Below are 71,158 nucleotides of genomic sequence, written 5' to 3'. Positions count from 1 at the left end.
TCCCCTCAGCTGGGGACAGAACCCCTCTAGTCCTGGTCTTAGTACTCATTGCTCACTTCTAATAAATATGAACTGGAGGTCCCTAGAAGAGGATCAAAGTAACATCAGCCCTTCTATTTTGTTTGAGAACTTGCCCACCTGAAACTAGAGCAGGTTTATCCTTGCAGAATTTCATGTGGTGGTGTCAGACAGTGGAAAGATTGATGTTTTGAGAGCTTTTGGGACACTTTTGTGTGGAGGAGGAAAGGTCAGGCCTTCCCCAGGCCAGGCAGTGAACTGCCTCACACCCCCCAAAGGGCCTGTATCCCCACCTGACTGAGCAGCCAGCCATTGGCACACTGGAGGAAACACTCCGCGCTCCAGCCATGGAGCCCCTGGCCCAGCTTCTGAAAGGCCAAATGACCAGAAGTGGCACCCAGGGGGTTGGACCCAAAGGGTATGTAAGGCTCAGCACGAGGTCACATGTCCTGATGCTACCTTCATCTTGAAGCATCTATTTGAACACTGCTGGAACTCAAGAGTTGGTATCTATGTATGTGCTTTTCTGTATATCTTCTCTCTTTCTCTTCTTCTTCTTCTAATTGCCTCTTCTTGGAATATTTTGAGTACCTTAACATCAAATGGGTTTAAAGTTTGCTGAGTGGAATGGGTCAAGTTAATGCTCTGAGAAGTGTTTTATGTTGATTGAGTCTTGTCCCAAACCTTTTCCCAAAGCTCACTGATTTTCTCAAGTTTCCCAGTAAAGTTGTTTGTACTCTTGAGAATATATTTTTTGTTTTTCTCCCATGCATTTAACCCAGAGTACAAGAAACATGTTAAAACCTTTAAAAAGCCCTTTCAGCAAATTTACTGGGGCATTGGTAGCTCTTCCTCTCAATTCTCTCAAAACACCTTCCTTTGCTTTGGAATTCCAGCATTCAGTCCTCATTTGATTACCATGTTGCTAAGGAAAGATTTCAACATTAAATGTCAGCCTTGGTGGGAAGATGAGTATATCCCTTCAAATCAGCTCCAGCCAAGATCCACAACTCAAATGGGCAGTTACATTTCCCCAGAAACAACTACTCAAAAATCAAGGGGCTATCCACTTTTTTTCATCTAGATGAGGATATACAACAGATGTAAATGTTAATTTCTTAAGATGAATTCAGTTATCAGACATGAATTTAATCAACGTAGCCACCACTAACAAAAAAACCTGTATTCAGAAAGGAAAATGTAACTGGTTTAGAAGCACATACTGTAAAGGCAAACAACATCATACATTAACATTTCTATGTATTTAACACTCAGTATTAAGGTGTTGGTTTGTTGAGTTTAACCTGTAATCCCATGAATTATTATGTACTTTAGAGGGCCGGAAATAGGATATTCAGGTATATACGAACTTGTGGAGACAGATGGGTGTGCCAGCCCTCTCCCTTGGAGAGGTATCCCTTGAATGGGCTATGATAAGATCTTCTGAAACTCCCATGGATTGAGAAATCCTCCTTGGTCATGGTGAGTTCCCACCATGCTTTGGAACCCCATGTAGATTTGTTGGGACCGATTGGTTTTTCCCCTTTGTACCACCCCGGCTTTTTCCCACAAAACCCCCAGCTTCTGCCCCGTTCCAGAGGGAGATGCCATCGCTGGCATCCTTTGCAGAGCGCTGGAATAAAGGCACCTCTGCAGAACAGCCACACGGTGCTCCTGTCTCCTTGTCCCTCTCTTGGCCAGGGTACACCTCACAAGGCAGAGCTGAAATCACTGCTAAGAGCTGAGCTGCCTACCCCTTGCTGAGGTTACCCTGTGGCTGAAGGACTGCCTATGGCTCCTACGAAGTTGACTCTTGCAGGACCTCTCTCTGGGAAGGTTCTGGCAGTGTCCAGGTCAAGCCATCAGATCCCCGACCAGCCACCTCCACATGAACTAAGAAGTGTAGTGGTTTTCTTGTTGCTGACTTTACTGATATTAGGGCAGAATAATCAGGGTTTACAGTGACAGTGCAGATCCTACTGCATAAGGGGCAGTGACATGGAAAATGAATTGTTTGCAGCCAGACCAGTTAGAGACTGTTTTTTAAAAAGTTTGTTTCAAGTGCCAAAGAACAAAGTTCTAACTTACATCAGAATATGAAACAATGCAAAGATTTTGGGCAAAACCCCCATCTCCCATACCTTAGCCTCAATATAGAACCTTGTGCATGGGGATATTTTAATGTGACACAGGAAAAAGTGCTACAAAATGCCAATAATTAAATGAGCATTGCATCTGAGGCAGATGTTGATCCAGCAAGGTCACGCTATACTAATGGTCTGTAAAGGATGCCTGTGATTCACCAGCAGATCACCATTCACCCAGTTCCCAAAAAACTCTTCAGATCTTGTCAAAGTAAAGACTACAAATCTCTTGTTTAGGAGCATCTCTTGAAAGACATCTCAAATTTGTTTTTTACAGGATTCATCTGTAAGCCAGCACTATATAATACCAGGGTTGTTAGGAGATGGCATTTGCATAGAATCACATCAACTATTTAAGTATGGGACTTAGAACCGCAAACAATGCAGCTCTGTGTCAGAGGCTGCCCTTAAGCATTTTCAAACCACCATTCACAAGAACAATTCAATCCTGATGGCAGTGACTCAGATCTGCCTAAAACATAAAGACAAGATCATTGCAGAGAGATTTTACTCAAATGTTGAGATTAAAAAAAAAAAAAAAAAACCAATAAAAAAGCAACTCCAAACTGGAAACAGTACAAATTGGAAGCAAGGAATAAATAGAGATCCTTGATGCACCAACTTCCAGATACTGAAAATCTTATTATGAATAGATTGCCTATACGCCTAAAATATTTCTTAATGCTATATTAATTGAATATTTATATGCAGAAGTGACTGACTACATCACTAAACAAATTTTTTCACTACTACAAGAAAAACTCCAACTGCCATAATTTAATGGAATCCTTCCTATTTTAAAGTACCACAGTGGGCAGACTCCTATTCAAAACTCGATGCTAGCTATTCGTAAACCATTGGAAAGAAAAACCCAAAAAAACCCCAAAATTAAACCCCAAAGCATAGAATTATTAGCCCTAACAGCATTTTGGAAAGCCACTACTATTCATGAAAAAAGATGCTCAACCTCTTAGTTGAATATTTTCTTCTAGCATGTTACTCAAGTTGATTCATATCCAGCAACTACTCTGATTCTCTCCAACAGTGAGCCCAGAGTCACCTCAGTGACTGAATCAGTGAGAAGGGTATTTGCTTTATTCAGCACCAAGTATGCGCGGGATTGCTCCTCCTAACACATACATTCAGCACTTTACACAGCACAATTTATGGTTAGATATCATGCATATTCATTACAGTCCTTGGGATAGGTGTGGTTATACAAATTATTTCTCCGAAGTCTTTAATATCATTAGCATAGCTGATGAGCAAGCATGATGAACTCTGGTGGTCACAGAGAGGAAGGCTGCAAGTCTTTCTCAGGGGTCACTGCGATGAAAGCCAGGAGTCTTCCTCACTTGGCACTTTTCACCTTTCTTTCTGAAGCACAGGCAGTCCTTCATCAGCGGTTTCTGCATCAGTTTCAACAGGCTCTGTTACTCTCATCTTTACAGGGTGCATTCTGTTTCTCTTATCTTGACAAAGGCTGAGGCACATCCTCCCTCTTAGGCTTGTCCTTAATACTTGCTGACTCTTAATAGTTAACAAACTCACGCTTACATGAGGCAACTATTGATCAACTCCTTTCAACTCCAGCAGCAAATAAACCCATAAATCCATCAGAGACAAATCAAAATACAATAGAACCTCCACTGAAAATGTAGCTTTGTTTTCTAGGAACTGCATAGAAAAATGTCTCCAAGTTTTCTCCATTTAAAAGCCTGGGTAAATTCAGGCTCATAATCATGACACCCAAGAATTTACTGCCAGGGAGAACACATGAAGCTCCTGTTATAGATGGATAATGAGATGATTTGCTCTTGCAATTAAAAGATAACTATTGTGTGAATATTAAGAAAAGCTTCAGTGATGTATAGTTACATTATTGCAGTTTAGATGTCCTCTGTTTTCCCCCTGTATTGTTGCCATCAGACAGCCTGGGTTGTCTAGGACAAGTCCCTTGTATGGGGCAGCTGAGAATGGAAAAGCTTGTTGCTGAGGGGGTGCGGCATGGCAACACCTGACCTCTGATCCAGGTACAAGAAAGCATTTCCATCAATAAATGGCAAAGAAGAACTGACTGACATACTCTGAGAGGGGCCAGGGCTGACTGATGGAACCCCCAGGGGTATAAAAGACTGAGCATCCATCTAGAAGAAGAACCAGCCACGTGGTCTGCAAGAGGGGCAGTTGCCAGCACTGTAGCTTTTTCCTTATGTAGTCCTTTGTCGTATTTTTGTTAAGCTTTAATAAACCTTTCAAAATTATCAAAGTGAGCAGTGGTTTTTCACATCCCCAACAAGACTAAAAGACTAAGGTACAAAGCTTCTCTCTTCAGCTCCACACAGCAGCTCTAGGGAGTCTCTCTCTGCTGCAAGATCTCCTTTGTCAGTCTACAGTGACAAGAGTTGGCTGCAGGAGACATTTGCATGAGAACTCTCCCCAGATGGGGAGAAGAAAAAGAAGAGATGATTCCTGAAGAAAGAAAAAGGCAACCCTGTTTGGGAAGACACCAGCATGAGTTTGCTACAATTCTAGGCAAAAAATCCCTTGAAGAAAGCAACATCCATCCACGGGGCAGCACTTTAGCTTTGATATCCATGCTGACAAAATTGTTGTCCATTCCTGCCTCTGTAGCTGACTCCAAATCATGAGAAATGTCTGCAAAAGAGAGGCAGACATGCTGAGATAAAACCAGCTAGTCTGCTGAAAAGGAGTCCAAATGAATGTTTTCTAACTCCCCCTCTTTATCCTTTCCCCCCACCAAACCAGAGCAATGTCCTTCCTCTCTGTCCCCGATGGTTACCCAGACAGGGGATGCAGCGTGGGGACAGGGCCTGTCACTGCTGCCAGTGCCCTGCCCTGCCCTTCCCTGCCTGCCTTGCCCTTCCCTATCCTGCTGCAATGTGCTGTGCTGTGCCGAGCCAAGCTGAGCCCGGCCAGCGGTCATGCATTTCGGGAATGACCCTCCCCTGTGCCGGCTGCCAGCATAATGAACATAACACTTTCTAACTTTGACTAGTTAGAGAGGCTTTGACCTCTTTCAGTTTTTCAGTTTTAACAATTCAGGGAGCTTTTCTTTTCCCTGACATAAGTACAGTTGCTGCCAAGGGAAACACACCCAAAGACCAGTAGTGACCCACCCTTCCCTTTGCTTCCCTTTTCCTTCCCTCACCGCTACACAGCACTCTCATACCAGGGCCTCAATGCCAGTGCTACCTTACCTGAGGATTTAGAGCTGCCTCCAGGCCTTTCAGGCTAAGTGCAAGTGCTCAGGACTCAGGTTTTCCTAGCTTCTTGGGAGAAGGTGTTTGCTTCATCTGGACTTCTTGGGGTTTCATCAGAGGAACCAGGAACAGGCAAATTTCATCTCCACTGTGAGCTCTTCATTCTGCTGGTTCCCATGGAGCTTGAATGCCAACCTGAGCTCATCGTTCCTCTGGTACCCATAGACCATCACAACCCTTCCATGGCCTCTCCAGAGAGGAGCAGCTGCACATCTTCAGAGCAGCAGTTGCCAGTCTGCAGCCCATCAGGGAGGGAAAGAGCTTCTACCTTTGCTTTCCAAGCAGGTCCTGGTTAATGACTCTTTAAAGAGTTTTCCTGCAGTGCTCTATCATAGGTAGATCTCAAGTGAGAATCAGGTAGAAAGTGTCAAGTCACCTAGGAAGGGGGACCTTGAAAACTGAAAGATTCTCTGCCTGCTTTTCCTGTCCTCGCTGCAGATTTGGAGGGTGTTCTGGACATTTTGCAGACAGCCTCTCTGTAGAGGTACAAGTGCAAGATGAAAGATATTGCCTAACAAGTGGTCAGTGTTAGGTGCACTCTCCTCTTTCTTTGAATGAAGCCAGACTAGGACTCTGATATGATATTGCAGATGTTCAAGACTGTCTGCCCTGCAAATCAAGTCGTGCCATTGAAATGAGCTCTGTGCGCCCCACAACAGCTGCAGCTGCAGAATATGGCCTCATCCTCAAGGCTGTTTATAGAATAAACTCACAGTACAAGTTTAGCATGCATTTCTGCAGGTCTTGGCACTTTCTGGGTGAATCCATTTTCTGTGGTCTTTTGTGATGAGAAACCAAATGCAGCCAAATCCCAAAGCTGCTGGGAAGATGCACAAAGCTGTGATTATAAGGGGTTTGCGTGTGTGTGTGTGTGTGTTTGTCTATATCAGATTTTCAGTCCATGCTTTAATCTATGTACATGTCAATTAGGATAAATATTTTTAAGATGAAGAACTCACTCCTCCAATCCCCTGGGAAGTCTGAATACATTTCTGGAACTGAGGTTGCTGTGTGCTTCCTGTGATGTTTGATGCAAGGCAGCACTAGAGCTCTGCATCCCAAAGACACATTTTGGAGCCTGACCAATGTGTTTGGATTCTTGCAGCCACCCCAGACACTTCAGTCCCAGTGCTCCAGCTGGCAGTGCAGGTTCTGCAGCATGGACAGCCCCCCGCTGGCTGTGGAATACTCCTGGGGAAGGGAAATTGCCACCCCTGGATCTGGACACGGTGCTTGAGACACTGGAGGAGATGTTTTCTCCCTCTGCTTGGGCAACTGCACTGGACAGGGAAGGAAGGGGCTGGACTGAGAGCTTGTGAATGTTGTTACATGGCTGAGAAGGAAAAGCTTCTTGAGTTCAGCTGTGAATTGAGAAGGAAGGCTTTGCCTGGTAAAGCAAGAGTTCCTAAAGAGAAGGAAATGAAAATGTCATCCCTGAGTAAGGATGAAAAGCTGTGAGCCTGTGTTGGCCAAGTTTGGGTGCTCCTTTTCCTGGGAAGAATCCCTGATGCAGGACCATTTGTGGTGAGGAAGTGGAAGCTTTGTAGGTTCTAAGAGGCTTTGTTTGATGGGAAAGAAGAGAAGAGTGTTTGGAGAAGTGGCACTGAAGGCCAAGTGTCCCGTGCAGGGAGGGGAATGCCAGAGGTGCCTCTGTAGCAGCAGCAGATGTGGGCTGTGCCTCTTTTGGGTGTGAAGGCCAAGGCAAAGCAAGGGCTGGGCTGCAGCTGCTGCTGCTGTGTGAGCCCTGCCGTGGTGTGGGCGCTCCCAGAGCTGTGGCTGGGGCTGGGCTGCAGCTGCAGCTTTCTTGTCCTCTCAGAAAGCTGCTGCCTGCAGTCCAGTTTCTATCTGGGAAATCCTCAGCTGGGCAAACTGGCCAGTCTATGCTGTCCAGGTTGCAGATCTCAGTCCCCTTGCTCTTGGGCATCTCTGTGGGAAGAGATGTGTGTGTTCCCATGCTGTCCCTGCCAAGCTGCAGCCTGGATGAGGCTGCTGTGCTCAGGGCAGTGGAGGGAAGAGCACATCCCTGTGCCAGGAGCTGGCAGGACTCCTCCTTAGCAGTCATTCCATGTGTTCAGTGTCACTGCCATGTTCAACACTGTCCCTGTCAGCTTTGACAGCTTTTGGACTGTGTTTCTGAAGTCAAATTTTTCTGACTGTTGAAGGGCTTTGGGGCCCAGATTTCTTGTTAGGAACAAGGGATTAAGTGTGTGAGCCATGGAGGTGTTGGACCAGGTGTTTTGTGTAAGTGGTGAGAAGGGTTTCTTCATTTCTGTTTCTCTTTCAAGGGGAATATTAATGTTGCCCCTGAGTCTTCAAGAGGGGAGCCTGTGGACAGAGCTGCAGCAGAGGGAGCTTTGCCTGGCACCCAGAGCTGCGGGAACAATTCCCAGGAGCCCAAGGAGCTTGGTAAGGACAGAGCCCCCACTGGTTTAGAGAGGGGTGAGATGGCTGCTCTGAGCCTGCCTCTGGCAGGAAGGGAGATGAGAAGGCTTGAGTTCCTGTCTGCAGGCTTGGTGCTTCCTGGTGCCTTGAGTTCAACTCCTGCATGGGCACAACCTGCCTGAGCCCTGCTCTCCACGCTTCTCCAGAGGCTCTGACACTGAGTCCTCTGCTGGGGCAAGAGAGCAGGGAATAAACCTGACCTTGTGGGAGTTGTGTCACCAAGCCAGGTGTCCCAGTTTTGTGCTGATGTCCATGGATAAGTTTGCTGCAGGACGTCAGTGCTCTGGAGGCAACCCTGAGTGAGTCTTGAAGCAAGAGAGGAAAAGCCCAGCAAAAGGTAAGTGTAGAAGTCTGAGATTTTTGTCTCCAAGCATTAAATCCATGTAGTGCCAGTCTGCTGATAGCTGTAGTGAGATACATTAAAAATACTAGCAGCAGAAGCTCTGAAGCCAAGGAAATCATTAGTCACAAATCCAATAGCTCAAGGAAAAACTGAAATTACCCCTTTAAATTAGCGAGAACTAAAGGGCAGAGAGAGCACTTTGGGTCTACATTCTTGAGCAAAGCTGGTGCTGCCTGCAGTCCTGATAGGGAGCTCTTTCCTTCACAGCTGTGAAAAACAGAATTCACTGCTTAGAATTTTTGAAAGTTTAATACTAATAGGATAAAAAAGACAATATTTGCAGCACTGTGGTGCTCCTGGCCAACAGCCAAACAACACCTGGTGTTTAGAGACAGTGTTATCTTTATGTAGTTACATAGCTGAGATGCAAGCATATTCATGTGTTTCGTGAGTTATTCAAGCATTCTTGGGAATTTTCTGATGTTTTGAGAACTCTTTTGTTTGACTTCTTCACACTCAGGCTTACTGCATGACATCCTGTGTGTCACGTCAATGTATTTTTTTTCTTCTTCTGTCTCTTTCCCGCTGTTTCACATCTTCTGATAAGGCTTTAGTATGTTCTCCCTAAATTTAACACGATATTCTCTAATAATCCTCTGGTTCTCTGGTTTGTGTCAGGGTTATTTTATCATTTGGACAGGTTGGTCAGTGGATGACCTTACACTATTTTTAGTTACACACATGCCCTTTTCTCCTTAGATTTTGCTAGGGTCTATAACACAATACATTCATCACACGATTTTTTCCATAAGTGATGCATAGATATTATATTCATTACACTACTCTTTCTATGAGTAACACAGTGCAACTTAAGCTGATAGATTCTATTACAAGCAGCTAAAAGAGTTCTAACTGATGCTATTTCTAAATACTTATAATCACTAACAATGCGCATAAGCTAATACATAAATGCCAAAGCCAATATTACCTTGTCATTTGTCACAGAGCTGTTCATCCCAGAGCTGGTGGTTGTTTTGGAGGAGCTGTTGCTCACTGCAGAGGGCAGGTTGTAGATGGCAGGGAACGGTGCTAGTTCATAACTCAGCTCCCAGCACCTTCAGCTTCAGCCATTTCAGTGAGGACTGAGGTCTCTCTGTCAGCACAGAGAAAGAACCAGGCTGGGCTTCTTTGTGGCAGCTGGCACTGTCTGGGTTTCAAGCTCTCATGGGGGCCCTTTGCACTGCAAGGGCTTTGCCTTTATTGGGATACTTCAAAACCTCAGAAGTTTTAAACACTTGGAAGGAGTCTGGCTCTTTAAAAAGCAGGCTTCAAATTGCCAAGTGAGATTTTGCTTTTCCAGCCATCTTTTACAGTCTTTGATAGAAGGACAGTTACTTCCAAAGGGACAAATGATGCACAGAGGCCAGTATTGACCCAGTGTTCCCTTTGCTTCCCAGATTTCCAGCTGATCTGCCTTGCCAGGAGGGCTGCCCTGCATGGGAAGAAGGATCAGAGGGAGAGCCTGTGAGCATCACGCAGGTGGAATCCCTTAGTGTACACATAGATTTATAGATTTCTACAATTCTATTTCTATATCCCTATAGTTACATTTATAGATTTACAGAGGTGTGTTTATATGTGCATATATATACATCTATATAGTTAAATTGATCTATATTGTTATAGATGGGATAGAATTAGTTACATTTCTAGATTTTGAGATTTACATTTATACATTAATACTGTTACATTTACACGCCTGCATTTAGATGCTTACATTTAAATACTTAGATATAGATCTAGAAATATGCATAGTTATTTAGTTAGAGGTATGTGGAAGTTTACATGCATAGATTGAGCTGTGTATGCCTAGGCTGCATTTTTACCTCTTTCCCCCTCGGCTGCCTTTTTCACCTCTTGCTTTTCCCCCGGTGCCCCCTGTGTCCCCTGTCCCTGTGCTGGGTCCGAGCTGGCGGCCAGGCCGGGCGGAGCAGCACTTCCAGCCCCGGCTGTCCCTGGAGCTGTGGGAACTGCCGCTGGCCCCAGGCACTGTCCCCTGAGGAGCTGCTGAAGGACGGTGAGACTGAGGGGGCTGAGGGGGCTGAGGGGGCGGTGGCGCCCAAGGGACGGTGACCCTGAGCTGCTGCTGGGGCTGAGGGCTGTGGGGCAGCCGAGGGCCATGGTGGCACTGAGGTGACAGGGAAGTGGCACAGGCTGACGGGCTGGCGGGTCTCAGGGGACGGGATGGCTCAGAAGGGACTGAGAGGGGTGAGAGGACTGTGAGGGGCTGAAGAAAATTAAGGAGGCTGGGGCTTCACAGAGAGCATGGCGGGGCTGAGGGGATGGAGGGGGCCAGCAGGGAGCACAGAGGGCTCCGGGACTGCAGCTCTGCCAGGCCTTGGAAGCAATTCCAGAGCCTGCACTTTTGCCAAAGCTGCAAGGAAGACCTTGAGGGACAGCCGGAGACTGACGGGAGGCACAGGGAGGAGCTGAAGGCCAGCAGCAAGAGCAGTGAACGGGGGACCTGCTGCTGCCAGCCTGGAGAGAGCCCGGGTGAGGCCACAGGCCCGGGCAGGCAGGCTGGGGCTGAGGCTGCCGTGGGCTGCGGCCGTGGGCACTGCCCGGCGGGGCAGGAGCGGGCCCTGCCCGTGCTGGGGCTGCTCAGCGCAGCTGCCCCGGCTGGCACAGGGGCTGTCCTTGGGCAAGGCAGCTGTGCCGGCAGGGCCCGGGAGCTGTGCCGGCTCTGCCGGGCTGCCGGGGCTGCGGGACAGTCCCGCCGCGGCTGCGCTCACCACAGCCTGGCCCGCTCGGCTGCCTTCTCTTTCCGACCCTCCTGGGGAGGCTCTGACATTTCCTCTTCCATGATGGAAGTGTAGCTGCTGCCAAGGGAAACGTCCCCATACTCACTCAGTGTTCCCTTTGCTTGTCAGATGTCCCATCTGCTGTCACTGTCCAGGAGAGCTGCTCTGCACGGGAGGAGGAGCCCGAGGGAGAGGCTTTGAAGATGGAGCAGCTGGGATCCCTCTGCTTGGAGCTCTGTTGAAAGATACACGGACTTGCATGTGAACAGGGATTTTATATGGACTTGTACATATGTAGCCTGCTATTTGTACAGGCCTATTTCTATACATATAATATTATATTATATTCATTAATATATTTAATATTTTTGAATGTAGTATGTATATATGTACATATATACATACATAGAGGTTTCCAGTTACATATTTGTGTGTATATGTATCTAGTTCTTTATGTGTATTGTAATATCTGTGTTTAGATTTCAATAAGTACACAGTTGTGTAGGTATCTATTTGTATTGATGTAGTTTTGGGTATATGTCTTTTTAAATAGCTATATTGGTATTTGTATCGGCATATATGTCTGGTTTTGTAGTTTTAGCTGTATATTGATCTATTTCTATATCTGCTATATTTACATATATATCCAGATGTATAGCTGTGTATTTGTATCGATGCAGTTCTACAGTTATTCAGATTGGTAGAGCTGTTTTTTCTCTTTATAAATAGGAATTTTTTTTTATGTATCTGATTTTTGAAAGTAATATGTAACATTTAATCTATATTCACATCTGTATGTTGTGGTGGTTATATATGTATATAGTTCTGTTTAAATATGTGTATGGAGTTGTATAGTGGAGGAATTCTATTTATCAAGTTCTTGGCATTACATAGAGATACTGATATTTTTGTATTTCTATATGGGCTGTACACTTGGTGTAATATGCAATAAATTCAGTTGATAATTTCCATTGATCTTTGTGTGTGTAGTAGAGTGTTTGTAGAGGTCTGCAGATTAGTTTTTATCAAAGGAAGTTGATATTTGTATGTTTCTAAATAGTATGGTGAAACAATCAAATAAATTACTTTTTTAAAATTTAACAGAGATCTCTATAGTTCTATGCTGTCAGTGCTGGTGTAGCGATTTATAAGAAATGCCATTTGTCAAGTGAGGGGGATGTGTTGTAATTTGTGCTACCCAAAGCCATGGGCAGATGTACATGCTGGAGGATTTTGGCCATGCAAATCTCCAGCCATGCCCAGCACATGCCCCACCTGCACTCAGGCTGGGCAAGGGAAGCGCAGATTTGGGCTGGCAGCAGAGCTGCACGTTGGCTCAGAACTCACTGCAAAGACCTGCTGGCTGAGGAAAAGGTCAGGGCTACATTTTATATATTCTATTTCTTAGAGAACATATATTAAAATATATATTACATAGTATATTGTGGGAATCATTAAAATCAGAAGGTTTTTGGAAAGCTGCTCCTCAGTGAGGAGGATTTCCAGCCTAGAGGAATATAAAAATAAAAAAGAAGAGCATGGACAGTGCCATTGCCAGAGGCCCAGGATGTTTAAAGGAGGAATGGATCGTCCCCTTCGCCATCTGTAGCTGATACCCCTGTCAGTAATAAGTAGCAACTCTGGGGGCTCCTGGGCAACAAGATGGGAAACCATCTCTCTAAAACAGTATGGGATGTCTTTTACCACCTTGAGGCAATTTTGCAGTGTAAAGGATGTTCAGACATCTCAAAACGTGAACTAAAAGACTTATTTTTCTGGGTAAAAGCAAATACTCAAAATATAGACTTGAAGTCTGATTTTACCTTTGATTTCGGAGACGAAATAAACTGGATAATTGACAATCTAGTCTCTCTCAGAAAGGAAGATAATTTGGTCCAACTAATGCCTGAATCCAGAGCTTTAATGGAGAGCTTTGAACAGAATGATTGTAACAGAGACTTTCTCGAACATCAGAACAGAACACCTGGCTCTGAGACTTTAATTCCAAGTGGTGCTGGGCCTTCATCCTCCTCTGGGGGATCTCAGGTTTGTTCAGGGTTTCTTCCCTTCTCCTGGTGTGTCCAGAGTTTCTCCAGGCGGTGTGGACAGCACCTCGATCCCTGGGAAAAGGGAATGAGATCAGCTTCCAGCTTTGGTCATGTCCTCTGTTTTCACTGGGATTCCCAGCATCACTGGTGTTGAGACAGGCTGTCCTCCCATTCCTCCATGAAATCATCCACCCCCGGAATTCCCAGGAAAGCATTTGGGATTTTTGTTGCATTCCGAGAATTTGGGGGGTAAGAGGTCATGTTCTGGGGAGGTTGGGAGTCAAACAAGTCCAGGAGATGAGAGTTTGGGGAAGATTTGCAAAACAGGGGCTGCTGTTTCTGTGCCCTGCTCCTCTTCCAAACAAGATGCGGCTGAATCTTGTCTTGAAATTGTGCAGGCAGGGTCAGCCAAGGGGGACTCTGGATCTGCTCTGCCTGGCCGAGGGGCTGTAGGGTCACCCCTGCCACTGTTTCCCCTTTCAAGACTCTTCTGGGATTTTTGCCGCTGTTGGCTCCCAAGCCTCAGATTACAGCAGGTGGGAGGGCGTTGGATTTGGCTCTGCCTGCAGGGGAGTAGGCAGGGGGACAGACAGAGGTGGAGTGTGGTAGCCAGGGCGTGAGCAGGGCAGGGATGGCTCTGCCCAGAGAGGTGGATGGGGTGGAGGTGGGAGAGCTCAGGAAAGCTGCTGTGGAGACACAGTTCATTCAGGAGCCTTGAAGACTGTCTCATTGGCCTCTGGGCTGGGAGGGGAAAGCATGCTGAGATTGCAGCTTGGACTTGAGAGTTTTCCAGCTGTATCCCTGCCAGCAGTGATGCAGTGTGGTACCTGTCACAGTCCATTGGAAAGCATTACAAATACAAATTCCGGATCTGCAGCTGGAGAGCAGCCCGATTTGTATGAATCTAAAAAGATCGAATTTAGTGAATACAGACGTGAGTTAGCAGGCTCTGGCTTTCTTCCTGTCACCAAGAACTTGGAGCTCTCCTCCCCTGTCCTTCCTGGCATGGCTTCTGGGAAAATTTGTTGCTGCGGCAACCCTATTGCCAAGACCTTGGAGCTTCTTGGCAGGGTTCCTGGGACAGCTCATGACAACATTACCTGTTCTTCTGGATCAGATAGATCCAGAAGTGATCAGGAGTGATGAAAGGGAAAAACAAAACACAGTCTACACCAGCTGTAAACCTTCCATTGCAACTACTTAATTGGTCCAATATTATTCAAAATATAGAAAAAAATTTGGGTTCAAATAAACAATTCCTTGCCTTACCTGTAAGATATGCTTGTAATGATGTAAATCCACAATATGAAATTCTTTCTCACCATGAGATCAAAGAACTTATAGGAAGAATGTAAAAAAATTTTTATAACTTTACCTGATCAGCCTCCAACTGTAACACAGATGCTAACAGCTTGCAGTTAGCTCACCTCTCCAAAAAATCTTGCTAATGTGCAAGTCGATGCTTTTGGAAAGCAGATTGCAGATTCTTAAGAAAAGTTAGGAAAAACATTTGGACATAATTTGGGAAAGGCTTTGGGAGAAAATTTGGGACAAAAAATGGAAAAGCTTGAAAAAGCCTTTGAAGCACAAACAAACATTTTCAAAAAATCTGTTGGTACTGTACAGCTGGACTCTGATAACAAGGCTTGTGGCTTTGCTTGTGGTAAAGCAGGACACATGAAAAGAGATTGTCCTACAACAGCAATCAAACCTAAACCACTTTCTATTTGTCCTCAATGTAGGAAAGGGAAGCCTCTTGCTAAGTACTGTCATTCTCAATTTGACATTGATGGCAAAGCTTTGTCATTAAACTCAAAAAAGAGCGTGGATTACCACCACACCTCGACACAAGTAGCGACCTCCTTACAGTCAATTACCCAGTCAAATGGCATTGGTACCTCAGTCATTTATTCCTCAGTCATCCATCCCTCAAATGGTCCCAGGTCAATACCCTCACGTACAAGGTTTGAATTGGCCTCCTCAAGAATTGATACACCTTTTAAATAATTTCTGTTATGAAAGTATTTCTACTGGAATTATCAGATGTTTTCAGCAAAGACAAGAACTTTTGATTCTAGGCAGAGCTAGCAACAAAATTTTCAGACTTTCAGTCCTTCCAGCTGCTGTTTCAATAAATTGTAACAAAGAGCTAATATATTTATGTCCTGCATTTAATGTTCCTATAGTGACTCCACCAAAAACACCTCTAGCTATTGCATTTCTTCTACCCATGAGTACAGCCAAGCAAAACAACTTTCCAGAGAATTCAATGCTGTCCGTGCCATTTGGAACCTTAGGTCCTGAGGTCTTTTGGGTTCAATGTTTCAACCGCAGCCAGGAAAAATTGACTTGCTGCCTGACTCACTGTGGTAAAACAATTTACAATGCAGGCATGGCAGATACTGGTGCTGATGTCACTGTAATCTCTCACATGTTTTGGCCTAATGATTGGGATTTAGTAGCTCCTGCAGGTTCCCTCACAGGGATTGGAGGTACTACTGTATGTTGGCAAATTTCATCCATGATTAACATTACAGGTCCTGAAGGGAAGACAGCAAGGGTGCGTCCTTTTGTTGTTCAGAAGCTTCTCACTGTCTGGGGGAGAGATGTCCTGTCTCGATGGGGACCAGAGCTGGAGGTAGCCCTCTGATGGAAACCACATCAAAACCTGCCACTTGAAAGCTGAACTGGAAAACTGATCTTCCTATGTGGATTGATCAATGGCATTTAACAGAGAAAATATTAAATAGCTTTAAAAGATTGGTAAAGGAGCAATTAGAAGAAGGTCACATCACTCCCATAAATACTCCTTGGAATTCACCAGTATTCGTCATCCACAAGAAGATATCGGATTTCTGGAGGTTGCTTCATGACCTGAGGAAGATTAATGAAGTGATGGAAGATATGGGACCCTTCAACCTTGACTTCCTTCTTTATCAATGATTCCAAAACACTGGCCTCTCACTGTCATTGATTTAAAGCATTGTTATTTCCACATCCCACCTCATCCCAATGATGCTCCAAGATTTGCCTTTTCAGTTCCTGTCATCCATCAAAGAGAACCCATGCAGAGGTAGCACTGGAAAACATTGCCTCTAAAAATGAAGAATTCACCTCTAATTTGCCAATATATTACAGCACAAGTTTTGTCTCCAGTTCGACTGAAGTATCCAAGATCCATGATTTCACACTACATGGATGATTTGCTCATCGCAGCTCCAATGAAGCCAGAGATGGAGCAAGCTTGTCCTAGTGTTGTTACTGAAATCCAAAATGCTGGACCTAAAATTTCTACAACAAAATCCAAGATGTTTTTAGTTAAGAGATTAGAAAGGTCAATTTTGAAGGATGTTAGTAATGACACTTTATACTGTTGGCTTTCATGTCTTTATACAACTTTGCAATATAGAACTAATCCATATTTTGTTTCTCAAATCAGGGCTAATTCTTTGCTTCCTGGATTTTTAGTGGAAAGAAACCGCAAGAGTGGAAAAAGTGACAGTGGTTATTTCACACACTTTGCCAAACATTTTGGAATAAGCAAAACTGAGTCACGCCTTTCTTCACCAAAACATCCAAGCACTTTTGTGAATGTTTCAAATATCCAAAAGTCAAGCTAAGGCTATCATCAGTTGCCCTGACTTTCAGCTTGTGCAGCCTCCTGTTTCTACAGGAGCGGTCAACGCACAAGGTTTGCAAAGCCTGCAGTTATGGCAAACAGATATCATTAAATAGCCTTCCTTTGATAAATTTAAAAGTATTCATGTTTCAGTGGACATATTCTCTGGTGCAATTTTTGCTTCTCTTCACACAGGTGAAACAGGTAATCATGTCTGTCAATATTCTTTGCAAGCTTTTTCTTCATTGGATTGCCCCAAGAAGTAAAAACCGACAATGATCCCACATATATATCTCAAAAAATGGCAACATTTCTAAAAGAATGGGGTGTTCGTCACATCTTTGGTATTCCTCACTCACCCTCAAGCCAAGCAATTATTGAGAGGGCACATCAGACATTAAAACATAATTTAGGTCAACAGAGAGGGGGAGTCGAGGTCACACCACAGATGAGGTTGAACAAAGCTTTGTATATTTTTAGTTGTTTAAACAGTTCAATTGCAGAACCTGATTTACCAATTTTTAGGAATTTTTACAATAACACACAAGCAAAACTGAAAGAAAATCCTCCTGTTTTAATTAGAAACCCTGAGACTGGACCAATTGAAGGTCCTTTCCAATTAATCACCTGGGGTAAAGGGTATGCTTCTGTCTCTACAGGTGCAGGAATTAAGTGTGTCCCAGCCAAAATCATCAAACCATATCGCACCCCAGAACGTGTTGACGAGTCCAAAACCGAGGAAGCAAGTACACGGATGTGAGCCGAACAGAGGGATCCCAGGGCATGCCTGACGTTCCTTGCGCATCGGTGGAACCTGCAAACTCTGGTTTTCTGTTAATGCTATTTATAAGTGTGTCAATTGTATGTCAAATGTTTCTTTCTTAGAGATGATTTTTGGCAAAAGAGTGGTTTTAGTTTTTGTTAGGTTATAGATCCCCTCTCTTGGATCTTCAAGGTGAAATCTTATCTTAAGGTCAAAAGCAAGTCTTTAAATTGATATATATGTGAGGATTTAGCCAAAATTTACCTAATTACCAGGATGGAGAAAAATCAAATTATATGCTGGTGTTGGTGGGTTTTAATTGCTTCTTGTCGTGCAGATTTGCCTGTGGAACAAAAAAAACAAATGTTTGGGTGACCTTAGCCAATGCAGCAGGCTCGGACACCATATGTTTCTCTACCTGGGAACCAGAAAAGCCTTTTTCAACCTGTCTGGTTGGTGTGGCAGTAAAGGATTTGCCTTTGGTCAAAAGGTGAGCCAGGTGAAATTGACAATGGGAACAATCCTGCATTGAATTGGAACGTTTCGGACAAAGAACTTCCCAAAGCCGTATCTGAACCCCAAGAACTGGAAATCCTTGGTTCCTTATCACTGGATTTTTGCCTTACATTTACAGCTAATGATTGATGAGAAGGTGAACCTCCAAAGTACAATGTTACTCCCCATTATTTTGCATACAGAAACTTAAGTTTTGTGTAACTATTCTAACAGTTGGCATGTGCTTTCTGAGGCTGACCAATGTCCATGACAATTGCCCAAGAGATATTGGTTCATTTGTGGAGATAGGGCTTGGCAGGGCATTCCATCCCACCTTGAAGGTGGCCCATGTAGCATTGGGATGCTCACACTAATTGCGCCTACTGCCAAAGCGGTCATTAAAAGAAACGAAGGGGAACAAGATCTGCTCGTCATTATGATGAGAACTGTAGAAGTGATTTCATGCCTTGGAAGGCTGCGAACAGGGTTTGTTTTTACCCCAACTGACTTCAGCAATGCATTGAAACTATTAGATCAGGTTGGATGTTGGCTGAGTAAACAAACTAATGCCACATCCACTGCAATCACTGACATGTTGACCGATGTTAATAGTGTTAGACATGCTACCCTTCAAAATAGAGCAGCAATTGATTTTCGTTTACTGGCACAAGGCCACGGTTGTGAGGAATTTGAAGGATTGTGTTGTATGAACCTGTCAGATCATTCTGAATCCACCCACAACAGCATACAAAACCTGAAAGATTTGACAGCCCAAATTAAAGAAGATGGTGGGTCCTGGTTAGATGATTTGTTCCAAGGATGGAGCTTTGCACCTTGGCTAAGGGAACTTTGCAAGACAGGTCTCTATGTATTGGGTGTTTTGGTAGTGATATCAATAGGAATACCCTGCGTATTTCAGTGTGTGTGACGAATGATGAACAAAACTGTCCAAGAAATTTTTATCATACAAGAGAGAGAGGTAGGAAATGGATTCACAGAGAGTTCTTGAAATCTCACGGAGATGGTGGATGAAGGTATAGAAATGGAGGAAGGTTTTGAGTTAAGATCCTGGAACAGATGAGACTTTTTTGGAACAATGACTTGTAACTATTGTCAGGCGTAATTTATGCCCTTTCCACTGACTGGACCTTCACAGCATTAGATTGCTGTGTTGTAATATAGCAATGCTTAGTTCCAGCAAGAACATGCTTTAAGCAGAGAATAAACAAAAAATATTATAGTAAGAGTACGAAATAAATGACAAGTAATGAATGACACGATTGGGAAGGTTTCTTTTTGGGTGCACAGAGAGGGGGAATTGTGGGAATCCTTAAAATTAGAGGGTTTTGGGAAAGCTGCAAAAGGCAGGCCTTAGATACAGCAGAATTGTGAGCAGAGCTAAAGTAACAGTCATGAGATAGGTCAGCAGAAAAATTATTTAAACTGTAGAAAAAGCAACGGCAAATCGAACAATAGGCCTATGAAATAATGCTTGTCTGAATAGCTCTCTAAGCTGCAGAAAGTTTATCTAGCAAGATATTAGGAAGCTTAAAGCTTAAAAATGGAGCTCTTTGCCTTGTGTCTTATAATGAAGTATTGTATCCGAAATAAGCAAGCATTGTTTTAACCAAACATATGTATGGTTATGGTGATTGGATAGAACTTCTGTCAGTATGCTTTTGCTTTGTGTGATTGGTCAAGAAACTTATAAAGAAAGTTGTAACATATGTTTTTTGGCCTGCTGCCTGGATTTTGAGCTGCTAGCATTGAGCTGCTAGCATTCCCATTAGCATAATCATGTAATGAATGAGACTGATGCTGAAAAATAAGCAGCTCGAGGCCCTTTCCATAGCAGCCCCGTCTCGTTCGCATCTGTAAATAGCCCCCGGCCGGTGTCACACTTCAGCATGCTCAGCATGACCTTGAACTCCATGGTGCTGTGCCACTGAAGCAGCAGGACAGGCACCTTTGCAGCCTGAGCTGCCCTTGTTCCTCTCTGCCCGTGCACAGAACACAGCGTGGAAGAGAACGGCAGCAGGGCCCCACGTGTCCCCGCGCTCAGGATTTGTGCCGCTTCAGCTCCGTGGACACATGGGTAAAGAGACAAATGTAAACTGTTTATTAGGGAAGGCAAAGTGAAGGGTGAACTGGGAGGCAAAAAAGGGGATGGGCAGGGCAGGGCATGGCAGGGCAGGGCAGGGCTAGAGGGAGGGAGAGAGGGAGGGAGGGAGGGGGGGGGGGAGGCAAGGGGGGGTAGAATGACAACGCGCTCCTGGAGCTTCCCACAGGCTCAGCTGGGACCAACAAGAGCTGTGCCTGGAGTTCCAGCTGGTCCCCGGTGCTCTGCAGGTGGTCTCATCTTCACTGGGAAATGGGGGTTGATGAAGGACACAGGTTCTTGTGGTCCTGCAGACCAAGTTCGGCAGCTCTTGCCTCGAAGTTCAGCTGGATAAATTTGTTGATGAAGTAGGGGCACTCATATTCCCTCAGGGCTTGAAGGGCTGGAAAAAAGAAGCACAGGGCCACGATTAGAGGCCAGATTGTGGGAATCCAGGGAAACGCTCCTGCCAGGGCAATTCCAGCCGGCTCCTGCTATGGCCAGAAGGGAGGCGGAGACAAGGGCTCGGGCTGGAAGATGCTGACCTCGGCTCCCCCACGTGTGCCTGAAAGCTCTCCGGGCTCTGCCCTCGCCGCCCCTCGTCTGTCCGCACAGGGAGCAGAGCCCTCGGCAGCCCGGGCAGGGATTGTAACTCCGGAGCCGGGATTTGTAGCTGCCCCTGACGGCCCCCGCTGGCACCCGCGCGGCTGCCCCCACTCACCCTGACTGAGGACCTGGAGCTCCTCCTTCTGCCCCATCATGAGCACTCCAGCGACCCCTGGCAAGACAGAGCCCGTGGCGGTGCCAGGAGGCACAGCTGCCCGACACAGGGGCTGCCAGCCTCGCAGCCGCACATACCCTCCGGGGACATGGAGGGGCGCGGGGCTGCTGGCTCACCGATCAACCTGACGGCCGCCTGTCGCAGGCGCTTCTGTGGGCTCTGCAGGAAGGGCAGTGCCCAGCGCAGGTGCTCGGCCGCTCGGCTCTGGTCCTCCAGCAGCTGCGGGGAGGGCCGACGGGGAAGGCTTGATGCGGGCTCTGCCCCTCAGCCGGGCGCTCCCTGTGCCCAGCAGCGGCCGAGCCGGCCCGCACGGCCCAGGGCAGGGAGCGGCGTGTGGGGCGCAGACTGGGGGGCTTGGCTGCGGTGCTGGACAGGGGCACAGCTGCCAGCCCCAGCACGGGGGGCAGGAGGCTTCTCCAGCCCGCAGCTGGGGCTCCCTGGCTGTCCTTACCAGGCGCTCGGCGAACTTCATCTGCTGCTGCTTCGTCAGCAGCTCCTCCAGGTCCCTCCTCCTCTGGAAGTGGGCTGCACAAAGCAGGGCTTGGAAAGAGGCCTGGAGAGCAGCAGAGAGCTGCAGGTGGCACCAGAGCCCAGGGCACAGGACCCGCATGCCTGTGCCAAGGCCAGAAAAGGCCGGAGCCTGCCAGCTGCCAGGGCAGGAGGCAGCCCAGCTCCTTGGAGCCCAGCCAGGGATGCAGCAGCGTCACACAAAGCCTGACCTTTGCCACACGCCAGTTGTCATCGTGCCAGTGCAAGAAGAGAGGGAGCAGGCTCTGGCTCACAATTCTCATGAGAGGCTTTTCCCCCTCTTCGTCTACCAGCTCCATCACTTTGCTGAAGAGCCGAATGGAGAGCAGCTGCACCTGGCTGTCGTCCTGGAGGAAAGGAAGAGACCTCAGCACCAACTACTCCAGGCCCATCAGGGCAGAGGCCCAAAAGTGCACAAGGCACAACATTTCTGGGCAGCGTCCAGTGCCTGTGGCTGGGGGCACAGAGCCTTACATTCTCCAAGTATGGCAGGAGTTGCTCGGCCAGCTTCAGGGCGGTGGCACTGGGTATCTTGATGTTTTCCATCTGGAGCATGTGTACGAGCACAGGGAGGATGATGGCGACCGTCGCTACATCTGCATGCGCCATCTGCTCCAGCAGGTGTTGACAGAGGCCGCGTATTCCTCCACCCTGTGGGCAAGAGCAGGCCATGCTGTGAAGCTGAGGACAGCCGCAGCACCAACAGCTGCTTGGGGCACTCGGGCAGCTGCAGCGAGAGGCAGGAGAGCTGGGAGCAGCTGCCTCGGCTGCCAAAGGCCAGCCAAGGCCAAAGGTCTGCGTTGCCCAGCCCCACGCTGTCAACGCAGCTTCAGACACTGCCCCTTCTCACCAGCGAGGGCTCCTTGCTGAGCTCCACGTGGCCTCTGAGCTCTGGGTGCAGCCTGTCCCTGCTCTCGCTCGGCAGGTGCCTGGACACAACCGACAGGGCACTGGCACTGTGCTTGTTCAAGTGCAGACCCTGCAGGGCAGTGACAGCCTCCGGCCTGCCCTCAGCCACTGCCCTGACTGAGTCTGCTGCACTCTCTGGGGAGGCCGAGGTGACATCAGGCTCTGCCCACAGCTCGGCCGTGCCCTCGGTTTTTGCGGCGCTGGTGTTTCTGCGCCGAAGGCCCAGGAACCTCCACAGTATCTGCAACAGAAGCAAGGAAGGGCGGGAAGAGAGGGACGTCCATGGCCTGCTCCAAGCGCAGCGCTGGGCCGAGCAGTGCCAGCAGGCCCAGGCCAGGTATGGATGGCCGCACGTACCTTCGCTGCTGTGTGGAAGCGGCCGCGAGTGGGGTCCTGCTCTTGTGTCCCATCCTTGCCTACATCTGGCAAAGAGCAAATGCAGCCAGAGCTGAGGGGCTGTGGGAGAGGCCGGAGAACACAGCCCGGCCCTGCATGGCCCCGGCAGGGACAGGCCCCGGGTGCCCAGGGGATGGAGCACGGCCTGGGCGACAGCCCCAGCCCCTCTTACGTCCTGTCTGCGGGGACGTCCACAGGGGCAGGGACGGGATGGGGCTAGGCCGGCCACAGGCACCAGCCCTGCGGCCCGGCTCTGCCACTCACCGTCCTGCACTGGCTGCAACTTCTCTGACTCTGCAGGCTGCTGCACTGGGGAGGCTGCAGGGCCTTTCGTTTTCTTCCCCTTAAGCACCCAGAAGAGGCTGAGCACTCTGCCTGCCATCCTGCTTTCTGACCTGGGAAAAGCTCTGAGTCAGGGAGTCCTGCAGTCTGGCCGCAAGGCCAGCCGCAGGAGTACCGCCTTGAAAGAGCTGTGGTTCAGCGACGAAAGAGCCAGCTGTGTGGGGCTCCTCACAGCACAGCTCTGGCACGTCCTGTCCCGTGATGTGCACCGAGCACTGTGGTGTTGCTTCGTCACCACCAGCACCCACTTCACCACGTGTCACAAAGGCTCCTGTTCCATTCCGTTCCATGGTAACCGTGCGCCGTTTCAGCAAGGGCCCTTGGACACACTGCCAAGTACTCTGGAGCCACCCCAACCCCACCCCAAATGCCTCTGTTTGGAAGAAATCCATTGTCCCAAGTGTCTAAGACAGCCCGGGACACACTAAGCCCAGCCAAGTGCTCAGGGGACGACTCTCCACAGTGCCAGGCCAGCACAGCCCAGCTCGCTGCTGGCTCTGGAGCAGAGCAGCTTCGAGCAAGCACGGGGCAAACGCATCTTGCCAAGTGTTAAAACACACCTGACAGGGGAAGTGGCATGAATGTGTGCATCAGGGCCTTTGAATTCACAGCTCCCCAAGAGAGCTTTGGGGCACTCAGCTGGACAAACAGGATCCGGCTCAGACCTGTGCTCAAAGGTGGGCAACCAACCCTGCCGCAGGTGCTTGGCTTGGTCTCTGCAGGCCCAGGCAGATGCCAAAGCTGCTCTTCACATCCTTCCCCTGCGCCTCAGCCAAGTGCAAGGACTGAAGGAAACACAGGGAGTCAAATGGAGACACTTGCACCTGTCTCACTGGGGGCTCCTGGGGAAGCAGTTTCCTTGGGAATCAAGCCCCTCTCTTCCAAGGGCACTTCCCCAAATGTGTACAGTTCCTGGGCAACACCAACCCACCCTTAAGTGCGGGGTGCAGAGGTTCATGGACATCACACCATAACCAACATGATCCAGTGAAGCTAAATTTATTATTCCTAAAAAGACTCTATTTATAATAAATCTCTACTGTCCACGTGTCTCTAGCTAATACATGATTAGTTAATCCTAGCTCTTCACACATCTAAAATAGAATGCTGATTGGATCATCTAATTTTTCACACGTCTTGCTGGGGTTGTATGGCCCACCCATGGCTCACTTTCCCAAGCTTGCTGACAAACTTGCTGAGTCCTGATGACTCTTCTTCTTGCATCTTTTCCAAGGATATACCGACCCCATTTCTGAATATGTCCGTAATTCATTCTTTGTGAACGTGTTCATTGTCCATTATTAAAAGCAGGCTGGATTGTGCATCGGCTGAATACAGCCATTGTCTTGCAAAAACTCCTCCACCTGCAAAATATCTTCAACAGTTCCCCACTTTTGTTTTTTGCACAAGCCAGACTGATTTAAAAGCACGGTCAATTACTTTTTGCACACAGCGTAGTAAGCAAGGCACTATTAGCAGAATTGAAAAAAGAATGAAATACAAAGCCAATAATATTTAAAGTTATTTATTAATTACACAGCCAAGAATACCTAATACCAAAGCATACTAAGTCCTTGAGCCAGCCTGTTATTCCCCAGGATTTTAGCCACTCATCAAAAGAATTCTAAACAACTGTCAACTTTATCATGTTCTCCTTAAGCAATGACACTTTCTTGTCAATAGATTCAGAGTGCTCAGAGAGATTCATCCCTTCAAAATCTTCACACCCATCTCCCTGTGCTAGCAACAAAAACTCCATAACATCCTGTAACACAGCGTGGTGTATGCTGCCTACCTCAGTGGTAAGCTCATTCAGTACTTCAGATGTAAGTTAATTTGTTTGTTTGTCCAACAAGCTAATCGTTTGAATTGTGTAAGGGCCTGTGATGAAGCAACTGCTTGTGTAAAAAGTGATGCCAGTATAACCAAAGGCATATTCTACAATTCTACATTATCCTTACAGTCTGAGCCTAATAGATGCCACACTACCTTTTGGACGTTGGAATTTGTGCCTGATGTCAAGCATCTGTTGAATGCTAGGGGCAAACAGTGTCAATTTCCCAAAACAGCACAGTCCTCCTCGTGCTTTCTGAGGAATCGCACGCTAAGCTTTATCTCCACAAATGAGAAAATCTCCAGGAGGTGACATCCTTGCAGATTTTGGTCTTAGGGATACAGACCATGTCCAATTAGGCACAGTATGCCGTGGTGTTTTGTAATACCAGGAAGAAACAGGAGATATCCAAGTGCTATCATGGCCGGGTTTTCCTGATTTCTCCCTAATCAGCTCTTTACCCCTGTGGTACTCATAGAACAAACAAAATTTCCTGGGTGCTGATCCCAAAATATCCAAATCCTGTGGTCACTGACTTGTTGTATTTAAACCTTGAGCAATTGTAAATGCCTGAACTCCTAAAGGATTTCTAGAGATGCTTTGTTTTTCACACCAAATTTCTGTGATCATCCCATTTTGATTAGTACACCAATTTGAACAGGCCTTATTTAAGTTGCCATAAATTTGAGCTCTGGTCCAACTTCAAAATTCTTCCATTGAGTCTAAAGGAATTCCAATTAAACAGGTGCCAAATGGATCTAAAGGCAGAGCTAGTGATAGGCAGAAAGATTCTTGCCTTGTTCTGTTAGCCTATGTAACCTCCATGTTAGCTCGCTGCTCTATATTGTATACCCCCTGTGTTTCCTTAATCACTCCACTAAGCAACATTGTTAATATTTGCCAGACTGGTGCCATTGTTGCCTTTGTTGTCCATCACGCCTGCGCTTTGCTCAAACTGCTTTAGCTTGTTCTCACTCCAAATCTCTCAAGTGATATGTTTGTGGTATTGCTATTTTACTCTACATTTTGTAGCTATTATCTTGCTCTCTAGCACAATTTGGTTTACTACAGCAATTAAAGCAAGTTTAAACTGCAATCACAGTAACAATCTTTGCTTATCTATTTCTATCAAAGATACATCTTGGAGAAAACTCTGCTATCTTCTTGAGTTATGCCTTAGAAGTTTAGCTAATGCCATTCTCGGGGTAAATACTGTTAAGTGTGCAAGAGCAGTTGTTGCATATTAGTTTAATAGGCCTAAATTTTTGCTTTTTCCCTCAGACCACTACTAAATTATTTTCTTGACAATCTTGTTGCCAAGTTTTTTAGTTACACTTGATACAATGAACCTTGAGCCATGGCTTACATGCACAACTATGCAGAATATTACAGCGACCTGATAAATTCCCCAGGGTGAGAGAAGGACGAGAATCTTTTTTCTTGATCAGAAGGCAGGATTTATTGATATATGATATATAATAAATTATAACTATAATAAAAATAATAAGGAGATAAGTTGCAGAAGCTGCTAAGCTAAGAATAGAATAGAAATAATGAATAACAAAGCTCTGTGTCCAGGGAATCTTTCCCCACACTGTTCCTGTGATTGGCCCTTAATTGTAAACACGAAACATTATCCAATCACAGGAGCACCTGCTACATTTCACAGCAGCCGATGACAATTGTTTACATTCTTCTTCTGGGGCCTTTGCCTCCCAGAAGATGCACAAATCCCAAAGAAAGGATTTCTATGAAAAAATGTCTGCGACATCTCACCTTTCTAAATTGTATAAATTAAAAAGAAAAATGCTATTGTGAAATGAACCGGAAATTTCTTCACCTGTAAAATATACAATACTAACAAATCACTAAAACAATCCTACAATCTAAGAAAATGCAAAAAACAATGCAAAGAAAATTCAAGTCCATGCAGCTAAGTTTCAGGAACAGTCCATGAGCTGAAGTTGTTCCTCTTGGACATCTGAGAGTCCTTTTTGGTTCTGAAACAGACTTCTGCAAAATCCCATCAATAGTTATCACAAACCATTGACAGTCTTAAAACAATTTGAAACAATTTCAAATAATTTGAACAATTTTGGAATCTCCTTGAAGCCCCAAAACAGATAGCCTTCAAGAAATAATGAGTTAAAACATAGAATGTGAGGCATTTGAAGAAAGCATAGCATTTAGGAAACACATAGAGCAATAAATCGGCTAAAGCATGGAGCACAATGACAGGAAAGAGAGATAGGGATAGGGGAACTGATGGGCTAAGCATGTTCAGAGCCAACAATGTCAAACTGACCCTAAGAACTTTGCCAAGCCATAGAGACCAAGCCAAGTACACCGGGAATTGGCCAAATTAGGAAAGAAGTTCAAATGTTTAAGGAGGAAGACTCATCAGGAGACCCCAGCCCATGATGAAGGCAACCAGAACGACCACCAAGATGATCCTCAAAAGAAGTATCCCCACCTACGCTCCGCCTACACCACGCCCCATATGAATATTCACGCAAAGATATGATTATGTATATGATCTGATGTAATCCTATATCCAAAAACTGTATAAAAGGCTTGCCTTTGTTATGGGAAACTCAGAAATCCATTTTGTGATTTCTCCGACACGTCGCAATAAAATACCTCCTGCTTATTTGACTTAAGCTGAGTCTCTTAAGCAGTTATTCTCACCTTTTGGGGCAAAATTCGGCATCATCCTTTTCTGGCCCTTCAATGCTTCAGTTCTTCAAAGCTGCTGCCCGCTATTTTCAATCTTTTTTATTTAATTTAAAATTTATTTTTTTTTTTATCAAAAAGGAAAAGAGCAGCAGCCGAGCAGAGCAGTGCCAGAGAAGGAAAAGGCCCTGGGGCCCCTGGCCCATGATGGACCAGGAACCCCAAAACTGGCCCACAAAGGGGGACCAGGACCAGTAGGAGAAACCACAACTCCCAGAAACATCAAGAGGCCAGGCAGTGGCCCTGGCCCAGAAACTTCCTGAGCCCAACAGGCCAGGCCAAACCCATGAGGCAGGCTCTGAATTCCCACAGGCCTTAACCCTGCTGCCAGTACAATGGCAGCATGGGTGGTGACACGCTTCCTTTCCCCAAAACCACTGAGGCATGCCAGCAGTGAGGAAATAGAAGCCTTCCCCAGAAATCCCATCTGAGGTCTGGAGATGTTTGTTTCACACAGCAAACCAGCTATGGTCTCCTCCATCTGTGCCCTCTTCCCCTGCCGCCCCATGGCTTCATCCCCACCCCCTCCGGGCTGGGGGCCAGAGGCAGAACTCTCAGGACCCACCTGCCTCCCGCCACTAGGGCGCAAGGGAGGCGGCAGAAATGGCAGCCTCCATGGGACAATCCCCAAAAAACCACCCCCCAACCCGCCGAGAATGCTGATCTTAAAAACAGGCAAACGCACTGCCCCCACAGTCAGCTGGCAGGCAGCCCCCGCTCCACGGAAGTGGAGGCCAGCCGCCGGGGCCGCTGCAGGGGCAGCCGGTCCGGGATGGTCCGAGCTCGAACAGGCTGCCGGTTCCAGGGCAATCTCTGATGCCGACAAGGAGGACAGTCTCCGACAACGGCAGAACTGCTGGGGCAGCTGGTGCGAACGGCGGAAAAGCCAGTGGAAGCGGTGGGGGGGCCGAAGGGGCTGGAGAGAATCCCTCCTCCGCTGAGTCGGAAGCTGGAGACACGTCGTCGTCGCCTGGCAACACAGCAGCCACAGGAAGCACTGCTTCTGCATTCTCAGACGCAGGCGCTGGCAGGGGCGGGGAGGCCTCAGGGACCGGTGCCGCCCCCATCTCTGAGCAGGGCGGGGTCCGAGAGGGCGGCTGGGGAAGGGCCTGCCGGGCTTCCAGGGGTGGGACCAATGGCACTGGCTTGAGCAGGACCGCCCACTCCCATCCCCCCGGAGAGAGAGAAGCGGGGGGAGGAGAAGTTTCCATCTGCGCAGGCTCGGGAGAAAGAGTAAAAACACTTCTTCGCACGGCGAAGTTTCACCCCCCACGCCGCGAAGCAGGGGGGGCTGGGAAGCCCCAACTCATCCCCCACCGGGTCGTCTCCCACTGGGGACAGTGGAAACGGAGCTTGCCCATAGCAGTTAGAAATCCATGGAAAAACAGCTACTCTCCATTTCAAAACTGGGAAGATATTTCTAAATGCTGGGTATACAGGAGGCAAAAGGCGTCCCTGCTCCCAGACGAAATAAAAAATGGAATCCATGCACTCCCACACGAAAACATCCAAAGCGTATAGTACATCAGTAAAGAACCCAAAAAGCTTTGCCCATCGAAAGAACTTCTAGAGATCTGTTTCTGACAGAAAAAAAACCGTCTTCTCTACACCGTTCTTGCCAGAGTGCAATAAGCTTCTCCTCTGAAGCAGAGAAACGAACCACGTTCTCCAAGGGGTCTGTCCCCCATATAAAGAGCCACAATTTTCTCAGGGCCTTTAGGGATAAAAAAGCGAGCAGTACATTTTGAAAGAGTCCAGCTTGCTCTGGCCAGCTCCGCGGGTATGCTGCTCTTCTTTACCATGTTTCCGGAAGGTTTTCCAGAAGAAGGTTCACTTGTGGTCACCCTTGGCTGTGAACTCTGTCCAAATCAGGATCTTCAGTTCTTCAGCTCCTGGCTCGAATCCACTTCTGTGGTCACTTAAAAGCAACCATCACATACAGGATTTTTCCCAGTGCAGCAGTTTGCTCCTCTGGTCTTATCAAATTAATTTTTGCTCTGACACGAGGGGTCACCAAATATTACAGCGACCTGATAAGGTCCTCAGGGTGAGAGAAGGACAAGAATCTTGTTTCTTGATCAGAAGGCTAGATTTATTGATATATGATATATAATACATTATAACTATAATAAAAAGAATAAGGAGATAAGTTGCAGAGGCTGCTAAGCAAAGAATAGAATAGAAAGAATGAATAAAACAGTTCTGTGTCCAGGCAATCTTTCCCCAAGCTGCTCCTGTGATTGGCCCTTAATTGTAAACACGGAACCTGATCCAATCACCGGAGCACCTGCTACATTTCACAGCAGCCGATGACAATTGTTTACATTCTCCTTCTAGGGACTTTGCTTCCCAGAATATGCACAAATCCCAAAGAAAGGATTTCTATGAAAAAATGTCTGCGACGAGCAGATATCAAGCATTTTCTATCTGATTTACAACTTGTAATGGAAGTGAAGGTCCACATGGCTGGAATCCAACGAATGCCTTTATCGTAAGTAAGCACATAGAACTTCTTCCTCTTAATTTGGCTGCAGCTGGTCCTTGCCACACCCCTGTTCCTGGACTTTTGAACATGACCTGAATGCTGTCAGGCAATTCCTCCCTTGGATTATGTGTGAGGGCATGATGCACAAGAACAGGTGGATCTTCCCTATCTCCTGTTGTTCTGAGGTAATTAGGCACAAAAATGGCTTTAGCTGTTTTTTCCTCAGGGATAACCCTGGAGTTCCCCCTTTTTGTTTTTGCAGCATGCCCTTGAACTTGTGATGGCCACGCTCAATAATTTCCTGTCCAGTAGGATTGTGGGGAATACCAGTGTCACGTCAAATACCCCATAAATTACAGAAACCTTTGAATCTTAAGGAACAGGAAGTAGGACTACTGTCAGTCCTAATTGCTAACAGGATACCTAATATGGCAAAGCAATTGTACAAATGTTTCTCAACATGACGTCTCACCTGTTAAGGGAGTAGTCCATAAAACACAAGCATAGGTATCAATGCAAATATGTACAAATTCTTTCTGACCAAATTCTTCTACATAAGTTAGATCCATTTGCCATAATTGCAAGGGTTGGGTACCCCTAGGGTTAACACCATGCCTAAACCAATGCCATCTCGTTGACAGATCAGGACAGGATCACACAATACTAGAAGCATCAGTAAGGGGAACAGCAAATTTTTTACCTAACATTTTTGCAGATTGATGAAGAAATGCATGGGAAGTTTTGGCTTGCTGAAATGCATCAGAGTTTGGCATTGGCCAGACAGTGGCTACTAACCGATCAGCTCGAGCGTTACCTTCAGACAGACCAGGGAGAGCTTGATGACTATGAACATAAAGTATTCCTGCCCTCATTGATTTAGGGTTTTAAGCAATCAGTTTAAAAGGGAATACAAATTCTTATTAGTCACCTCCTTAAGTACTGCTCTTTCAAGGTGTTGGACACATACATAAAGTGAATGAGAAACAATGTTAATGGCCTCATTATTCCAATTTTCAAAAGCCCAAATCACAGCTCTCAATTCTATTGTCTGCAACATATCCTTTACCTCTCTGAAAACAACATGCTTTTTCCACAACTTTGTCTTGCTGCCAAGTGCAGGCAGCCCTTTTGGACCTTTTACCTGCATCTGTAAATACTGTCTGCTTTGATACTGAACAGTCAGATTTCCAGGGTCTGTCCTCCAGACGCTGATGCTCCACTAAAGATAACACCCGGTGCCGTGGATAAGTATTGTGAACTTTACCATCATATCCAGCCCAAGCTATGCATAATGAAACAGAATGTCTAATTCCCCATTCAAGATACCGGTGAGCCATTGAATATGGTTCATGTCCCCAGATTTCCAATATTCTCCTCTGCCCTTCATAATTAAATGAGCAAAAAGCTCCATTCACGTGGCAATAGTTCTAATTGTTTTACAGGTAAAAATACCCTTTCCAAAAGAATGAAAGGACTAGCCCAACTTTTAACCCATTGAAAAATCAAGGGAAAAGGATGCTTGGCATAATTGTCACCCTCCTTGCTCTGATTGATGATCATCAATTGAGATGGAACATGCTCAGTCAGAGGATCCAAGGCCTGATGTTGTCTCTTATCCAGGCTCTGGCATTCATCTGTCCGAGATGAAGTGCCTAATAACTGTATTAATGGTCCAAGTTCTTCGTTAGTTATCCCACAAATAGGTCTAGTCCATTGAATATGCCCCACTCACTTCTGGACATCATGTACAGTTTTCATCTCAGTTGTAATGGTGAGTTTCTGTGGTTCCACTACAGACTGATCAATCCGCCACCCGAGATACATCCAATGAGCAGAAGATTACAGCTTATCAGAGGCAATTTTTAAACCCCTTTCCTCTAGCAAAATTGTCATGGTTTTTACAACAGTTACAGGGTCTAATTGTTTTCCAGCCACTAATGTATCATCCATGTAGTGATAGATGATATACTCAGGGAATTGCTACCGAACAGGTTCATATTCCCAAGCCAGATACATTTGGCAGATCATAGGGGAATTTCACATGCCTTGGGGCAAAGAAATCCATTCATACCTTTTGTAGGGTTCTGCCTTCTTGATAGGTGGAACAGAAAATGCAAAATTACTAGTGTCTTCTGGATACAAGGGAATGATGAAAAAACAGTCTTTGAGATCAATGATCAATAGATTCTATTGCTCAGGTATCATAGTAGGAGATGGAAAACCAGGTTGCAAGGCAGCCATACTTGTCATGACTGCATTAACAGCACGCAAGTCATGGACCAATCTCCATTTCACACTCTTTTTCGGGATGGAACAAATTGGAGTGTTCCAAGGGCTAGGGGATGCCTTTATGTGCCCTTCCTCAAGCTCTTCTTGCACTAATTGTTGGATTATGGGCAGCTTTTCCTTTGACAGCGGCCAGTGATCAATCCACACAGGTGTATCAGTGGTCTAGCTGAATTTGAGGATCGGCTGCCTACCAGTGGCCTCTGCTAAAAAGGCTGTGGAACAATGGAGGTTTTAAACTGGCCTCATAGATCCCTGCCAAGAAAACCTAGTAAAGTACCAGGAGTTTGCATGACATAAGGCCTTGTAGATACATTACTCCAGCTGGGAAAGTAACTCCTCTTGCACGCTTAACAGTATTTACCCCGAGAATGGCATTAGCTAAACTTCTAAGGCGTAACTCAAGAAGATAGCAGAGTTTTCTCCAAGATGTATCTTTGATAGAAATAGATAAGCAAAGATTGTTACTGTGATTGCAGTTTAAACTTGCTTTAATTGCTGTAGTAAACCAAATTGTGCTAGAGAGCAAGATAATAGCTACAAAATGTAGAGTAAAATAGCAATACCACAAACATATCACTTGAGAGATTTGGAGTGAGAACAAGCTAAAGCAGTTTGAGCAAAGCGCAGGCGTGATGGACAACAAAGGCAACAATGGCACCAGTCTGGCAAATATTAACAATGTTGCTTAGTGGAGTGATTAAGGAAACACAGGGGGTATACAATATAGAGCAGCGAGCTAACATGGAGGTTACATAGGCTAACAGAACAAGGCAAGAATCTTTCTGCCTATCACTAGCTCTGCCTTTAGATCCATTTGGCACCTGTTTAATTGGAATTCCTTTAGACTCAATGGAAGAATTTTGAAGTTGGACCAGAGCTCAAATTTATGGCAACTTAAATAAGGCCTGTTCAAATTGGTGTACTAATCAAAATGGGATGATCACAGAAATTTGGTGTGAAAAACAAAGCATCTCTAGAAATCCTTTAGGAGTTCAGGCATTTACAATTGCTCAAGGTTTAAATACAACAAGTCAGTGACCACAGGATTTGGATATTTTGGGATCAGCACCCAGGAAATTTTGTTTGTTCTATGAGTACCACAGGGGTAAAGAGCTGATTAGGGAGAAATCAGGAAAACCCGGCCATGATAGCACTTGGATATCTCCTGTTTCTTCCTGGTATTACAAAACACCACGGCATACTGTGCCTAATTGGACATGGTCTGTATCCCTAAGACCAAAATCTGCAAGGATGTCACCTCCTGGAGATTTTCTCATTTGTGGAGATAAAGCTTAGCGTGCGATTCCTCAGAAAGCACGAGGAGGACTGTGCTGTTTTGGGAAATTGACACTGTTTGCCCCTAGCATTCAACAGATGCTTGACATCAGGCACAAATTCCAACGTCCAAAAGGTAGTGTGGCATCTATTAGGCTCAGACTGTAAGGATAATGTAGAATTGTAGAATATGCCTTTGGTTATACTGGCATCACTTTTTACACAAGCAGTTGCTTCATCACAGGCCCTTACACAATTCAAACGATTAGCTTGTTGGACAAACAAACAAATTAACTTACATCTGAAGTACTGAATGAGCTTACCACTGAGGTAGGCAGCATACACCACGCTGTGTTACAGGATGTTATGGAGTTTTTGTTGCTAGCACAGGGAGATGGGTGTGAAGATTTTGAAGGGATGAATCTCTCTGAGCACTCTGAATCTATTGACAAGAAAGTGTCATTGCTTAAGGAGAACATGATAAAGTTGACAGTTGTTTAGAATTCTTTTGATGAGTGGCTAAAATCCTGGGGAATAACAGGCTGGCTCAAGGACTTAGTATGCTTTGGTATTAGGTATTCTTGGCTGTGTAATTAATAAATAACTTTAAATATTATTGGCTTTGTATTTCATTCTTTTTTCAATTCTGCTAATAGTGCCTTGCTTACTACGCTGTGTGCAAAAAGTAATTGACCGTGCTTTTAAATCAGTCTGGCTTGTGCAAAAAACAAAAGTGGGGAACTGTTGAAGATATTTTGCAGGTGGAGGAGTTTTTGCAAGACAATGGCTGTATTCAGCCGATGCACAATCCAGCCTGCTTTTAATAATGGACAATGAACACGTTCACAAAGAATTAATTACGGACATATTCAGAAATGGGGTCGGTATATCCTTGGAAAAGATGCAAGAAGAAGAGTCATCAGGACTCAGCAAGTTTGTCAGCAAGCTTGGGAAAGTGAGCCATGGGTGGGCCATACAACCCCAGCAAGACGTGTGAAAAATTAGATGATCCAATCAGCATTCTATTTTAGATGTGTGAAGAGCTAGGATTAACTAATCATGTATTAGCTAGAGACACGTGGACAGTAGAGATTTATTATAAATAGAGTCTTTTTAGGAATAATAAATTTAGCTTCACTGGATCATGTTGGTTATGGTGTGATGTCCATGAACCTCTGCACCCCGCACTTAAGGGTGGGTTGGTGTTGCCCAGGAACTGTACACATTTGGGGAAGTGCCCTTGGAAGAGAGGGGCTTGATTCCCAAGGAAACTGCTTCCCCAGGAGCCCCCAGTGAGACAGGTGCAAGTGTCTCCATTTGACTCCCTGTGTTTCCTTCAGTCCTTGCACTTGGCTGAGGCGCAGGGGAAGGATGTGAAGAGCAGCTTTGGCATCTGCCTGGGCCTGCAGAGACCAAGCCAAGCACCTGCGGCAGGGTTGGTTGCCCACCTTTGAGCACAGGTCTGAGCCGGATCCTGTTTGTCCAGCTGAGTGCCCCAAAGCTCTCTTGGGGAGCTGTGAATTCAAAGGCCCTGATGCACACATTCATGCCACTTCCCCTGTCAGGTGTGTTTTAACACTTGGCAAGATGAGTTTGCCCCGTGCTTGCTGGAAGCTGCTCTGCTCCAGAGCCAGCAGCGAGCTGGGCTGTGCTGGCCGGGCACCGTGGAGAGTCCTCCCCTGAGCACTTGGCTGGGCTTTGTGTGTCCCGGGCTGTCTTAGACACTTGGGGCAATGGATTTCATCCAAACAGAGGCATTAACTGCCTGCAAATCTGGCACTAGTCTCTAAGTTCCATTAGGTTTCTTTATTGCTAATCTAGGAGTAATACCTTTTGACTCCCATTCTTCCAATAATCCTGATGTCAGGAATTTATTCATTGTTGCCTCCGTTCTTTTCCCAGCCTATAGTCTTCAAAGGTATTGCTTTCTGACTATGGCCTAACTCTTGTCTGCAGCTCAATTGTAATAGGGTCTGCTCATTTGGATTTTCCTGGGCTATCAGTATCCCATACTCTTGGCTACACCTGATTCAATACTTGCTCTAAATAGTTATTCTCGTTTGTTGGTCTTGTGTCAATTGTCAGTCCTACTGCTAAAACCAATTTGTCTTCAGGTACCTTCAACTTAATTTTTCTTTTCCTAAACGGAACTGTGGTATCGAAATTTTCAAGCAAATTTCTGCCTAGGACAGATTTGGGTGTGTTTGGTAAATAAAGAAACTGATGGATTGCCAGTTTCTTCTTGATTTTCCATTTAAGTGGTTGCAGGAAGAATGCATTTTCTGGCTGGCCCGTGGCTCCTATTGCTTGAAGATGGTTCTCACTTTTGGGTATCAGTGCTTGATTCAAGAGTGAAAAATAGGTTTCCACTATTTATTAAAAATTCATCCTCTTCATCATCCTTTAGCCTCATTTTAACCTGCTAGGGTAAGAAGTGCTAGGGTAAGAACTGCCCGTCTCGGTCATTTCTTATCATCTAGAGCGGCTACAAGAATTTGGTGTACTTTGTCTGCTAACTCTGGGCACTGGCCCTATTTCCAATGTCCCTATTTCTTACAATATGCACATTGATTTGGCCCCAGCTTGGTCTGTGCCTGGTTTGAAACTCCTCTGCCTCTGCTACTTTTGCCCCTGCCTCTGTTTCATGCGCGTCCTCTCCCTGGTGCTGATCCAGAGCTGCCACCATGGCTGCAGGGAGTTCTTTTTCTTTTTCTCTGTCTTTATCATCATACGCTTTCGATGCTTTTCTCATTAATGCCTTTAAGTCTCTCTTTACAGGCTCTTACAGCCTCTGAAGTTTCTGCCTGACACCTGGGCTAGATTGCCCTAACATCAGGGAAACGGACTGCTGCTTTCCCATATCCGACCAGGGATCCAGAGCTGTGCTTTATGTGCAGCTGCTCACAACCTGTCCACAAAGTCAGTGGGTGACTCGTGCTGGCCCTGTGTAACATTATCTATTACTGACCAATTTATTGCTTTTGGACTAGCATTTTCTAATTCAAATTTGACTAGTTCCTGGCATCTGGTTAACATTGCACAGCTGCCTGCATCGTTCGGGTCCCACAAAGGGCTTACAATAGGAGACAGCTGGTCCACTGTGCCTTGTAAGGCTCCACTAGCAATTTGTCCCTGCGCACGTGCTCTGGCTACCTTGATCACCAACTCTTTGCTGGTTTTGTTAGCTCTGTCAACATCAAATCAGTAGCACCTCACTCTGGGTCTTGATTCTTGACTATGCACTCCAATCTTTTTGCCACTTTGCCTGGGTTTTCTCTATACATGTTAACTTTTTCCCACCAACGGTTCAGCTCACTCGGAGAAAAGCAGATGTTCACACACATGGCTTCTCCTGGGCGACTCAAGACTTGCCATAAGCGGGGGACTAAAGGCAAAGCTTTCTTGGTTTTATTCCTTGTGTTGGTTGTCACTGGGCGTCTCTGAAAGTGTCCCCTCACCTCATCCTCACTGCCATCTGGGTTTCATTCAGGGGGCGGCGTGGTTGGCTGAGGGGGAGTGTACTCGAGCTGGCCTGGAGTAACTCGGCTGTAAGTCTTGGACACCTAGGACACAATCTTCCTGGTGCATTGGAGCCAATTTCAAACATCTCTGCCCTATGCTGGATGCTGAAGAGCTTTTCTTTCTGCCTCTTTTCTCTTTCCAAAGTTAGGACTAAAGGTCCTATGGGGCCAAATAAAAAAGCCACAATTCTTTCTGCCCCTCAGGTTGATTCTTCAGGGTAAAAAACATGTCTGCATATATGGCTGGATCTCATTTTTCTTCTTTGCTTCAAAATAACATCAACTGTAAAAATCTATCATAAAGTTTCAGCAGCGGTCACTTTTCACCGCTTCCTAATGGACACCAAGGCTACCATTGGGTAGGCTATCTCATCCAATTACCTTTCTTTGAAAAATTACCCTCTGGCATTCCTCCCAAATCTTTCTCCACTGCTAAATTACCTTCTAGTGGACTCTTTTTAATACCATCTTTACTTCTCGTCTTGTTCATTCTTCATGCTATCAAAATTTCAAAACTTAGCAGGATCTAGTAGTACTTCTCCTTTCCTTCTCTTCATCCCCTGTATACTCCACACACATGGGCTGTCTCTCAGTCACCCAGCACCAAGATTCTTTTTTACAGTCCTAACAAGCAATGAAAATAAAAGGATTCCACGTTCCACACAACCTTCGCGGAACTGGGGTTTGATCAGACATAAAACGAATTTCTTAAAAAACCGCCTGAAGTCATACCCGGGAGTATATACTCGTGTCAACCTGGAGTTCACAACCCTTGACTTTTGATGTAGTGTCTAAAAGATTGAGTGACTGCTCGATGCTGTTCAAACGCTTCTCAAAGTCAGACGAGCTCGGTGCTGTGCCCATTTCCCTGGGGTGTTCCGGTTGGTGTTTATTTGTCAGTTAGCGTATGATGGTTTGTTTTCACGTAGCCCGTGCTTTCCCCACGTTGGTTTTCCCCACTCCTGGCGCAGCGCCGCAGTTTTCCCAAGAGCCAGCCTTGGCTCTGCTGCGCTGCGTCAATGGGGAACCTGTCCCAGTGCCTGACCGTGCTCTGGGTGAAAGACCTTTTCCTGATATGGAAATGAAACTTGCCCTATCCCAGCTCCCTGCCCTTTTCTCCAGTGCTGTCACTGCTCCCAACAGTGACGAGAGCTGCAGCAGCCCCTCCGATTCCCCTCAGGAGGATGGTGAAGACCACAATGGCGCCCTTTACTCTCCTCCAGGCAGAAGAAAGTGGCCTCAGCTGCATCTGGGGCTTCCCCTCCAGACCACACTCCATCCTTGCAGTCCTCCTTTGCATTCTGGCTAAAGGCTTCATATCTTTTTCTATTGTCCTGCCCAAAACCGTGCCCATCTGTTTCCAGCACTTCTCTTGGCTGCTGCTTTAGGGTGTGGGCACCATCATCAGAGACACAGAACAGCTTGTCCTCCCACAGTTATCCTTATCCTCTGCACTTCCACGTGTCTGCCTTGATGTTCACTGGGGAACTTCCCACTTTGTGGCCACTCATTGCTGTGCTCAGCCGGGACACGGTTTTGTTTGGACGGGAGCTGCCGGAGTGACACGTGCAGCAACTGAAGCCGAGAATAGCAGAGGCTGGGCAGATTCTATTTGTCCCAGAATGCAGGGAAGAGAGTGAGAAAAGCACAAGGAAATTTCAGACTTTGTTACTTTGTAATCTAATTGCCCCGGGGAAACTCAGCAATGGATGGTGCTCTGCTGCTACTGCCAATGCCTTCCATGAGAAAAATTCATTGCAGGAAGGAGCAACATCATCTGACAGAGACCAAGTGTGCCAGCAGTTGCTCCAGCTGCTCCTGCCATCAGCCCCTGCAGGAAGGAGCACAGCCCCCAATGCACGTGGGCTTTGACTCCCTCTGGCACAGAAGCCCCCCGGGGCCACAGGTCTCTGGGGCAGGAGACGGGCACCAGCGCTGCCAGGGGCTCGAGGGGTGGCGGGTCTGCTTGGCCGGCCACTCTGCCACACCTGCTGATGTCAGCGCTCCCCGGGCCCCAGGGCTCAGAGCAGCATTCGTGCCTGGGCCCACACGTTCCTTGTGCAGTCACAGCCGCAGGTTTAGGATGCCCACCAGCTGGGACGTATCCCAAGGAGGCCGTGCCAGTTTCCCTGCAAGGTCCCGTGCCCTTCCCAGCGCGGCTGCGTCAGCAGCCCTGGGGGCTCCTTCTGCTGCCCCTGAGCCCGCAGAGCAGGGCAGCCTTTGCTGATGCTCTGAGCCCTTGCTAAAGGGCCCTTGCTAAAGATCTTGTCGGCCTGGCCCCTGACCTGGGGCCAGGCATTCCTTCCAACCTGGGCCAGTTTGGGTGGGCTGGGGGCAGCCCCGAGGCAGGCGGCAGTGTGTGCAAGGGCCCTTGCTGACACGCTGCAGCATGGTCACCGTGGCATCGAATGGAACCGGGTCTCCAAGGGCCCTTTGTGACACCCGGTGGCATAGGAGCTGGCGGTGACAAGAGCAGGCCACAGTGCTTGGAGCACACCGCGGGACAGGACAGGACAGAGCGGTGCCGTGAGGAACCCCCCGCACAGCGCGCTCGTTCGCGTCCCACCCGGAGCTTTTCTTAAGCGTTGTTCCTGCAGCTGAGCTCCAGGCCAGACCACAGGACCTTCTTACCTGTGGTCTCCCTGAGGCTTCTCTTCTGCAGGTGCCCTTGAGGCCAGACCACAATCCTTCACAGGAGTCTCCTGTCCTTGTGGCAGGAGCCCTTGAGACCGAGTGCAGGACTTGCTGTCCTGTAGCCTTCCTGAGGCTTCTTTCTTGACGGTGCCTTCCAGGCAGGACTGCAGGACTTGGTGACTTGGAGCTTTTCCAAGGCACCTCTCCTGCAAATAGCCACAAATCCAGTCCGAGACATGGAGCGGCGACCCCCAAAAGTGCCCAAGCTGGCCTGGCTGGAGGAGGAGGAAGAAGGCCCTGCAGCTGCCCTGGCACAGCACACTGAAGAAGTGGTGCCATTCCAGCCACCACACGAGGGTGAGTGGCAGAGCTGGGCAACAGGACTGGTGCCTGCGGCCAGCTTGGCTCCACGCCATTCCGTGCCGTGCCGTGCCGAGCCGTGCCGGGCCATGCCATGCTATCCCCTGGGGACATGCCCCTGGACAGGACGGAAGAGGGGCCGGGCAGACAGCCCGCAGTGGCCGTGCTCCATCCCCTGGCACATCCCGGGCCTCTCTCTGCCTGGGGAGCGCAGGGCTGGGCCGTGTAGTCCGGCCCCTCCCGCAGCCCCTCATCTCTGGCTGCGCTCGCTCTTTGCCAGATGCAGCCCTGGAGCGCACACAAGAGCAGGAGTCCCGCCGTGGCCGCTTCTGCAGAACAGCGCAGGTACCTGCAGCCATCCCCACCTGGGCTGGGCCTGCTCTCCCTGCTCAGCCCAGCACCGTGTGTGCAGCACTCCATGCAACATCCCTGCCTTCTTGCCCTTCTCCTACAGTTTGTTTGCAACTTCATCAAGAGAATTAAGGAGGAAGAGACCATGGGCCCAGGCCTCAGACCATACTCGCCCATCTTCCAAAGCAAGAGCAGTGCTGCCCTGCTGGCTATGCTTGTAGAGGAAGATTTTTACAATCCCAAGCAAGTAAGCAGCCTGTGGCCAGGCTTTGATCCCCCCAGGAATTGCTTGGCCTCCAAAGCCAGCCATGCTGGCTGCTGTGAGCCTTTCAGGCCACATGGCAGCGTGGTGGCAAGGGAAGCACCCCTCTGGAGAAGCTGGGAACATTGCTCTCTCTGGCAGCTTTCCAAGTCTCCCGGTGCCTTCTCCAGGTGCCTGCCATGGTCAGCTACATCCACCAGTGGCTCTTGGCCAATGATTCTGCTGAGCACAGGCTGGACAAGACCCTGCTGGATCTCACGGAAGCACAGCCAAAGGACGCCGTCATGACGCTCCTGCGTGTGGCCCCGTCCTGTGACAGGTATGGGGCCCACCTGCCCCTGATGGGCTCCCCAGCCCATCACCCTGTACAGCCTGCCCCAGGTGTCTGACCAACAGAGAGTTCCAGGGCCCTCTGGCTGCTCCCTTTCCCAGCCCTGGCATGGCAGCCCCTGAGCCTGCTGCCACGCTCCCTTGCTGCCTCTCAGGGCTCTGTCCCCACAGGGCTGGGCTGTCTGGGTGCTGCTGGCAGGGGGGCAGTGGGCAGTGGCTGCAGAACTGGCAGCCAGCTCAGCTGGCCCCGGTGCTGTGTCTGAGACCCCCCTGAGACACAGCTCTAACCCCGCAGAGCTGCCATGGCCATGTGGAAGACCATCATGGCCTCAGCCAGGACTGCGGAGCTGGCACAGCTGATACTCCTGGATGTGCTGGGGAGCTGGCCAGAGCACAGCACCTGCACCTCCGATGGGGGCGAAACGGCTGTCTTTTCCCTGGCTGTGAGTGTCTGCAAGTGGCCTTTGCTGGCCCCAAGGCTGCCTCCCCAGCAGCTCTCCATCCTCCTTCCCCCACTGCATCTCCCTGCCTCAGGCGCTGGCCTGAAACCTGGCCCAGGGGCAGCTTCAGGGCCACCAGGCCCCGTGCTTCCCCTGCGCCTCTCCTGGCCTCTCCCTGCCATGCTCGGGCCCGGCCACACGGACACCTGGGCACTGAGCGCTGTCTCGGGGGGCTCTGTCCTTTGCAGGCAACTGTGGTGATGTGGAAGATCCTCCAGGTGCCCTGTCTCCCACGGATATTGAGGCTGTATTTCCCCCAGCTATTTGTGCATCTGCTCTTCCAAGTCTTCTTCAGCACTCTGGATACGCCAGAGGAGGTCCTTACCTTCTGGAAGGCATGCCAGGAAGAGCATGGCCTTGCCACCAGCCCCAACAGGTGCTCCGTGCCAGTCCTCCTGTCCCCCCTGCCACGTGGCCTTCCAAGGAGCCACTGCTGCCTGTGTGACCTGGGCTTTGCTCTGCACACAGGTTTGCAGTGCGGACCCTGAAGTCCCTGCTCTGCCTGCTCCGGTGCGAGGATGTGGTGGTGGCAATGGAACGCAGGTGTGCCTGGGACACGCTGCTCTCTGTTGACACTCACCACTTTGCCGTGGCTCTGCTTGCCAGGTGAGACCCCCTTCTCCCCACTGCCTCTGACATTTGTGCTCTGTGCCCAGGTGCCCCACTAAGTGCCCGTGGTAATGGGCAGCAGGGCCTTGTCCCTGAGGGACAGCCAAGCAGACTGGAAAAGGCTGGCAGAGGAGGCTGCCCATCAGCAACCAACTCCCAAATGGCCCAGGTCCCCTTGCTGGAAGGGTGCTGGGGGAAGATGAGAACTAGGTGAGCCACTCCTGGGAGAGCTTTGCCCCACTGCCTCAGGGCTCTTGTTTCCTTTCTCCCCTCTTCAGAGAAATTCGCCGTCTAGCCATACACTTCTGTTCCGCGGTTGCATTCTACCTGCTCGCCCTGCTCGGCCAAGAGATGCCATACTGGGATTTCCCTGCCCTGGCATTCCTTGTGGAGGTGAGCCTCAAGGCCAGCGCTGCCTGGCTGAGCTGCCTCCCAGCTCTCTGCCCTCTCGTAGCCACAGCTGCCAGGACAAAGACACCCGTGCCCGTGCCCTGTGCTGCTGCCTGGGCCATCTGCTGCTGCCTGGGCCCGGCCCTGTGCGCTTCTGGGCTCTGTGCGCTTCTGGGCTCCTGCCGGCCGGCTCCCCTTTCACTGCCCTGTCCCTTTCAGGTCCTCGACTGCCTGGACTTGAGGGAATGCAGTGACAGTCTTCTGGAGATCATGGCACAGAACCTGCAGAGCGAGCACATGGCGAGGCGTTACTTGGCACTCAGAGGCCTCGTAGTGCTGGGCAAGAATCCCTTGATGGTGAGAATGGGCCCGTGGCTGAAGCCCTGCAGGCAGCGTGGGGCTGGGCAACGCAGTCGCTTGGCCTTGCCTGGCCTTCGGGCACTGGGGCAGCTGCTCCCAGCTCTCCTGCCTCCCGCTTCAGCTGCCCGAGTGCTTCGGGACAGGCCTTTGGCCTCTGGGCCCTGCGGCAGCAGGGCGGCCTTTCACAAAGTTGGCTTCCACGCAGGCCGAAAAAATGCGGAGCCTGACTGAAAGTCTTGTGGAGCTCCTGGAGGAAAATGATAGCGACATGATCAGGATGACCATTCTTCTACTCAGACATTTACTCCTGGATAATGGTGCCCCAATACCCACCCCCATCGCCCTGCAGCTGGCTGAGGCGCTCCTGCCGCTCTTTGACCGCGTAAGGCTCTGTGCCCACAGCCACGGCCACTGGCTGCTGCCCGCACACTTGGTGCCCTGTGCAGATGCAGGCCTGTGCCCTGGGGGGCCTGAAGCAGCTGATGCTCAGCTCTTTTGCCCTTCTCTTTCATACAGGATGATATCCAGGTGCAGCTGAGCTCCATGTCTGTCTTTCAAGAGATGCTCAACTTATTAACAGAAGAGGGAAGAAAGGCTCTGAAGTCCCACGTGCGCCAGAGCCTGCTCCCACTCTACTTCCACTGCTATGATGAGAATCAGATTGTTGCTGAGGTGAGCACTTGTGGCCAGCTACTGTCCCCCTGGCACGGGGTTGCGCTGCCTCCTGCCCTGGCACCTTGCAGGCTGCAGCCTCCTCCAGCCTGTGGCATGGGCTGCCTCCTGTGCCCTGCACTGTGGGGCCATCAGTGCGTCTCTGCTGCTCTCCAGGCCTCCCGGGAAACGCTGCATTCTACGGCCAGATTCCTGAAGAGGAGGGATCTCCAACAAATGCTACAGGTGGATCAGAGGTTTGGCGAGTGCCTGGTAAGAGCAGCCGAGAAACCCCTGCCTCAGCCTGGAGAAGGCCCCTGAGGGCGGTGCTCAGTCTGCGGGGCTGGCAGCTGTGCCCCTGCCCGCTGCTACTCCCAGAGGCCACGCAGGCTCTTCTCCAGGCTCCCGTGGGCCCGAGCCGGGCGCCCACGCAGTCCCGGCCCGGGAGGGCGGCGGGGCGGCACCGCGGCTCCCCGGCTAGCAGCCGGCCCTCGGGCCCCCCCCCTCGGGAGCCCGGCGCCAGCTGCTGCTGGCCACGCCTCATGGCTCTGCGAGCAGGGGAGGGCCGGGGCTGGGCGGAGGCAGCGCCCGGCCCGGGGCCTGAGCCCGCGCCAACCCTTCCCTCCTGCTGCTCTCTCCAGCTGGCAGAGGACAGGAGCCGAGCGGCCGAGCACCTGCGCCGGGCCCTGCGCTACCTGCAGAGCCCACAGGAGCCCCTGCGAGAGGCGGCCGTCAGCTTCATGGGTGAGCCACGAGCCCGCGCTCCCTCCCCTGCCCACCGCAGCTCGGCACCGGCCCCGCCTGCTGCCCCGGCAGCGCCACCCGGGCCCGGCGCCGTGGAGCCCCGCCTGGCCTGGGCATTGCTGCTGCTGCCCTCTGGCAGCCGTGCCCTTGGGCGGCAGCATGCGACAAATGCTCGGGCTGAGCCCTGCGGGGCCAGCAGCCCATCTGGCCACAGCGCCGGCAGCGCCGCTGGCAGGGAGCTGTGCTGCTGGGGCCGTGACAGGCTCTGTGTTCACAGGGATGGCCGGCCGGCACCTGAGGGGGCAGCAGCAAGAGCTTCAGCTGATCTGCAGTGGTGAGTGAGGCCAGCGGGCTGACTGCGGGGGCAGGCACGGGAAGCTGCAAGCCCTGCCCCGGCTGCGGAGGGCTCTGCTCCCGTGGCCAGAGCACACAGACATTTCAGGGCCACGTGTGGCATTCGTGGCCAGCAGCTTTGGGCTGATCCCCTCGGTCCCTGCTCCCTGCGGGCCATGGCAAGAGCCGGCCGGGATGACCCTGCCAGGGGCTTCACCTCGGCTCCCTGCACATCCGGGATCTGACCTTGGCTCTGTTCCTCTCTCTTGCAGCCCTTGAAGAAATGGCCTATGACAGCAGTCCCGCCATCAGAAATGCTGCAATTGAATCTTGTTTAGTTCTCCGGGCTGTACAGAGAGCTCCGTACTGCACGTGGCAGAAGCTGCGAGATCAATTCCGCAGTGCATGGAAGAAACGGCCTCGTCTGTGGGGCACTGTCTTGCTGTTCTGCTGCAGCTCCTCAGAGAGATGATCTGCGCAAGACTCTGTCTGCTGGGCCACTTGAGCCAGCAGGGTTTTTCTTGTTCTTCTCTTAGATTTTTGTGTTTGTATTTTCCTTTTGGTTGACAATGTAAATATAGAGTATCTTCCAATACACAGAGTCCCAGGATCTTTCTTTTCCTGCACAGTGTCTGTAGGGCATAGGGGAAGAGGGGCAAAAGGGTGCTTGTGCTCATCCAGCTGCCCAAGCGCGCAGTGTTTCAGGGAAAAAGGCCAGAAGCCCCTTGGCCTCTGGTGGTTCTGCTGAAGCCTTTGTGCTGCCGACAGAGCAGCTGGGCAGGGGCAGGAGCTGTGGGGATCCCTGCCAGAGCGGTGCCTGGAGATGGCCACAAGCCCTGTGCCACGCAGGAAGGGCCATCCGCGTCCTCCTGCCCGTGTGCTGCTGGCTGCTTTGCTGAGGGCTCCCAGGTGCCTCTGCCTCTGGATGGGGCTTCTCTGGAGCTGCTGTGGGGCTGTGGCGCTGCTGCCGGGAAGCTTGGCCGGGCTGGGGGACACCGTGAGTCACTGGTAAGCCCTGAGCAATGGGCTGGCAGAGGCCATAAGCAGCCTCCTGGCAGCTGCCTTGATCCTGACAGCCGGCTGCTCTGGCGCTTCCTCGGTGGCCGGTTGGAGGGACCCCCTGGAATCAGGCGTGGAACCCTGGTCCTTGCCTTTCAGGCCTCTGAGGCCAGGAGTTGCGGGGCTGGGCGTGTGGCCTGTGCTCCAGACTGGAGTCCCCGCTCCTCAGCCTTAGGCATTGAGCTCCACTGCCTGCTTGCTGAGTCTTGCTCCTATTGCTCTGGGGGAGGCCTAGCTCTGTGGCTTTAGGTCCTATTGAGCAGGAAGAGCAGCAGCTTGGAGCCCAGAGGGGCCACAGAAAGGCCCTCTTGGACAAGGGGCATTCCTGTCATTCCCAGGGCAGGACCACATGAGAGTGCAGCGGGCACCTTCAGGGCCACCTGGGCCACCTCCCTGTGTGCAGGGCTGGCTCTTTGCTTTGCTGCTCTCGGCCTTTGGTCGTCGTACTCCTTGGGCTGCCTGCAGCGAGGGGCAGCCCTATAAGGAGGGTGAAAGGCCCCGTCTCCCACATCTCAAGGGGGAAATGCAGCTCTCCCGGCCCTCAGCCCACGCTGTAAGCAGAGCAGAGCCCTTTCCCCAGCCCTGATGCCTTTCTGCCTGCTTCTGGCCCCTGGCCACCATGACCCACTGCACTCGCTCTGAGTCACCTACAGGATGGCTGGTGCCTCTTAATTTGCTGACCCTGGGACGTGAGGGTCACTGAGGGAAAGGTGGGTGTCCCAATGCTGAGGGCACACGTGGGTCACTAAGCAGACTTGGGCCTTCCCCAGCAGGTTGCAGGTGTCTTGCCTTATGTGTCGTGTTACAGTGGTTGTGCTGCTGCCTGTTCCTGTCCCTCTTGTCACCCTCACCCAACCTGGACCCTCTGACCTGCCTTCAAGAAACCCTGTTGCATCAGACATGGTGTCAAGAGCCCTCCTTCGCCTGCCGCTCCAGCGCACATTACAAGCTCCGGGCCTGAGAGCAAGGTGGGCTGGGGCAGCTGGTCTCTCAGACCAAGAGGGAACCGCTCTCGACAGCACCGGGCCATGGACGTTCCCCGCACCAGATAAAATCATCTCCAAGTTTAGCTAGTAAGGTAGTAAGGTAGAAACCATTAACTGCCTGCAAATCTGGCACTAGTCTCTAAGTTCCATTAGGTTTCTTTATTGCTAATCTAGGAGTAATACCTTTTGACTCCCATTCTTCCAATAATCCTGATGTCAGGAATTTATTCATTGTTGTCTCCGTTCTTTTCCCAGCCTATAGTCTTCAAAGGTATTGCTTTCTGACTATGGCCTAACTCTTGTCTGCAGCTCAATTGTAATAGGGTCTGCTCATTTGGATTTTCCTGGGCTATCAGTATCCCATACTCTTGGCTACACCTGATTCAATACTTGCTCTAAATAGTTATTCTCGTTTGTTGGTCTTGTGTCAATTGTCAGTCCTACTGCTAAAACCAATTTGTCTTCAGGTACCTTCAACTTAATTTTTCTTTTCCTAAACGGAACTGTGGTATCAAAATTTTCAAGCAAATCTCTGCCTAGGACAGATTTGGGTGCGTTTGGTAAATAAAGAAACTGATGGATTGCCAGTTTCTTCTTGATTTTCCATTTAAGTGGTTGCAGGAAGAATGCATTTTCTGGCTGGCCTGTGGCTCCTATTGCTTGAAGATAGTTCTCACTTTTGGGTATCAGTGCTTGATTCAAGAGTGAAAAATAGGTTTCCACTATTTATTAAAAATTTCATCCTCTTCATCATCCTTTAGCCTCATTTTAACCTGCTAGGGTAAGAAGTGCTAGGGTAAGAACTGCCCGTCTCGGTCATTTCTTATCATCTAGAGCGGCTACAAGAATTTGGTGTACTTTGTCTGCTAACTCTGGGCACTGGCCCTATTTCCAATGTCCCTATTTCTTACAATATGCACATTGATTTGGCCCCAGCTTGGTCTGTGCCTGGTTTGAAACTCCTCTGCCTCTGCTACTTTTGCCCCTGCCTCTGTTTCATGCGCGTCCTCTCCCTGGTGCTGATCCAGAGCTGCCACCATGGCTGCAGGGAGTTCTTTTTCTTTTTCTCTGTCTTTATCATCATACGCTTTCGATGCTTTTCTCATTAATGCCTTTAAGTATCTCTTTACAGGCTCTTTCAGCCTCTGAAGTTTCTGCCTGACACCTGGGCTAGATTGCCCTAACATCAGGGAAACGGACTGCTGCTTTCCCATATCCGACCAGGGATCCAGAGCTGTGCTTTATGTGCAGCTGCTCACAACCTGTCCACAAAGTCAGTGGGTGACTCGTGCTGGCCCTGTGTAACATTATCTATTACTGACCAATTTATTGCTTTTGGACTAGCATTTTCTAATTCAAATTTGACTAGTTCCTGGCATCTGGTTAACATTGCACAGCTGCCTGCATCGTTCGGGTCCCACAAAGGGCTTACAATAGGAGACAGCTGGTCCACTGTGCCTTGTAAGGCTCCACTAGCAATTTGTCCCTGCGCACGTGCTCTGGCTACCTTGATCACCAACTCTTTGCTGGTTTTGTTAGCTCTGTCAACATCAAATCAGTAGCACCTCACTCTGGGTCTTGATTCTTGACTATGCACTCCAATCTTTTTGCTACTTTGCCTGGGTTTTCTCTATACATGTTAACTTTTTCCCACCAACGGTTCAGCTCACTCGGAGAAAAGCAGATGTTCACACACATGGCTTCTCCTGGGCGACTCAAGACTTGCCATAAGCGGGGGACTAAAGGCAAAGTTTTCTTGGTTTTATTCCTTGTGTTGGTTGTCACTGGGCGTCTCTGAAAGTGTCCCCTCACCTCATCCTCACTGCCATCTGGGTTTCATTCAGGGGGCGGCGTGGTTGGCTGAGGGGGAGTGTACTCAAGCTGGCCTGGAGTAACTCGGCTGTAAGTCTTGGACACCTAGGACACAATCTTCCTGGTGCATTGGAGCCAATTTCAAACATCTCTGCCCTATGCTGGATGCTGAAGAGCTTTTCTTTCTGCCTCTTTTCTCTTTCCAAAGTTAGGACTAAAGGTCCTATGGGGCCAAATAAAAAAGCCACAATTCTTTCTGCCCCTCAGGTTGATTCTTCAGGGTAAAAAACATGTCTGCATATATGGCTGGATCTCATTTTTCTTCTTTGCTTCAAAATAACATCAACTGTAAAAATCTATCATAAAGTTTCAGCAGCGGTCACTTTTCACCGCTTCCTAATGGACACCAAGGCTACCATTGGGTAGGCTATCTCATCCAATTACCTTTCTTTGAAAAATTACCCTCTGGCATTCCTCCCAAATCTTTCTCCACTGCTAAATTACCTTCTAGTGGACTCTTTTTAATACCATCTTTACTTCTCGTCTTGTTCATTCTTCATGCTATCAAAATTTCAAAACTTAGCAGGATCTAGTAGTACTTCTCCTTTCCTTCTCTTCATCCCCTGTATACTCCACACACATGGGCTGTCTCTCAGTCACCCAGCACCAAGATTCTTTTTTACAGTCCTAACAAGCAATGAAAATAAAAGGATTCCACGTTCCACACAACCTTCGCGGAATTGGGGTTTGATCAGACATAAAACGAATTTCTTAAAAAACCGCCTAAAGTCATACCCGGGAGTATATACTCGTGTCAACCTGGAGTTCACAACCCTTGACTTTTGATGTAGTGTCTAAAAGATTGAGTGACTGCTCGATGCTGTTCAAACGCTTCTCAAAGTCAGACGAGCTCGGTGCTGTGCCCATTTCCCTGGGGTGTTCCGGTGGGTGTTTATTTGTCAGTTAGCGTATGATGGTTTGTTTTCACGTAGCCCGTGCTTTCCCCACGTTGGTTTTCCCCACTCCTGGCGCAGCGCCGCAGTTTTCCCAAGAGCCAGCCTTGGCTCTGCTGCGCTGCGTCAATGGGGAACCTGTCCCAGTGCCTGACCGTGCTCTGGGTGAAAGACCTTTTCCTGATATGGAAATGAAACTTGCCCTATCCCAGCTCCCTGCCCTTTTCTCCAGTGCTGTCACTGCTCCCAACAGTGACGAGAGCTGCAGCAGCCCCTCCGATTCCCCTCAGGAGGATGGTGAAGACCACAATGGCGCCCTTTACTCTCCTCCAGGCAGAAGAAAGTGGCCTCAGCTGCATCTGGGGCTTCCCCTCCAGACCACACTCCATCCTTGCAGTCCTCCTTTGCACTCTGGCTAAAGGCTTCATATCTTTTTCTATTGTCCTGCCCAAAACCGTGCCCATCTGTTTCCAGCACTTCTCTTGGCTGCTGCTTTAGGGTGTGGGCACCATCATCAGAGACACAGAACAGCTTGTCCTCCCACAGTTATCCTTATCCTCTGCACTTCCACGTGTCTGCCTTGATGTTCACTGGGGAACTTCCCACTTTGTGGCCACTCATTGCTGTGCTCAGCCGGGACACGGTTTTGTTTGGACGGGAGCTGCCGGAGTGACACGTGCAACAACTGAAGCCGAGAATAGCAGAGGCTGGGCAGATTCTATTTGTCCCAGAATGCAGGGAAGAGAGTGAGAAAAGCACAAGGAAATTTCAGACTTTGTTACTTTGTAATCTAATTGCCCCGGGGAAACTCAGCAATGGATGGTGCTCTGCTGCTACTGCCAATGCCTTCCATGAGAAAAATTCATTGCAGGAAGGAGCAACATCATCTGACAGAGACCAAGTGTGCCAGCAGTTGCTCCAGCTGCTCCTGCCATCAGCCCCTGCAGGAAGGAGCACAGCCCCCAATGCACGTGGGCTTTGGCTCCCTCTGGCACAGAAGCCCCCCGGGGCCACAGGTCTCTGGGGCAGGAGACGGGCACCAGCGCTGCCAGGGGCTCGAGGGGTGGCGGATCTGCTTGGCCGGCCACTCTGCCACACCTGCTGATGTCAGCGCTCCCCGGGCCCCAGGGCTCAGAGCAGCATTCGTGCCCGGGCCCACACGTTCCTTGTGCAGTCACAGCCGCAGGTTTAGGATGGTCACCAGCTGGGACGTGTCCCAAGGAGGCCGTGCCAGTTTCCCTGCAAGGTCCCGTGCCCTTCCCAGCGCGGCTGCGTCAGCAGCCCTGGAGGCTCCTTCTGCTGCCCCTGAGCCCGCAGAGCAGGGCAGCCTTTGCTGATGCTCTGAGCCCTTGCTAAAGGGCCCTTGCTAAAGATCTTGTCGGCCTGGCTTAGACACCTGGGGCCAGGAATTCCTTCCCTCCTGGGCCAGTTTGGGTGGGCTGGGGGCAGCCCCGAGGCAGGCGGCAGTGTGTGCAAGGGCCCTTGCTGTCACGCTGCAGCATGGTCACCGTGGCATCGAATGGAACCGGGTCTCCAAGGGCCCTTTGTGACACCCGGTGGCATAGGAGCTGGCGGTGACAAGAGCAGGCCACAGTGCTTGGAGCACACCGCAGGACAGGACAGGACAGAGCGGTGCCGTGAGGAGCCCCCGCACAGCGCGCTCGTTCGCGTCCCACCCGGAGCTTTTCTTAAGCGTTGTTCCTGCAGCTGAGCTCCAGGCCAGACCACAGGACCTTCTTACCTGTGGTCTCCCTGAGGCTTCTCTTCTGCAGGTGCCCTTGAGGCCAGACCACAATCCTTCACAGGAGTCTCCTGTCCTTGTGGCAGGAGCCCTTGAGACCGAGTGCAGGACTTGCTGTCCTGTAGCCTTCCTGAGGCTTCTTTCTTGACGGTGCCTTCCAGGCAGGACTGCAGGACTTGGTGACTTGGAGCTTTTCCAAGGCACCTCTCCTGCAAATAGCCACAAATCCAGTCCGAGACATGGAGCAGCGACCCCCAAAAGTGCCCAAGCTGGCCTGGGTGGAGGAGGAGGAAGAAGGCCCTGCAGCTGCCCTGGCACAGCACACTGAAGAGGTGATGCCATTCCAGCCACCACACGAGGGTGAGTGGCAGAGCTGGGCAACAGGACTGGTGCCTGCGGCCAGCTTGGCTCCACGCCATTCCGTGCCGTGCCGTGCCGTGCCGGGCCATGCCATGCTATCCCCTGGGGACATGCCCCTGGACAGGACGGAAGAGGGGCCGGGCAGCTAGCCCGCAGTGGCCGTGCTCCATCCCCTGGCGCATCCCGGGCCTCTCTCTGCCTGGGGAGCGCAGGGCTGGGCCGTGTAGTCCGGCCCCTCCCGCAGCCCCTCATCTCTGGCTGCGCTCGCTCTTTGCCAGATGCAGCCCTGGAGCGCACACAAGAGCAGGAGTCCCGCCGTGGCCACTTCCGCAGAACAGCGCAGGTACCTGCAGCCATCCCCACCTGGGCTGGGCCTGCTCTCCCTGCTCAGCCCAGCACCGTGTGTGCAGCACTCCATGCAACATCCCTGCCTTCTTGCCCTTCTCCTACAGTTTGTTTGCAACTTCATCAAGAGAATTAAGGAGGAAGAGACCATGGGCCCAGGCCTCAGACCATACTCGCCCATCTTCCAAAGCAAGAGCAGTGCTGCCCTGCTGGCTATGCTTGTAGAGGAAGATTTTTACAATCCCAAGCAAGTAAGCAGCCTGTGGCCAGGCTTTGATCCCCCCAGGAATTGCTTGGCCTCCAAAGCCAGCCATGCTGGCTGCTGTGAGCCTTTCAGGCCACATGGCAGCGTGGTGGCAAGGCAAGCACCCCTCTGGAGAAGCTGGGAACATTGCTCTCTCTGGCAGCTTTCCAAGTCTCCCGGTGCCTTCTCCAGGTGCCTGCCATGGTCAGCTACATCCACCAGTGGCTCTTGGCCAATGATTCTGCTGAGCACAGGCTGGACAAGACCCTGCTGGATCTCACTGAAGCACAGCCAAAGGACGCTGTCATGACGCTCCTGCGTGTGGCCCCGTCCTGTGACAGGTATGGAGCCCACCTGCCCCTGATGGGCTCCCCAGCCCATCACCCTGTACAGCCTGCCCCAGGTGTCTGACCAACAGAGAGTTCCAGGGCCCTCTGGCTGCTCCCTTTCCCAGCCCTGGCATGGCAGCCCCTGAGCCTGCTGCCACGCTCCCTTGCTGCCTCTCAGGGCTCTGTCCCCACAGGGCTGGGCTGTCTGGGTGCTGCTGGCAGGGGGGCAGTGGGCAGTGGCTGCAGAACTGGCAGCCAGCTCAGCTGGCCCCGGTGCTGTGTCTGAGACCCCCCTGAGACACAGCTCTAACCCCGCAGAGCTGCCATGGCCATGTGGAAGACCATCATGGCCTCAGCCAGGACTGCGGAGCTGGCACAGCTGATACTCCTGGATGTGCTGGGGAGCTGGCCAGAGCACAGCACCTGCACCTCCGATGGGGGCGAAACGGCTGTCTTTGCCCTGGCTGTGAGTTTCTGCAAGTGGCCTTTGCTGGCCCCAAGGCTGCCTCCCCAGCAGCTCTCCATCCTCCTTCCCCCACTGCATCTCCCTGCCTCAGGCGCTGGCCTGAAACCTGGCCCAGGGGCAGCTTCAGGGCCACCAGGCCCCGTGCTCCCCCTGCGCCTCTCCTGGCCTCTCCCTGCCATGCTCGGGCCCGGCCACACGGACACATGGGCACTGAGCGCTGTCTCGGGGGGCTCTGTCCTTTGCAGGCAACTGTGGTGATGTGGAAGATCCTCCAGGTGCCCTGTCTCCCACGGATATTGAGGCTGTATTTCCCCCAGCTATTTGTGCATCTGCTCTTCCAAGTCTTCTTCAGCACTCTGGATACGCCAGAGGAGGTCCTTACCTTCTGGAAGGCATGCCAGGAAGAGCATGGCCTTGCCACCAGCCCCAACAGGTGCTCCGTGCCAGTCCTCCTGTCCCCCCTGCCACGTGGCCTTCCAAGGAGCCACTGCTGCCTGTGTGACCTGGGCTTTGCTCTGCACACAGGTTTGCAGTGCGGACCCTGAAGTCCCTGCTCTGCCTGCTCCGGTGCGAGGATGTGGTGGTGGCAATGGAACGCAGGTGTGCCTGGGACACGCTGCTCTCTGTTGACACTCACCACTTTGCCGTGGCTCTGCTTGCCAGGTGAGACCCCCTTCTCCCCACTGCCTCTGACATTTGTGCTCTGTGCCCAGGTGCCCCACTAAGTGCCCGTGGTAATGGGCAGCAGGGCCTTGTCCCTGAGGGACAGCCAAGCAGACTGGAAAAGGCTGGCAGAGGAGGCTGCCCATCAGCAACCAACTCCCAAATGGCCCAGGTCCCCTTGCTGGAAGGGTGCTGGGGGAAGATGAGAACTAGGTGAGCCACTCCTGGGAGAGCTTTGCCCCACTGCCTCAGGGCTCTTGTTTCCTTTCTCCCCTCTTCAGAGAAATTCGCCGTCTAGCCATACACTTCTGTTCCGCGGTTGCATTCTACCTGCTCGCCCTGCTCGGCCAAGAGATGCCATACTGGGATTTCCCTGCCCTGGCATTCCTTGTGGAGGTGAGCCTCAAGGCCAGCGCTGCCTGGCTGAGCTGCCTCCCAGCTCTCTGCCCTCTCGTAGCCACAGCTGCCAGGACAAAGACACCCGTGCCCGTGCCCTGTGCTGCTGCCTGGGCCATCTGCTGCTGCCTGGGCCCGGCCCTGTGCGCTTCTGGGCTCTGTGCGCTTCTGGGCTCCTGCCGGCCGGCTCCCCTTTCACTGCCCTGTCCCTTTCAGGTCCTCGACTGCCTGGACTTGAGGGAATGCAGTGACAGTCTTCTGGAGATCATGGCACAGAACCTGCAGAGCGAGCACATGGCGAGGCGTTACTTGGCACTCAGAGGCCTCGTAGTGCTGGGCAAGAATCCCTTGATGGTGAGAATGGGCCCGTGGCTGAAGCCCTGCAGGCAGCGTGGGGCTGGGCAACGCAGTCGCTTGGCCTTGCCTGGCCTTCGGGCACTGGGGCAGCTGCTCCCAGCTCTCCTGCCTCCCGCTTCAGCTGCCCGAGTGCTTCGGGACAGGCCTTTGGCCTCTGGGCCCTGCGGCAGCAGGGCGGCCTTTCACAAAGTTGGCTTCCACGCAGGCCGAAAAAATGCGGAGCCTGACTGAAAGTCTTGTGGAGCTCCTGGAGGAAAATGATAGCGACATGATCAGGATGACCATTCTTCTACTCAGACATTTACTCCTGGATAATGGTGCCCCAATACCCACCCCCATCGCCCTGCAGCTGGCTGAGGCGCTCCTGCCGCTCTTTGACCGCGTAAGGCTCTGTGCCCACAGCCACGGCCACTGGCTGCTGCCCGCACACTTGGTGCCCTGTGCAGATGCAGGCCTGTGCCCTGGGGGGCCTGAAGCAGCTGATGCTCAGCTCTTTTGCCCTTCTCTTTCATACAGGATGATATCCAGGTGCAGCTGAGCTCCATGTCTGTCTTTCAAGAGATGCTCAACTTATTAACAGAAGAGGGAAGAAAGGCTCTGAAGTCCCACGTGCGCCAGAGCCTGCTCCCACTCTACTTCCACTGCTATGATGAGAATCAGATTGTTGCTGAGGTGAGCACTTGTGGCCAGCTACTGTCCCCCTGGCACGGGGTTGCGCTGCCTCCTGCCCTGGCACCTTGCAGGCTGCAGCCTCCTCCAGCCTGTGGCATGGGCTGCCTCCTGTGCCCTGCACTGTGGGGCCATCAGTGCGTCTCTGCTGCTCTCCAGGCCTCCCGGGAAACGCTGCATTCTACGGCCAGATTCCTGAAGAGGAGGGATCTCCAACAAATGCTACAGGTGGATCAGAGGTTTGGCGAGTGCCTGGTAAGAGCAGCCGAGAAACCCCTGCCTCAGCCTGGAGAAGGCCCCTGAGGGCGGTGCTCAGTCTGCGGGGCTGGCAGCTGTGCCCCTGCCCGCTGCTACTCCCAGAGGCCACGCAGGCTCTTCTCCAGGCTCCCGTGGGCCCGAGCCGGGCGCCCACGCAGTCCCGGCCCGGGAGGGCGGCGGGGCGGCACCGCGGCTCCCCGGCTAGCAGCCGGCCCTCGGGCCCCCCCCCTCGGGAGCCCGGCGCCAGCTGCTGCTGGCCACGCCTCATGGCTCTGCGAGCAGGGGAGGGCCGGGGCTGGGCGGAGGCAGCGCCCGGCCCGGGACCTGAGCCCGCGCCAACCCTTCCCTCCTGCTGCTCTCTCCAGCTGGCAGAGGACAGGAGCCGAGCGGCCGAGCACCTGCGCCGGGCCCTGCGCTACCTGCAGAGCCCACAGGAGCCCCTGCGAGAGGCGGCCGTCAGCTTCATGGGTGAGCCACGAGCCCGCGCTCCCTCCCCTGCCCACCGCAGCTCGGCACCGGCCCCGCCTGCTGCCCCGGCAGCGCCACCCGGGCCCGGCGCCGTGGAGCCCCGCCTGGCCTGGGCATTGCTGCTGCTGCCCTCTGGCAGCCGTGCCCTTGGGCGGCAGCATGCGACAAATGCTCGGGCTGAGCCCTGCGGGGCCAGCAGCCCATCTGGCCACAGCGCCGGCAGCGCCGCTGGCAGGGAGCTGTGCTGCTGGGGCCGTGACAGGCTCTGTGTTCACAGGGATGGCCGGCCGGCACCTGAGGGGGCAGCAGCAAGAGCTTCAGCTGATCTGCAGTGGTGAGTGAGGCCAGCGGGCTGACTGCGGGGGCAGGCACGGGAAGCTGCAAGCCCTGCCCCGGCTGCGGAGGGCTCTGCTCCCGTGGCCAGAGCACACAGACATTTCAGGGCCACGTGTGGCATTCGTGGCCAGCAGCTTTGGGCTGATCCCCTCGGTCCCTGCTCCCTGCGGGCCATGGCAAGAGCCGGCCGGGATGACCCTGCCAGGGGCTTCACCTCGGCTCCCTGCACATCCGGGATCTGACCTTGGCTCTGTTCCTCTCTCTTGCAGCCCTTGAAGAAATGGCCTATGACAGCAGTCCCGCCATCAGAAATGCTGCAATTGAATCTTGTTTAGTTCTCCGGGCTGTACAGAGAGCTCCGTACTGCACGTGGCAGAAGCTGCGAGATCAATTCCGCAGTGCATGGAAGAAACGGCCTCGTCTGTGGGGCACTGTCTTGCTGTTCTGCTGCAGCTCCTCAGAGAGATGATCTGCGCAAGACTCTGTCTGCTGGGCCACTTGAGCCAGCAGGGTTTTTCTTGTTCTTCTCTTAGATTTTTGTGTTTGTATTTTCCTTTTGGTTGACAATGTAAATATAGAGTATCTTCCAATACACAGAGTCCCAGGATCTTTCTTTTCCTGCACAGTGTCTGTAGGGCATAGGGGAAGAGGGGCAAAAGGGTGCTTGTGCTCATCCAGCTGCCCAAGCGCGCAGTGTTTCAGGGAAAAAGGCCAGAAGCCCCTTGGCCTCTGGTGGTTCTGCTGAAGCCTTTGTGCTGCCGACAGAGCAGCTGGGCAGGGGCAGGAGCTGTGGGGATCCCTGCCAGAGCGGTGCCTGGAGATGGCCACAAGCCCTGTGCCACGCAGGAAGGGCCATCCGCGTCCTCCTGCCCGTGTGCTGCTGGCTGCTTTGCTGAGGGCTCCCAGGTGCCTCTGGATGGGGCTTCTCTGGAGCTGCTGTGGGGCTGTGGCGCTGCTGCCGGGAAGCTTGGCCGGGCTGGGGGACACCGTGAGTCACTGGTAAGCCCTGAGCAATGGGCTGGCAGAGGCCATAAGCAGCCTCCTGGCAGCTGCCTTGATCCTGACAGCCGGCTGCTCTGGCGCTTCCTCGGTGGCCGGTTGGAGGGACCCCCTGGAATCAGGCGTGGAACCCTGGTCCTTGCCTTTCAGGCCTCTGAGGCCAGGAGTTGCGGGGCTGGGCGTGTGGCCTGTGCTCCAGACTGGAGTCCCCGCTCCTCAGCCTTAGGCATTGAGCTCCACTGCCTGCTTGCTGAGTCTTGCTCCTATTGCTCTGGGGGAGGCCTAGCTCTGTGGCTTTAGGTCCTATTGAGCAGGAAGAGCAGCAGCTTGGAGCCCAGAGGGGCCACAGAAAGGCCCTCTTGGACAAGGGGCATTCCTGTCATTCCCAGGGCAGGACCACATGAGAGTGCAGCGGGCACCTTCAGGGCCACCTGGGCCACCTCCCTGTGTGCAGGGCTGGCTCTTTGCTTTGCTGCTCTCGGCCTTTGGTCGTCGTACTCCTTGGGCTGCCTGCAGCGAGGGGCAGCCCTATAAGGAGGGTGAAAGGCCCCGTCTCCCACATCTCAAGGGGGAAATGCAGCTCTCCCGGCCCTCAGCCCACGCTGTAAGCAGAGCAGAGCCCTTTCCCCAGCCCTGATGCCTTTCTGCCTGCTTCTGGCCCCTGGCCACCATGACCCACTGCACTCGCTCTGAGTCACCTACAGGATGGCTGGTGCCTCTTAATTTGCTGACCCTGGGACGTGAGGGTCACTGAGGGAAAGGTGGGTGTCCCAATGCTGAGGGCACACGTGGGTCACTAAGCAGACTTGGGCCTTCCCCAGCAGGTTGCAGGTGTCTTGCCTTATGTGTCGTGTTACAGTGGTTGTGCTGCTGCCTGTTCCTGTCCCTCTTGTCACCCTCACCCAACCTGGACCCTCTGACCTGCCTTCAAGAAACCCTGTTGCATCAGACATGGTGTCAAGAGCCCTCCTTCGCCTGCCGCTCCAGCGCACATTACAAGCTCCGGGCCTGAGAGCAAGGTGGGCTGGGGCAGCTGGTCTCTCAGACCAAGAGGGAACCGCTCTCGACAGCACCGGGCCATGGACGTTCCCCGCACCAGATAAAATCATCTCCAAGTTTAGCTAGTAAGGTAGTAAGGTAGAAACCATTAACTGCCTGCAAATCTGGCACTAGTCTCTAAGTTCCATTAGGTTTCTTTATTGCTAATCTAGGAGTAATACCTTTTGACTCCCATTCTTCCAATAATCCTGATGTCAGGAATTTATTCATTGTTGTCTCCGTTCTTTTCCCAGCCTATAGTCTTCAAAGGTATTGCTTTCTGACTATGGCCTAACTCTTGTCTGCAGCTCAATTGTAATAGGGTCTGCTCATTTGGATTTTCCTGGGCTATCAGTATCCCATACTCTTGGCTACACCTGATTCAATACTTGCTCTAAATAGTTATTCTCGTTTGTTGGTCTTGTGTCAATTGTCAGTCCTACTGCTAAAACCAATTTGTCTTCAGGTACCTTCAACTTAATTTTTCTTTTCCTAAACGGAACTGTGGTATCAAAATTTTCAAGCAAATCTCTGCCTAGGACAGATTTGGGTGCGTTTGGTAAATAAAGAAACTGATGGATTGCCAGTTTCTTCTTGATTTTCCATTTAAGTGGTTGCAGGAAGAATGCATTTTCTGGCTGGCCTGTGGCTCCTATTGCTTGAAGATAGTTCTCACTTTTGGGTATCAGTGCTTGATTCAAGAGTGAAAAATAGGTTTCCACTATTTATTAAAAATTTCATCCTCTTCATCATCCTTTAGCCTCATTTTAACCTGCTAGGGTAAGAAGTGCTAGGGTAAGAACTGCCCGTCTCGGTCATTTCTTATCATCTAGAGCGGCTACAAGAATTTGGTGTACTTTGTCTGCTAACTCTGGGCACTGGCCCTATTTCCAATGTCCCTATTTCTTACAATATGCACATTGATTTGGCCCCAGCTTGGTCTGTGCCTGGTTTGAAACTCCTCTGCCTCTGCTACTTTTGCCCCTGCCTCTGTTTCATGCGCGTCCTCTCCCTGGTGCTGATCCAGAGCTGCCACCATGGCTGCAGGGAGTTCTTTTTCTTTTTCTCTGTCTTTATCATCATACGCTTTCGATGCTTTTCTCATTAATGCCTTTAAGTATCTCTTTACAGGCTCTTTCAGCCTCTGAAGTTTCTGCCTGACACCTGGGCTAGATTGCCCTAACATCAGGGAAACGGACTGCTGCTTTCCCATATCCGACCAGGGATCCAGAGCTGTGCTTTATGTGCAGCTGCTCACAACCTGTCCACAAAGTCAGTGGGTGACTCGTGCTGGCCCTGTGTAACATTATCTATTACTGACCAATTTATTGCTTTTGGACTAGCATTTTCTAATTCAAATTTGACTAGTTCCTGGCATCTGGTTAACATTGCACAGCTGCCTGCATCGTTCGGGTCCCACAAAGGGCTTACAATAGGAGACAGCTGGTCCACTGTGCCTTGTAAGGCTCCACTAGCAATTTGTCCCTGCGCACGTGCTCTGGCTACCTTGATCACCAACTCTTTGCTGGTTTTGTTAGCTCTGTCAACATCAAATCAGTAGCACCTCACTCTGGGTCTTGATTCTTGACTATGCACTCCAATCTTTTTGCTACTTTGCCTGGGTTTTCTCTATACATGTTAACTTTTTCCCACCAACGGTTCAGCTCACTCGGAGAAAAGCAGATGTTCACACACATGGCTTCTCCTGGGCGACTCAAGACTTGCCATAAGCGGGGGACTAAAGGCAAAGTTTTCTTGGTTTTATTCCTTGTGTTGGTTGTCACTGGGCGTCTCTGAAAGTGTCCCCTCACCTCATCCTCACTGCCATCTGGGTTTCATTCAGGGGGCGGCGTGGTTGGCTGAGGGGGAGTGTACTCGAGCTGGCCTGGAGTAACTCGGCTGTAAGTCTTGGACACCTAGGACACAATCTTCCTGGTGCATTGGAGCCAATTTCAAACATCTCTGCCCTATGCTGGATGCTGAAGAGCTTTTCTTTCTGCCTCTTTTCTCTTTCCAAAGTTAGGACTAAAGGTCCTATGGGGCCAAATAAAAAAGCCACAATTCTTTCTGCCCCTCAGGTTGATTCTTCAGGGTAAAAAACATGTCTGCATATATGGCTGGATCTCATTTTTCTTCTTTGCTTCAAAATAACATCAACTGTAAAAATCTATCATAAAGTTTCAGCAGCGGTCACTTTTCACCGCTTCCTAATGGACACCAAGGCTACCATTGGGTAGGCTATCTCATCCAATTACCTTTCTTTGAAAAATTACCCTCTGGCATTCCTCCCAAATCTTTCTCCACTGCTAAATTACCTTCTAGTGGACTCTTTTTAATACCATCTTTACTTCTCGTCTTGTTCATTCTTCATGCTATCAAAATTTCAAAACTTAGCAGGATCTAGTAGTACTTCTCCTTTCCTTCTCTTCATCCCCTGTATACTCCACACACATGGGCTGTCTCTCAGTCACCCAGCACCAAGATTCTTTTTTACAGTCCTAACAAGCAATGAAAATAAAAGGATTCCACGTTCCACACAACCTTCGCGGAATTGGGGTTTGATCAGACATAAAACGAATTTCTTAAAAAACCGCCTAAAGTCATACCCGGGAGTATATACTCGTGTCAACCTGGAGTTCACAACCCTTGACTTTTGATGTAGTGTCTAAAAGATTGAGTGACTGCTCGATGCTGTTCAAACGCTTCTCAAAGTCAGACGAGCTCGGTGCTGTGCCCATTTCCCTGGGGTGTTCCGGTGGGTGTTTATTTGTCAGTTAGCGTATGATGGTTTGTTTTCACGTAGCCCGTGCTTTCCCCACGTTGGTTTTCCCCACTCCTGGCGCAGCGCCGCAGTTTTCCCAAGAGCCAGCCTTGGCTCTGCTGCGCTGCGTCAATGGGGAACCTGTCCCAGTGCCTGACCGTGCTCTGGGTGAAAGACCTTTTCCTGATATGGAAATGAAACTTGCCCTATCCCAGCTCCCTGCCCTTTTCTCCAGTGCTGTCACTGCTCCCAACAGTGACGAGAGCTGCAGCAGCCCCTCCGATTCCCCTCAGGAGGATGGTGAAGACCACAATGGCGCCCTTTACTCTCCTCCAGGCAGAAGAAAGTGGCCTCAGCTGCATCTGGGGCTTCCCCTCCAGACCACACTCCATCCTTGCAGTCCTCCTTTGCACTCTGGCTAAAGGCTTCATATCTTTTTCTATTGTCCTGCCCAAAACCGTGCCCATCTGTTTCCAGCACTTCTCTTGGCTGCTGCTTTAGGGTGTGGGCACCATCATCAGAGACACAGAACAGCTTGTCCTCCCACAGTTATCCTTATCCTCTGCACTTCCACGTGTCTGCCTTGATGTTCACTGGGGAACTTCCCACTTTGTGGCCACTCATTGCTGTGCTCAGCCGGGACACGGTTTTGTTTGGACGGGAGCTGCCGGAGTGACACGTGCAACAACTGAAGCCGAGAATAGCAGAGGCTGGGCAGATTCTATTTGTCCCAGAATGCAGGGAAGAGAGTGAGAAAAGCACAAGGAAATTTCAGACTTTGTTACTTTGTAATCTAATTGCCCCGGGGAAACTCAGCAATGGATGGTGCTCTGCTGCTACTGCCAATGCCTTCCATGAGAAAAATTCATTGCAGGAAGGAGCAACATCATCTGACAGAGACCAAGTGTGCCAGCAGTTGCTCCAGCTGCTCCTGCCATCAGCCCCTGCAGGAAGGAGCACAGCCCCCAATGCACGTGGGCTTTGGCTCCCTCTGGCACAGAAGCCCCCCGGGGCCACAGGTCTCTGGGGCAGGAGACGGGCACCAGCGCTGCCAGGGGCTCGAGGGGTGGCGGATCTGCTTGGCCGGCCACTCTGCCACACCTGCTGATGTCAGCGCTCCCCGGGCCCCAGGGCTCAGAGCAGCATTCGTGCCCGGGCCCACACGTTCCTTGTGCAGTCACAGCCGCAGGTTTAGGATGGTCACCAGCTGGGACGTGTCCCAAGGAGGCCGTGCCAGTTTCCCTGCAAGGTCCCGTGCCCTTCCCAGCGCGGCTGCGTCAGCAGCCCTGGAGGCTCCTTCTGCTGCCCCTGAGCCTGCAGAGCAGGGCAGCCTTTGCTGATGCTCTGAGCCCTTGCTAAAGGGCCCTTGCTAAAGATCTTGTCGGCCTGGCTTAGACACCTGGGGCCAGGAATTCCTTCCCTCCTGGGCCAGTTTGGGTGGGCTGGGGGCAGCCCCGAGGCAGGCGGCAGTGTGTGCAAGGGCCCTTGCTGTCACGCTGCAGCATGGTCACCGTGGCATCGAATGGAACCGGGTCTCCAAGGGCCCTTTGTGACACCCGGTGGCATAGGAGCTGGCGGTGACAAGAGCAGGCCACAGTGCTTGGAGCACACCGCAGGACAGGACAGGACAGAGCGGTGCCGTGAGGAGCCCCCGCACAGCGCGCTCGTTCGCGTCCCACCCGGAGCTTTTCTTAAGCGTTGTTCCTGCAGCTGAGCTCCAGGCCAGACCACAGGACCTTCTTACCTGTGGTCTCCCTGAGGCTTCTCTTCTGCAGGTGCCCTTGAGGCCAGACCACAATCCTTCACAGGAGTCTCCTGTCCTTGTGGCAGGAGCCCTTGAGACCGAGTGCAGGACTTGCTGTCCTGTAGCCTTCCTGAGGCTTCTTTCTTGACGGTGCCTTCCAGGCAGGACTGCAGGACTTGGTGACTTGGAGCTTTTCCAAGGCACCTCTCCTGCAAATAGCCACAAATCCAGTCCGAGACATGGAGCAGCGACCCCCAAAAGTGCCCAAGCTGGCCTGGGTGGAGGAGGAGGAAGAAGGCCCTGCAGCTGCCCTGGCACAGCACACTGAAGAGGTGATGCCATTCCAGCCACCACACGAGGGTGAGTGGCAGAGCTGGGCAACAGGACTGGTGCCTGCGGCCAGCTTGGCTCCACGCCATTCCGTGCCGTGCCGGGCCGTGCCGGGCCATGCCATGCTATCCCCTTGGGACATGCCCCTGGACAGGACGGAAGAGGGGCCGGGCAGCTAGCCCGCAGTGGCCGTGCTCCATCCCCTGGCGCATCCCGGGCCTCTCTCTGCCTGGGGAGCGCAGGGCTGGGCCGTGTAGTCCGGCCCCTCCCGCAGCCCCTCATCTCTGGCTGCGCTCGCTCTTTGCCAGATGCAGCCCTGGAGCGCACACAAGAGCAGGAGTCCCGCCGTGGCCACTTCCGCAGAACAGCGCAGGTACCTGCAGCCATCCCCACCTGGGCTGGGCCTGCTCTCCCTGCTCAGCCCAGCACCGTGTGTGCAGCACTCCATGCAACATCCCTGCCTTCTTGCCCTTCTCCTACAGTTTGTTTGCAACTTCATCAAGAGAATTAAGGAGGAAGAGACCATGGGCCCAGGCCTCAGACCATACTCGCCCATCTTCCAAAGCAAGAGCAGTGCTGCCCTGCTGGCTATGCTTGTAGAGGAAGATTTTTACAATCCCAAGCAAGTAAGCAGCCTGTGGCCAGGCTTTGATCCCCCCAGGAATTGCTTGGCCTCCAAAGCCAGCCATGCTGGCTGCTGTGAGCCTTTCAGGCCACATGGCAGCGTGGTGGCAAGGGAAGCACCCCTCTGGAGAAGCTGGGAACATTGCTCTCTCTGGCAGCTTTCCAAGTCTCCCGGTGCCTTCTCCAGGTGCCTGCCATGGTCAGCTACATCCACCAGTGGCTCTTGGCCAATGATTCTGCTGAGCACAGGCTGGACAAGACCCTGCTGGATCTCACTGAAGCACAGCCAAAGGACGCTGTCATGACGCTCCTGCGTGTGGCCCCGTCCTGTGACAGGTATGGAGCCCACCTGCCCCTGATGGGCTCCCCAGCCCATCACCCTGTACAGCCTGCCCCAGGTGTCTGACCAACAGAGAGTTCCAGGGCCCTCTGGCTGCTCCCTTTCCCAGCCCTGGCATGGCAGCCCCTGAGCCTGCTGCCACGCTCCCTTGCTGCCTCTCAGGGCTCTGTCCCCACAGGGCTGGGCTGTCTGGGTGCTGCTGGCAGGGGGGCAGTGGGCAGTGGCTGCAGAACTGGCAGCCAGCTCAGCTGGCCCCGGTGCTGTGTCTGAGATCCCCCTGAGACACAGCTCTAACCCCGCAGAGCTGCCATGGCCATGTGGAAGACCATCATGGCCTCAGCCAGGACTGCGGAGCTGGCACAGCTGATACTCCTGGATGTGCTGGGGAGCTGGCCAGAGCACAGCACCTGCACCTCCGATGGGGGCGAAACGGCTGTCTTTGCCCTGGCTGTGAGTTTCTGCAAGTGGCCTTTGCTGGCCCCAAGGCTGCCTCCCCAGCAGCTCTCCATCCTCCTTCCCCCACTGCATCTCCCTGCCTCAGGCGCTGGCCTGAAACCTGGCCCAGGGGCAGCTTCAGGGCCACCAGGCCCCGTGCTCCCCCTGCGCCTCTCCTGGCCTCTCCCTGCCATGCTCGGGCCCGGCCACACGGACACATGGGCACTGAGCGCTGTCTCGGGGGGCTCTGTCCTTTGCAGGCAACTGTGGTGATGTGGAAGATCCTCCAGGTGCCCTGTCTCCCACGGATATTGAGGCTGTATTTCCCCCAGCTATTTGTGCATCTGCTCTTCCAAGTCTTCTTCAGCACTCTGGATACGCCAGAGGAGGTCCTTACCTTCTGGAAGGCATGCCAGGAAGAGCATGGCCTTGCCACCAGCCCCAACAGGTGCTCCGTGCCAGTCCTCCTGTCCCCCCTGCCACGTGGCCTTCCAAGGAGCCACTGCTGCCTGTGTGACCTGGGCTTTGCTCTGCACACAGGTTTGCAGTGCGGACCCTGAAGTCCCTGCTCTGCCTGCTCCGGTGCGAGGATGTGGTGGTGGCAATGGAACGCAGGTGTGCCTGGGACACGCTGCTCTCTGTTGACACTCACCACTTTGCCGTGGCTCTGCTTGCCAGGTGAGACCCCCTTCTCCCCACTGCCTCTGACATTTGTGCTCTGTGCCCAGGTGCCCCACTAAGTGCCCGTGGTAATGGGCAGCAGGGCCTTGTCCCTGAGGGACAGCCAAGCAGACTGGAAAAGGCTGGCAGAGGAGGCTGCCCATCAGCAACCAACTCCCAAATGGCCCAGGTCCCCTTGCTGGAAGGGTGCTGGGGGAAGATGAGAACTAGGTGAGCCACTCCTGGGAGAGCTTTGCCCCACTGCCTCAGGGCTCTTGTTTCCTTTCTCCCCTCTTCAGAGAAATTCGCCGTCTAGCCATACACTTCTGTTCCGCGGTTGCATTCTACCTGCTCGCCCTGCTCGGCCAAGAGATGCCATACTGGGATTTCCCTGCCCTGGCATTCCTTGTGGAGGTGAGCCTCAAGGCCAGCGCTGCCTGGCTGAGCTGCCTCCCAGCTCTCTGCCCTCTCGTAGCCACAGCTGCCAGGACAAAGACACCCGTGCCCGTGCCCTGTGCTGCTGCCTGGGCCATCTGCTGCTGCCTGGGCCCGGCCCTGTGCGCTTCTGGGCTCTGTGCGCTTCTGGGCTCCTGCCGGCCGGCTCCCCTTTCACTGCCCTGTCCCTTTCAGGTCCTCGACTGCCTGGACTTGAGGGAATGCAGTGACAGTCTTCTGGAGATCATGGCACAGAACCTGCAGAGCGAGCACATGGCGAGGCGTTACTTGGCACTCAGAGGCCTCGTAGTGCTGGGCAAGAATCCCTTGATGGTGAGAATGGGCCCGTGGCTGAAGCCCTGCAGGCAGCGTGGGGCTGGGCAACGCAGTCGCTTGGCCTTGCCTGGCCTTCGGGCACTGGGGCAGCTGCTCCCAGCTCTCCTGCCTCCCGCTTCAGCTGCCCGAGTGCTTCGGGACAGGCCTTTGGCCTCTGGGCCCTGCGGCAGCAGGGCGGCCTTTCACAAAGTTGGCTTCCACGCAGGCCGAAAAAATGCGGAGCCTGACTGAAAGTCTTGTGGAGCTCCTGGAGGAAAATGATAGCGACATGATCAGGATGACCATTCTTCTACTCAGACATTTACTCCTGGATAATGGTGCCCCAATACCCACCCCCATCGCCCTGCAGCTGGCTGAGGCGCTCCTGCCGCTCTTTGACCGCGTAAGGCTCTGTGCCCACAGCCACGGCCACTGGCTGCTGCCCGCACACTTGGTGCCCTGTGCAGATGCAGGCCTGTGCCCTGGGGGGCCTGAAGCAGCTGATGCTCAGCTCTTTTGCCCTTCTCTTTCATACAGGATGATATCCAGGTGCAGCTGAGCTCCATGTCTGTCTTTCAAGAGATGCTCAACTTATTAACAGAAGAGGGAAGAAAGGCTCTGAAGTCCCACGTGCGCCAGAGCCTGCTCCCACTCTACTTCCACTGCTATGATGAGAATCAGATTGTTGCTGAGGTGAGCACTTGTGGCCAGCTACTGTCCCCCTGGCAGGGGGTTGCGCTGCCTCCTGCCCTGGCACCTTGCAGGCTGCAGCCTCCTCCAGCCTGTGGCATGGGCTGCCTCCTGTGCCCTGCACTGTGGGGCCATCAGTGCGTCTCTGCTGCTCTCCAGGCCTCCCGGGAAACGCTGCATTCTACGGCCAGATTCCTGAAGAGGAGGGATCTCCAACAAATGCTACAGGTGGATCAGAGGTTTGGCGAGTGCCTGGTAAGAGCAGCCGAGAAACCCCTGCCTCAGCCTGGAGAAGGCCCCTGAGGGCGGTGCTCAGTCTGCGGGGCTGGCAGCTGTGCCCCTGCCCGCTGCTACTCCCAGAGGCCACGCAGGCTCTTCTCCAGGCTCCCGTGGGTCCGAGCCGGGCGCCCACGCAGTCCCGGCCCGGGAGGGCGGCGGGGCGGCACCGCGGCTCCCCGGCTAGCAGCCGGCCCTCGGGCCCCACCCCTCGGGAGCCCGGCGCCAGCTGCTGCTGGCCACGCCTCATGGCTCTGCGAGCAGGGGAGGGCCGGGGCTGGGCGGAGGCAGCGCCCGGCCCGGGGCCTGAGCCCGCGCCAACCCTTCCCTCCTGCTGCTCTCTCCAGCTGGCAGAGGACAGGAGCCGAGCGGCCGAGCACCTGCGCCGGGCCCTGCGCTACCTGCAGAGCCCACAGGAGCCCCTGCGAGAGGCGGCCGTCAGCTTCATGGGTGAGCCACGAGCCCGCGCTCCCTCCCCTGCCCACCGCAGCTCGGCACCGGCCCCGCCTGCTGCCCCGGCAGCGCCACCCGGGCCCGGCGCCGTGGAGCCCCGCCTGGCCTGGGCATTGCTGCTGCTGCCCTCTGGCAGCCGTGCCCTTGGGCGGCAGCATGCGACAAATGCTCGGGCTGAGCCCTGCGGGGCCAGCAGCCCATCTGGCCACAGCGCCGGCAGCGCCGCTGGCAGGGAGCTGTGCTGCTGGGGCCGTGACAGGCTCTGTGTTCACAGGGATGGCCGGCCGGCACCTGAGGGGGCAGCAGCAAGAGCTTCAGCTGATCTGCAGTGGTGAGTGAGGCCAGCGGGCTGACTGCGGGGGCAGGCACGGGAAGCTGCAAGCCCTGCCCCGGCTGCGGAGGGCTCTGCTCCCGTGGCCAGAGCACACAGACATTTCAGGGCCACGTGTGGCATTCGTGGCCAGCAGCTTTGGGCTGATCCCCTCGGTCCCTGCTCCCTGCGGGCCATGGCAAGAGCCGGCCGGGATGACCCTGCCAGGGGCTTCACCTCGGCTCCCTGCACATCCGGGATCTGACCTTGGCTCTGTTCCTCTCTCTTGCAGCCCTTGAAGAAATGGCCTATGACAGCAGTCCCGCCATCAGAAATGCTGCAATTGAATCTTGTTTAGTTCTCCGGGCTGTACAGAGAGCTCCGTACTGCACGTGGCAGAAGCTGCGAGATCAATTCCGCAGTGCATGGAAGAAACGGCCTCGTCTGTGGGGCACTGTCTTGCTGTTCTGCTGCAGCTCCTCAGAGAGATGATCTGCGCAAGACTCTGTCTGCTGGGCCACTTGAGCCAGCAGGGTTTTTCTTGTTCTTCTCTTAGATTTTTGTGTTTGTATTTTCCTTTTGGTTGACAATGTAAATATAGAGTATCTTCCAATACACAGAGTCCCAGGATCTTTCTTTTCCTGCACAGTGTCTGTAGGGCATAGGGGAAGAGGGGCAAAAGGATGCTTGTGCTCATCCAGCTGCCCAAGCGCGCAGTGTTTCAGGGAAAAAGGCCAGAAGCCCCTTGGCCTCTGGTGGTTCTGCTGAAGCCTTTGTGCTGCCGACAGAGCAGCTGGGCAGGGGCAGGAGCTGTGGGGATCCCTGCCAGAGCGGTGCCTGGAGATGGCCACAAGCCCTGTGCCACGCAGGAAGGGCCATCCGCGTCCTCCTGCCCGTGTGCTGCTGGCTGCTTTGCTGAGGGCTCCCAGGTGCCTCTGCCTCTGGATGGGGCTTCTCTGGAGCTGCTGTGGGGCTGTGGCGCTGCTGCCGGGAAGCTTGGCCGGGCTGGGGGACACCGTGAGTCACTGGTAAGCCCTGAGCAATGGGCTGGCAGAGGCCATAAGCAGCCTCCTGGCAGCTGCCTTGATCCTGACAGCCGGCTGCTCTGGCGCTTCCTCGGTGGCCGGTTGAGGGACCCCCTGGAATCAGGCGTGGAACCCTGGTCCTTGCCTTTCAGGCCTCTGAGGCCAGGAGTTGCGGGGCTGGGCGTGTGGCCTGTGCTCCAGACTGGAGTCCCCGCCCCTCAGCCTTAGGCATTGAGCTCCACTGCCTGCTTGCTGAGTCTTGCTCCTATTGCTCTGGGGGAGGCCTAGCTCTGTGGCTTTAGGTCCTATTGAGCAGGAAGAGCAGCAGCTTGGAGCCCAGAGGGGCCACAGAAAGGCCCTCTTGGACAAGGGGCATTCCTGTCATTCCCAGGGCAGGACCACATGAGAGTGCAGCGGGCACCTTCAGGGCCACCTGGGCCACCTCCCTGTGTGCAGGGCTGGCTCTTTGCTTTGCTGCTCTCGGCCTTTGGTCGTCGTACTCCTTGGGCTGCCTGCAGCGAGGGGCAGCCCTATAAGGAGGGTGAAAGGCCCCGTCTCCCACATCTCAAGGGGGAAATGCAGCTCTCCCGGCCCTCAGCCCACGCTGTAAGCAGAGCAGAGCCCTTTCCCCAGCCCTGATGCCTTTCTGCCTGCTTCTGGCCCCTGGCCACCATGACCCACTGCACTCGCTCTGAGTCACCTACAGGATGGCTGGTGCCTCTTAATTTGCTGACCCTGGGACGTGAGGGTCACTGAGGGAAAGGTGGGTGTCGCAATGCTGAGGGCACACGTGGGTCACTAAGCAGACTTGGGCCTTCCCCAGCAGGTTGCAGGTGTCTTGCCTTATGTGTCGTGTTACAGTGGTTGTGCTGCTGCCTGTTCCTGTCCCTCTTGTCACCCTCACCCAACCTGGACCCTCTGACCTGCCTTCAAGAAACCCTGTTGCATCAGACATGGTGTCAAGAGCCCTCCTTCGCCTGCCGCTCCAGCGCACATTACAAGCTCCGGGCCTGAGAGCAAGGTGGGCTGGGGCAGCTGGTCTCTCAGACCAAGAGGGAACCGCTCTCGACAGCACCGGGCCATGGACGTTCCCCGCACCAGATAAAATCATCTCCAAGTTTAGCTAGTAAGGTAGTAAGGTAGAAACCATTAACTGCCTGCAAATCTGGCACTAGTCTCTAAGTTCCATTAGGTTTCTTTATTGCTAATCTAGGAGTAATACCTTTTGACTCCCATTCTTCCAATAATCCTGATGTCAGGAATTTATTCATTGTTGTCTCCGTTCTTTTCCCAGCCTATAGTCTTCAAAGGTATTGCTTTCTGACTATGGCCTAACTCTTGTCTGCAGCTCAATTGTAATAGGGTCTGCTCATTTGGATTTTCCTGGGCTATCAGTATCCCATACTCTTGGCTACACCTGATTCAATACTTGCTCTAAATAGTTATTCTCGTTTGTTGGTCTTGTGTCAATTGTCAGTCCTACTGCTAAAACCAATTTGTCTTCAGGTACCTTCAACTTAATTTTTCTTTTCCTAAACGGAACTGTGGTATCAAAATTTTCAAGCAAATCTCTGCCTAGGACAGATTTGGGTGCGTTTGGTAAATAAAGAAACTGATGGATTGCCAGTTTCTTCTTGATTTTCCATTTAAGTGGTTGCAGGAAGAATGCATTTTCTGGCTGGCCTGTGGCTCCTATTGCTTGAAGATAGTTCTCACTTTTGGGTATCAGTGCTTGATTCAAGAGTGAAAAATAGGTTTCCACTATTTATTAAAAATTTCATCCTCTTCATCATCCTTTAGCCTCATTTTAACCTGCTAGGGTAAGAAGTGCTAGGGTAAGAACTGCCCGTCTCGGTCATTTCTTATCATCTAGAGCGGCTACAAGAATTTGGTGTACTTTGTCTGCTAACTCTGGGCACTGGCCCTATTTCCAATGTCCCTATTTCTTACAATATGCACATTGATTTGGCCCCAGCTTGGTCTGTGCCTGGTTTGAAACTCCTCTGCCTCTGCTACTTTTGCCCCTGCCTCTGTTTCATGCGCGTCCTCTCCCTGGTGCTGATCCAGAGCTGCCACCATGGCTGCAGGGAGTTCTTTTTCTTTTTCTCTGTCTTTATCATCATACGCTTTCGATGCTTTTCTCATTAATGCCTTTAAGTATCTCTTTACAGGCTCTTTCAGCCTCTGAAGTTTCTGCCTGACACCTGGGCTAGATTGCCCTAACATCAGGGAAACGGACTGCTGCTTTCCCATATCCGACCAGGGATCCAGAGCTGTGCTTTATGTGCAGCTGCTCACAACCTGTCCACAAAGTCAGTGGGTGACTCGTGCTGGCCCTGTGTAACATTATCTATTACTGATCAATTTATTGCTTTTGGACTAGCATTTTCTAATTCAAATTTGACTAGTTCCTGGCATCTGGTTAACATTGCACAGCTGCCTGCATCGTTCGGGTCCCACAAAGGGCTTACAATAGGAGACAGCTGGTCCACTGTGCCTTGTAAGGCTCCACTAGCAATTTGTCCCTGCGCACGTGCTCTGGCTACCTTGATCACCAACTCTTTGCTGGTTTTGTTAGCTCTGTCAACATCAAATCAGTAGCACCTCAC

The sequence above is a fragment of the Melospiza georgiana genome, chromosome Z, assembly GCF_028018845.1.
Source record: "Melospiza georgiana isolate bMelGeo1 chromosome Z, bMelGeo1.pri, whole genome shotgun sequence".
Taxonomy (NCBI): Eukaryota; Metazoa; Chordata; class Aves; order Passeriformes; family Passerellidae; genus Melospiza; species Melospiza georgiana.
The sequence above is the reverse complement of the archived record's forward strand: the minus strand, read 5'-3'. Positions refer to the sequence as shown.